This window comes from Nymphaea colorata, chromosome 8 (genome assembly GCF_008831285.2).
Source record: "Nymphaea colorata isolate Beijing-Zhang1983 chromosome 8, ASM883128v2, whole genome shotgun sequence".
NCBI lineage: Eukaryota > Viridiplantae > Streptophyta > Magnoliopsida > Nymphaeales > Nymphaeaceae > Nymphaea > Nymphaea colorata.
In genome coordinates this window covers 7210734-7282822 of record NC_045145.1, presented here as the reverse complement: position 1 = coordinate 7282822, position 72089 = coordinate 7210734, and the positions used below count along the sequence as shown (strand labels likewise).

The window sequence follows — 72089 nt, the reverse complement described above, 5'->3', positions numbered from 1 at the left end:
CTTGTCAAAATTTGCCCCGAACTGACCCATATCACTGAAATCTCTCCGTCTCGATCTGCAAGTGTCGGCTCGGGTCTGAATCCACTCCAACTCGGTCTGAGGCAACTAGGCGTGAGTGGCTAGGTCCGTCAACTGGGCTCGGTCTGGGTTTGATCGGATCTAGCACGGTCAACTCCATGCATGGACCCACCCCGGTCTGGGTCAGGTCGGCTGGGTCCAGTGGCTAAGCTCGGACCCTCTCCCTCGCGTCAACGCTGGTAATGTCTGGACTGAGTGGGGCATTGACCGTCTGTATCAGTGACCCGATCAACGCTGCTTGGCTGGGCTCGATCAACTTTGACTGACGGCATCGAGTAACCTCCCTAAGAAGAATACCGCCCACGCTAGAAATGCCCCCTCGAGCGTTAGCCTCACAATGAAGAATGGCGCTCTGCCCGTGTGCTGCGGCTGGCGCCTGAGTCTTGCTAGCCTCCCTGAAGCTTTCGCTACTCTCTTTGTCTGCGTCCCCATCTGCGGCAACCTCCCTACAACTCTCAACGCGTGCGCTGGCATTCTCCTCGTCTGCGGTAGCCTCCCAACGTTGCAAGGAGTCTCCTGTATCGTAGCTCTCGTGCGTACAGCACCCATCTACCTCCTCAATGCCCGATAGTCGGCGACGTCCCTCAGTTGTGTGCTCGGCTGTACCCGGGTGTTGCGTTGCGCTTGTGGTCAGTAGTGGCATGCCCCCCGACGGCTACCTGGTGTGATGCTAGGCCTTGTGTGGCGTTGTCAGCGCTACAAGCTACACCGTTCACTGTTAGTACAGCCTCTACACCTCCTACACCCCATGGCCAAGTCTCTCGTACTCTTTTGGCGACAAAGGGCTCGCGCGGCCGAGCTTAGCGCTATTGGACCTGGGTAGTCGATGAGATTCAATAGCAGTCACGGCTAGTCCCAGCCTAGTCCTAGGTAGTTCCGTATCAGATCCACCACGCTTAAACTGAGCTTGTCCCCAAGTTCTAGTAACTGGAAAATCCTGGATAGTCCGCTCATTTCGTTCCCACGATGTACCTGAATCTGAACTGACCCACCTCATTAACACTTTGTTTCTCTGCCATTCTCTTTCTGTACATGCTGGTGTCGAAGAATCACTTAAGGTCTCGATGGAGTATCTAGCAACGGCTTCACCTGTTTGGGCAATGACCCATAATCCCTTGGCAACCGATCAAGTAGGGAATCTTGAGGTTGGAATTCTTGCTTTGATCCACCCTTGTTTACCATTAGTAGAACACCCGATTGCTTCCCCCTAGTGTGATCTTGCCATATCCGCCCTTTCCCTCTTTCTTTTGGTCGATATAATCGTGGTAGAGGGTGGTCTCCCTCGACTGCCCCATTCTCCCTTACCCTAACTAGTCTCTCACTTTTTGCATTGAGCATAAGATGAGAGTTGTGTTTGTAGTTTTAGCAGTCGCGACCTGCTCACACAACTTCGGTGTTATGCACTCCCACTTAATTGGCTATGGGTCATACCCTGGTCTTGTGACCCCTTCCTTCCTTGCATCATTTTCAGCTGGGTTCATAATCTGATCATAGTTAGGCAAGGATCTGTCCTTCCTGATGGAGGGGTTAAAGTTCGGTTCTGTCATCTCGTGCACCAGGTACCCTTGGATTTTTTTGTAGCATTTTCCACTGTGATCTTGATTTTTTTTTTTTTTTTGCTGCCTTCTTTGGGAAAAGTCATCACCATGGAGGCAAAGTCTCATGACACTGTCCCTAAAACTTCAAACTATGGTAGTCCAATGACCATATCCGCTCCTTGAATAGGTAGAGCATGCAAGTTCACTTCAAATGGAACATGTTGAATAACGACCTTTACTCCCCTGCACATGGTGTTACATGAAAGGCACAGACCATCACCCACTACTACTGCAAATGGGAATCGTATGCTTTTGCCACCCCCCAAGATGCGCGTCATCTTCTCTCTCATGAAATTATAACTAGATCCGGTATCCAAAAGGACTATCACTTGCTAGTCGCCAATGGACCCCATGACCTTCATGGAGTATGGGAGGTTTGTTGCAAGATAATGACATAAAACCTTGACTTCGATTGGGGTCTCTTGATCATCTAGTTGATCTTCAACCGGCGTTGAAACCTCAACTTCGTCCTCATCATCTACAACCACCATTAGCTGAAATCTCTTACATTTGTGACCCTTGAACCACTTTTCATCGCATGACACGCATAACCCTGCTTTGAACCTTTCATCCCTCTCCTTAGGGGTGATGTAACAGACGGGAACATTATCCCTAACGGTTGGCCGCGTAACACTTTTTGGAAGTGCTAGTGGCTGTGGTTTAGGAGTTGGTTGGTTGAAATTCCCTTGTTTTGGTTGAAGCCCCCTATCTTAGAGAACTTCTCGTACGTTGACGGTTTAAGGAGCTTTTCTTCCATTACCCTTGCCTTAGCAAAGGTCTAAATCAACATGAACCTCAGATAGCATCTCAATTCTGATATTCTCTGTCAAACCCGACATGAATGCACCTATAAGTGCGGGCTCAGGCCAATCTCCAACCATACATGACAAGTCCTCAAATCGACTTTGAAACTCTTCCACGGTAGTGTTTTGTTTTAGATTGATAAGTTCCATATGGTAATTGGTATATGATGGGACTCCAAAGCGAGCGAGTATTCCTTTTGTACCAACGATACCATCTCATTACTGCCCCTTTGAAGTAGATCATGGCCATGGTAATTTTCTTGTCCTCCCTAACTTTTTGGAATTCAAAATATTTTTCTGCCTTAATCACACAATCTTGGGCGTTTTTGCCATCGAACCTAAGAAAGTCAACCTGAATGTTGGATCGGGGTTCTATGTACTTTTGGCCACTCTTTTTCTCACTTCATTGCCCAGCTTCCTCACTATCCTCATCTGGAATCTCTTTAAATTCATTTTCTACCGGTAGCTTGGAACAACTTGCCATGTTCACTCCTATGGGCTTTTTATTTCTCATGTCAGTTTCATTGGTTTTAGGTGAAAATTGAGTGTCTTTTCTTATTTTAATTCTCCCAAAACTCGATTCGACATATTCTTTGGTAGCTTGAAATGATGTATTCGGCTTCTCATAAGGTCCTTTTCCCTTATCCTCCCGGTGGTGCCCATTGTTAACAGATTTTACCATACGGTCCATTCTTTAGTTTAGCCCTTCTATGCTATCTGACAATTGATCCATTTTATTAATTCAGCCCATTAAGAAACCCAATTGATGACTTATTTGCACGTATTGATCAAACAAATGATTCATAGCTTCCTCAAAACGAGTTAACTTTTCTTCCACACATGATGGCTGATCTTGCTGACCCATTCTTTCTCTCATTTCCTCAAGTTCGGTCTCTATACGTGAAAATTTCTCTCGGTTTGATTCATTCCTTCCACTGTCTTCTTGAAGTAACTTGGTGGCGGCGTCTTCGGTCCCTATATCTATTTCATGTCGTGCAGCTTTTGAATTCTTCTTCTTTGCCATAGCTGCACAATCAGCCCCAAGGTGCTCTCATACCAAACTGATGGAATCCCAGCTAGGACTGCCTAAGCTTGCTGTCGAATGCCGAATTCACTTCCTAAGATCTCTTGGGGCAGGCTCCGAATAGGGTAAAGATTAAAAGACTTTACACTTTTCCCGCTGGACAGCAACCCCGACTGAAATTCCCAAGTTAGGACAGAAGTACAAGATAGTTTCCCGAACCCAAATGGCCAATCCTACTACAAGAGAGCTCAGGGGTTCAAGGCTTAATACAACCGTGACGATACAAATTAAGCGCTCACCTCACTCAGCACACATTTACATCCAAGCATCCATCAAAAACATACATGCCTAAGCGCACAAACCACACCCACAACTCTTTGCTGGCCAAGCAGCAAGGAGGTGTGTCGTCGGCTAACAGAGCCTCCGAGGACCTCTCTCTACTGCATGTCGTATAGGCTGGTCTGCAAGCAAAAACACCATCCCCGTTCTATAAAGGACAAGCCACATACCTACTCGGAGCTAGTCCGAGAGTTCTACTGAGGCTGGAACACCAGATAATAGTCTCGATACTCAGCAGGTGACTCCTCTTCTACGTTGTACAGAGGGCAGCATGACCTCAGCTCGCCGGCCGACTGTTGTTCCTAGGTTCACCTCAACGCCAAAAGAAACACCGATCACTGTTACAGCAAAACAGTAATCCAAAACAGAAACCAGATGATGAAATGTCTCACAGAAGATGATCTAAGCCCCTCATGTGTGATGAAAAAGGAGAAGCAGACATCGAACTGGTGTCGACGTATACCCTTCAACTCCAAGGTCTTTGCTCAACGACTGCCGCAGTCTATGCCAACAGGTTGTAGATTCTCCATGTCGTAGCAGGGGTTTGCTCCACCAAACAACCAAAACAACCATGATCAAATCAGAAGATAAGCAATAAAATTAGTGGATTTAAGGGGATGAAATCACCAGAGTATCTCGTTTCCCCAATGTCGAAGAAAACGAGATCGAGAGAGCTTAGAGGCTCTGCTTCTATTTGAAGAAACAGGCGATGAACAGGTTCAGGAACCGGCAAAGAGAGCTCCACTCGACGAATTTTATAAAATCACAGACGTCTCCAAAAATCACCAAAATTGGTCAAGAGCAAGCCAACATCCTCAGGAGTAGATGCCCCAAATTTGAGGCAAATCCGAGCAGTCTAAGGCCAACTCGTTGAGCAATGAAATTCGGGTTCAGTCTGTCGCCAGTTCAGAAATTCCTCATGCGCAACTCAGATTCAGAACTGACAGAGAGGTCTCCATTCAAAAATTCATAGAAAGTCATAGACACCTCCAAAAATGCTGAAATTTGGACTGCAGCAAGATCACAAGCCAAAGAGTGGATGCTTCAATTTTGGGTAGAATCCGAGCAGTCTACACCCAGGTCGATGAGTCTAGAAGTCGTTGTTTGTCTGTCGCTTGCTTCAGGAAAACGCCACCATGCAAATGAACAGAAATGGGTCTTCAAATAGCGATTCCTCCTCAATGCGATCAAATCAAAGCATGAAATCGATTGAAATCAACAGATAATTAAATTTGAAATGAGCTAGAGTTGATAAATCACCCAGTGAAGCTGTATACCCAATGATCTATGCGAAAATTGGGTTGCAGCCGCCTATGGCGGAGAAACAGTGAGGATCACCGCTGATTTCTGCTAGATTCCGACCGTCACCTCCAGAAATGTCGTTTGCGGTCCGATCGACTTCAAACTTGGTGGAGAGGATCGTCTAGATGTTGGGATTCGAATGGCATTGGAATCGTCAAAATCCGACGGTACGATCGCCAAAAAATGTCGTCGAAAACAGGGACTAGTTGGCGATAAAGCTTGATAAAACCTAATCAGACTTTTCACGCTCAAATCTCATTCAATACTGCACTGATTGACATGATTCCACTTTACTTTGACAGATTGATTCAGTGGGAAGCGATTAAAATCAAAACCCTTAAAAGTTGCAGCTGATTGAGCCATCGATTGAAAGTCGGTCTGAAATAGACTTAGTGAGGCCTTTTAAAAACGAGTGGACAGAAGATGATTAGATCGTCTTTAAACGACCCTCAAATCTGTTCTCTTTCGCTCAAATCCTCTGGTAAGTCATCTACAATAGATTCCACAAGATTCTCACGAAGTAATATAGATCTGAGAGGTGATTTACAGTAACCAAATGGATGAATGATGCTAGAAGAATACTTAGTTGTATCAGTCGCTCGTTGGACGGTCTAACGCGTCACAGGACTCCTCACCGTCGTTTAGGTATTGCTCGAAGTCTGGAGGACACATTCTGTATGGTGGGTGTCACCTCTCAGCACCTCTGTGAATGAGGAGCTCGCACGGCAACCACCTCTGCTTCTGCTCGGGAATGCGTTGAAGAATAACAGCTTGTCGGTCGTCTGCTTCGATCCACCTCCTGGTAGGGAAAACCAACGGAGGGTTTGTGGGTAATGCCGGGTTGCTAAGCCGCCATTAATGAATCTGAGGATGATGGAGAAAAACCTCAGATGAATCACAGAAATGGTGAAGGAAGAAGATGGAGGCACGCGAAACGCGGGAGGAACGAAGCTTAAGCTTCAAACAAGACTTTGCCAAAATATTATTCAAAACATAGGCTTAAACTTTACAAAGCGATCATTTATACTGTAGCAAGACCCGGTTTGGTCTAAGTCTCGACCCGGGTCGAAACATGACTGAAATAGAACAAAAATAAAACTGGTTCCTAACTAAAACCGCTGGACTGGGTCCTCGACTGGATCCTGTCAAAGTCTGCCCCGAACTGACCCATATCACTGAAATCTTTCTGTCTCGGTCTGCTAGTGTCGGCTCGGGTCTGAATCTACTCCAACTTGGTCTGAGACAACTAGGCCGTGAGTGGCTAGGTCCGTCAACTGGGCTCGGTCTGGGTTTGACCGGACCTAGCACGGTCAACTCCGTGCGTGGACCCACCCTAGTCTGGGTCAGGTCGGCTGGGTCCGGTGGTTGAGATCAGACCCTCTCCCTCGCATCAACGCTGGTAAGGTCTGGACTGAGTGGGGCGTTGATCGTCTGAGTCAGTGACCCGGTCAACGCTGCTCAGTTGGCCTCGGGTAACCTCCCTAAGAAGAATACCACCCACGCTAGAAAGGCCTCCTCGAGAGTTAGCCTCACAATGAAGAATGGCGCTCTGCCCGTGTGCTGTGGCTGGCGCCTGAGTCTCGCTAGCCTCCTTGAAGCTTCCATTGCGCTCTCTGTCTGCGTCCCCATCTGTGGCAACCTCCTTACAAGTCGCGATGCGTGCGCTGGCCATCTCCTCGTCCGCGGTAGCCTCCCAACGCGGCAAGGAGCCTCCTGTATCGTGGCTCTCACGCGTATGGCAACCGTCTGCCTCCTCGGCGCCCGATAGTCGGCGACGTCCCTCAACTGTGTGCTCGGTTGTACCCGAGTGTTGCGTTGCGCCTGTGGCAGGCAGTGGCATGCCCCTGACGGCTACCTGGTGTGGCGCTAGGCCTTGTGTAGCGTTGTCAGCGCTACAAGCTGCACCATTCACGGTTAGTATAAGCCTCTATGCCCCCTACACCCAGTGGCAAAGTCTCACCCTTACCAAGTCTCTTGTGCCTTTCTGGCGACAAAGGGCTTGCACAGCCGAGCTTAGCACTATCGGACTTGGATAGTCGATGGGATTCAGCAGCAACCATGGCTAGTCCTAGCCTAGTCCTAGGTAGTTCCATATCAGTTTCACATGTCACAGTTGGAGGCTCATTTCACGCTTGCCGATGCCTGCCAACTAGACTTGGCATCGGGCAGGCCAGGCCCTGGCCCTATAAGAGTCGGGCCTAGGTTGGCCCCATGTCTAAAACCCGAGCTCGGGCCCGGATTTGATACCCGATACTTGGTCTCGGCTCGACCAGATTAAAAAATATATATTTTTTAAAATGTAAAGTAAAAACTTTTTAATATAAAATATATTTTAATAATAAAATATATATTATTATTAAATAAAAATAATAAAAAATTAAGTAAAAACTAATCAGGTGGCCCGAGATGGCTTCTTCGGGCTCGGGCTCAGGCTCAAGCCCATGTCCGATCGGGTATCAGGTACCCATCAGGTACCAGGGCCCAGTGCCCAGGTTTAGTGCCGACCACACATAAGTCACCCTCCAAAGTAAAAAATATGTTGCCCATGTGGTAGTCCGTCTCAACTGGAGGATTCGGTCCCTAACAAAAAACCTATCTATACCTCCATGTGTGGGAAGAACACATATTGGTGGTCGGCTTTAGAAACTGGGCATGATTTTCTGATTTTGCACCAAGATGAAATTCACCTATTTTAATGCTCTAACCCATTGGGTGTGAATGTGCACTTGCAACTTCTTGAGGCATTGTGGGGACACCCTCTTTAAAAATAAATGAAATGAACGCTGTTGCTTATGTCTTTGCATTTGGATGAAAGCTGGTTTTTGACATGTTGACAGTAGCGAAGCTGCTTGTTGTTGTCCCACACCAGCCCATCATAATTTCATTACAATGTGAGTTTCAAGGTCACATTGCATGTAGTACGCCATTCAATAGAAGATTGTGCCGCCAACTGAAATGCCCATAAGAGTATCTTTGGGTGGGTGGCTTAGATTATGCAAACTTGGTAATATGCGTCATATTAGTGCATGATTTTTTGTGCGTCAATATGGTTAATGACTAAAATACCCTTAGTGCACACTGCCAAAAAAAAAACTTTTTGTAAAGACAAAATTGAAAATGGAAAAAATAAAAAAACTATGGAAGACATATTTTAAATAAATTACCAAAATGTCATTTCCTTCTTTATTGCGCACAATGAGTAGGCCTGGGCGTCGGGCCAGGCCGCTGCCGGGTACCTGGTACCTGGCCCCGTTCGGGCCTGGGTCCGGGTACTTGTTTTACCTTATCGGGCTTTAACTAAGCTAACGGGCCCGTTAGGTCGATAATGGATTCGAGAGTTTCGATTTAAAATTTTTACGAAATGCATTTAGGGATTTAGGGTTTTGGACGGGAGACAGCTTTGTGCGTTGAGTAGGCTTGGCACCGCCACAGTTGTCATACTACCAGTCTGCCACCTTCCCCGTCGACCTCCAGTCGGCACACCTCATGGCAGAACTATTGGACTAACAAGCGTTGGGGGGCACTCTTTACCTCCCCTCGCAGCAGGTAAGATCAGCCCCAAATCCCATCCCCTGCTTCAAATCGATTCAGCCGATTCATTACAAATCATTTCTTTTTTGTTGATCGACTCACCATCGCTCTCCCCATCTTTCTCCGTTGTACAATTGATGATGTTGGGTCCCGAGGATGATGCATTTGCAGGTTAGAAGGGAAAGTGGCGATCGTGACGGGAGGAGCAAGAGGGATCGGGCAGACCACAGCGGAGATCTTCCACCATCCACGGCTTCCTCTACTCCCACTGCGACGTCGCCGTGGCTGTCGACCTTGCCCTCACCTGCTTCGACCGCCTCTACATCATGGTCAATAACGCGGCCCGGGTTGGAAGGTCGACCTCGACGAATTCTGGAGGGTTTTCGCCATCAATGTCGACGGCGTCTTCTTGGGATAGACCCGGCCTGGTACCCAGGCGGGCTAGTGAGCCACCCGGGCCGGGTAGCGGGCCAACCCAATCCAAATCCAGGCCCTTAAAGACGTTGACTAAACGGGTCGGTCGGGCCGGCCCGGCCCGGCCTGGCCTGATGTCCACGGTGAACCCGGTGCACATAACTTTCTCTCTAGATTATGGCGCTATAAAGGAGACGTTGGCTTGTTCAGTGGCTGAAAGCATTAGGTGCAACGACTTCCTTCTCCAGAGATTGTCTTTCCATTGGATTAAGTTTTTGCTGCAGAACACTCAAACAGTTGAACAGAAGGACACCTTATGCTGGGGTGATCAAGATGTTGCTTGATGCGGCAGTAGTATGCTCCAACCTTCCTCTTTCCACTCCATCTGGGGGTTATTGAACAGCCACTGATGCTGGTCCATCTCCGTCAAGGTGTTCACCTCATCATCGGGCCCATCAAGTGGCGTTGCATAGTGAAGATCAACCTGTTAAACTCGTCCTCTCACTGTGTCTTGCATTCCCTGCTCTTCTCCTATACAATATTCTTGTCCGTTGCTGAACGCAAACCCGCTGTAGATACTTTGGCCTTTTTATTCATGAGATCTGTACGCTGCTTCGTGTACATAACAAATGTACGTCAAATGTAAACCTAACAACTATCAATATAGATATTTACTTTAATGTCTAAATATTGGATATGTACAATAAATATTTTTAATCATGTTGTTATCTAATATTTCTGTCATTACTTTAAACCTCTGTCATTACTTTAAACACATATGGTTGTTTCATACATATTATCTCATACCTCCTGTTATTATCATACTACCGTCATTATCTCATGTAAGTGGTATGAAATAATGACTAAAATATAAGATAATAATGAATATGAGATAACAATAAGAGTATGACATAATCGGTATCAAAAAATACTATAAGCATTCCACGTGGAATATCCCAACTACCTGACACATAATGTCAGTTACTGGTGGAATGTAGTCCACATCCAGATCCATAACATTAGCATGAGAGAGAGAGAGAGAGAGAGAGAGAGAGAGAGGAAGGGAGAGGGGTGGAGAACAAGGCTCTTTAAAGCAGGAGCAGGTTTCCTATATCTAAGCAGGCAACTTAGAGATAATGAAAGAGAGAGGGGGGAAACAAAAGCAAGTATGCTCCAAACCCTCTTTAATCTTTGTTTCCTAAATTCCTAATTGAATTGTTTCCTTTCCACCGTCTTTGCTGTTTTTTTTCCTTATTTAAACATGTGTCCATGATGAGTTTTTTTAAACCTGAAACATAGAGAAGAGTAAGGATTAAAAAAAATGTACACTAGAGACAGTCTGCAATTTCCAGCCAGTCAAACACACAAAGCTTAAAAGGCAATGATGGAAAGTAAGGAAACAAAGAATGTAAGAAAATGAAAGACCGAGGATTCACGCAGGTGGTTGCCGTCCGTGTCCGTGGATGAACCGTAGGAGGCCAGCGATTAGCTGGTTCGCGGCTCAATGCCAGAGTTATAGATTTTTCAGTTGAAGGGTATTGATTCATTTTATTATTGTAATGAGTTGGGCACATGTAACTTAAATCTGCTTAAGCCTTAAGCATTGAGCCGTGGTCCGATAAGGAGCTGGGATTGGCGCGATCCGACACACACCCGAAACTTGGGCTTGGGGCCATCAGACACCCGAAACTTGGGCTCCGGTCTAGCCCAACCATTAAAACCCTAGTCCTAATTTGGTTCGATTAAATTAAAAAATGTATTTTTAATATAAAATAATATATATATATATATATATATAATAAATTGTAATAAAATATTATACTTATATATAAAATGAATAAAATAAATATTAAAAACAAATTATCGGCCCACTCGGACCGCCCCCAATAATTTATCGGGCGGGCCCATACCCGCCGGTGACACAATCCGGTGCCCAGCCTTAGATCTGAAGTGGGCACCACATAAGTAGATGTGCCAACATTATGTTAGTAAAACTTTTATAAGGTTTACTTATGCTGGTTTTGCAAAAGCAAGCCCTAACCCCTAAGATAGCGCCGTTACTAGTTCATGGAAAGCCGAGAAAACGCGAGACTGGAGAGTTTTGGTGGGAAGAGAGAAAAGGTTTGGCAAAAATGAGGGAAACGCGTGCGAAAGGTATCTGTATAATTCCAACACTATTATTATTTTATAATCCTAAAATGTTTATTCCAACTCACTTGCCAATGTTTTATTTATAGGTAGATGCTCACGGCCTTTGTTTTGAAATTCCAGTCATTTCACTTGTTTATGAATTTTCAAAAGAGGATTTTGAAGTTTCTAAAATTCGTTACGCCACATTCTTAAGTTTTGTAAACTTCAGAAATGTTACTTTATTTTAAATTCAAAAACAAGGTTACCATGAATTCGGGAGTTTATTCTGCCTGGAATATTAATATGAATTTCTATTACGCGTCATAATTGTTCGGCTATAAAATTTGAAGAAAATTACCTTTTGATCCTTTTTTTTTTCAATTTGATAACTGAAAATGAGACAATTTGTAGTATATAAAACATGTGAAACAACGAACCAATAAAATTTGGAACTAGATCTGGCCCACTTTTAAGATAGCTGTTTGGTTGATGTGAAGACACGAACATGGTTATAACTTGCTTTGGAAGAACCCCCTTGCCAAGGGTCCAAGTTGTTTGAAAATATGCTCTTGTTCTTAAAAATAGACTTGGATTTACATCTAACCTGTTTGGAGTGGATCCATTTGCTTTGAAAATAAATCTTGATGTATTTTAGTTGTCCAGAACATATTTGGATTTGGATCCAAATGCTTTAAGATGGATGTTTTGGTTATTGTGAAATCATGTTTGGATTTGGATTTAAACTGTTACAGAAATTGATATTTTATTTTTTCAAATTAATGAACTTGGATTTAGATCTAATGTGTTGGCGTTGAGATGATTTGATCAAACTTATGAATGTAAATTAATACGTACCCATCTTGTTTTAAAGGCATCTTAGTTGTGGTACACAAATCTGGATTTGAACCTATCTTGTTTAAAAATAGATATTTTAGTGGTGGTGAAGAGTTTGAAAATAGATCTATATTAGAAGTTGTAAATGTTTTTGGATTTGGTTTATTTAAAAATGTATATGTTTAATTACATCAATTGTTTAAAACCGATCTAAACCTAATTTCACTCATACAGTTAAAAGTGTATGAGTTCATCATACTTATGGTTTCGAAATAAAAGAATATTTTGAGAATAATAAAACATGCTAAAATTAAATAAGTAGTATGAATATAGATCTTATAGATCTTCCTTAAGTCTGTTTTGCGTAGTTTCATTTGGATCTGGTTCAACTTTGTTTCATATATATTTATTTTCATTTTACTTCTTGCAAATGCACGAAAATCTAGAATTGACTTGTTAAATATGTATCTTTACGCATGTTAATGATTGTATATATATCTAGATCTGGATCTGACTTGTTTCACAACTGCACATTGCATGCACATGTATATGTTTGTGACTTTTCTAACTTGTGCACATGAACCATACCATGGTCATGTAGCGATGTTGTATTTGCTTTAATAAAGCATACACATTTATGTATGATTAATGGTTGCAAGGGACTTGGATCCAGATCAAGTTTTACTTGAGATATATAGGTCTACATGTTTTCCTGTTCGTGCATTTGTAAAATTATGAACTTGCATGATTTAATATTTGAAATTCAGATTCTCTGTTAATGCATGAGGTACATGTGCATGTGGACATGCGACTTAAGTTGATCCTGATCGCTAGAAACTTGTACTATGGCTATCTAAATTTAAGCATGCTATATGTGATGTTAATTAAGTGTTTAACACATGAAGTGAATGAAACATATAAGCCAATAACCTTAACATATGAACCAATAAATAAATGTTCATAATGACAAATGCATATTTGGTCTAACCTTAAACGGTTTGAATTTCTACTTAGTGGAAAGTAGTATACGATCTCTTGTGGCATAAGGAAGGAGGTGAGGCTGAGCAGGGCCAATGCTCATCACCCAGGTTTTGGTTGTTTTGTTGTTTTTCCGTTATGTGTTTACTTGAGCATAACCGTTAATACATGACCTATTCTCTTGTCATGCCATTTGAGGAATAACCATTTAACTTATCATTTTAAGGGTCACTCAAATAGAGGATGACAATGACCCCACTACAAAAAACTAAGCATTACCGATGGCCAGAAAATGTTGGTGAAACAAAGATATGCGTCGCAATGTTTTTACTGATGTTTTGTTACATCGTTGGTGAAGAGTGTGCCGATAAAAAACATCACTAACACACTGGACGGGCGCATCAGTGTAAAATATCACTGACAGGTCTACATATAGGTAAATATTAATTATGACCAATGTCCTTTGATGCTTACCGGCCTTTGTCTTCGTCTGTTCATCATCATTTTTTTCCATCGCAAAGTACCACACTTATAACATGTATCTTTTGTTGCATCTTCATTCATGAGTAACATATAATTATTAGAACACATATCAATTTTTTTGGCAATCAAACCCCAACTCTCTACTAACTCATAAACTGATTTTGGCAGTTTTACCCTATAAGAAATGTGTCCATTAATAACTCAAGCAACAAACCAAAGCTTTTGTCGGTCCATGTACATAAAGTTTTTATATGAAGCAACCATATTAAAAAACTCATCTTTATAAATCTGTTGCATCCTAGAAACCATGGATGTTTAACATCTTTAATCAATCTTTCATAATCATCATTGATCGACCATCTTTCATGCTATTTGTCATATGAGAAGATAATGCATGTACATGAAACGGGCTCGATAACAACCTTTGAATGTTTTCAACGACTATTTTTTATATATATTTAAGTGAACCTCTTCTCTCCCCATGATATTCCCAACAAAGATACCTTTGTACAAACCATTACATATGATGTGATCGAGGACATTTTTAGCAGCCTTGTACAGCCAACTTCAATATAATTAACTCCTCATATTGTCAATACTAAATTTCAACCATTTGGTTTCTAATTCATGCAAATGAATACTCATTGTGTAGTTCCTCATGCAATCTTTTAAACAAGTACCTAAACATTTTATTTGGATAATGCTACATTTTTCGAGCAACATAAAAAAGTGGCACCTTTAACATATATGCAACAAAAATATCGTCTTATCCTTAACTCAAATATCATTAACAAAAGATTTATGCACCATACGGTGATGTAACATGCTACGTAATCCAAGTTGTTTAAGAAAAATATAACTTTTCATTCGTTTTAACAATTGGTCAAACAATTGGTGGGTGGTTGAAAAGGCTAGGGACTGAAAACATTTAAAAATCTAAAAAAGCATTCAAATGAAAACTAATCAAACTAACATTCTACAAATAAGTATATGTGTATTTGAATTAGACATGGTCTAAATTTGATGCCAAAATCCAGCCACAATGCATCGGAATCCAGCAATGACAAAAATTATGGAAAATTTGAGGGTTTTGTGATTGTGTGGAGATTTTATGCAATTAGTATATTAAATGGAAGGTACTAAAGTCAACAAACATGCTTACAAAATTTCATGGCTTAATATTACGGAAAAACATTGAGATCTCACTAGAAAAAATTGGATATATACCCTACAAGCATATTATAACTTCAAAGAATATATAATTGGAAAAGATGGGAGAATAGATTGAGGAACCAACCTTTTCAAGCTTCAAGCAGTCCAAAACTGCGATGAAGAAGAGCTCGCTAGAAAATCACTGGTAGGAGGAAGAAGAAAGAGAAAGGAAAAGAAGGAAGAAGAAGAAAGGAGAAGAAGGGTTTGGGTGGATGTAATAAGTCGGGGGAACCTTATTGATGCATAAGACACGTTAGTAATGTTAATGTGGTAAATATTTACTGACGTTTAGGGCATGTTGGTGAAAAGAGCATTAACGACACCCGTAGTCAACACGTCAATCAAAGTAGAGTTTCAGCAACGCGCAAAACTAGTGTCGATAATGTTTGAATGGAGATATGTTTCAATGGCATAGAGAATGTCATGTGTCGATAAAATTAGATTAATACATGTACGTTTTATCGACGCACTCAGCTGGAAATCAGTAATCTTGAACGTCGAAAAATTTCATCGATGAGAGAACCTTCACGCATCAATAAATGTGAAACTTCAAAGACATAATAGCTCTAAGCATCGTTGAAGGTTTCTTTTCACCAATGTCCACCTCTGGACATCGATGAATTTATATTTACTCACATTTAACTTCAAATATCGATAAAAGTCAACTTTCATCGACATTTTATTTGTCTTGCTTCAGTAAAACCATCTTTTTTTGTAGTACACATTTGTAATTCTAGTAAACCACTTGAATCATTTGTGTTCTTGTTTTGATTGTAATTTGTACATTTGAACATTTTATTAAAAAGTGTTGTATGAATAAACTAGTTTTGGTTTAGACATCACCCACATAGTGCCTGTGGTTTGTCCATAAGACAAACTCAATAACGGTTGTGAACATGTCAACGTATAACTAATATGCATGCTTTTGCATATAAATTCCTCATCAAAGCTATGCTTTTGCATATACATTGACGATGACATTGTTGTAGATACTTTTTAATGTTAGATGTTTTTATTACCTATGTGTATATTTGATAGTAAATACTATTGATATGATGTGGTAGTGAGGTAAGTTTCATGTTGAATTATTAATGATGCATGATGGAATAAACTGAGCAAAGACATCATACTGAGAACTTCCCCAAATTCTTTTCTGGATTTACCATTTTCAAGTGATCATGAATATTAGAGATGGTGATGAAGTTGCTGCATTTTGTGATGATATGATGTTGCCCAACTGATCCATGTTGTGATTTGGATTTTGTGATTTAAAAATTTTAAATGACTTTTGTGTTCTACTTTTATAAATCATCATCTTGATGTTTTAATTTAAATTATGATCTAACATTGATATTTAATTTAAAGTTAGTTGGTATGACACTTAATGGTTTTAAAAGTTGGTTGCCTGAAAAGTTATTCTCATGTACTTTGATTTCAATTTAAAATAATTTTGGAACGTTTGGAAAAAATCACCTTAAAAATTAAAGCCATTATATTCTTAATTTACAAACAACTATAAAATTGATAAAAAAAAATGACATTGCATCTATATATGCATTAAAATGTCATCAAGGAAAAGAGGAATGGAGCAACACTAATAACTACCATAGTTATTATCGTCATTTGTATTTCAACACTTAGACAACTTTTATTTGATGAAGAGCAAACGTTAACCCAAAATTTGGTGTTAGGAGCCTATGGTTCACCATTTCAAATTTGCATACAAAATTAGTTTTACTTTCACATTATACATTTCATTTGTCAAAATTTGTGAAAAATTGTAACAATGTTTATGACACTCATAATCATGCTTATAAGTTCTAGTTGAATTTGCATAACTTTTCATACTTGTAACATGACATTTTTATTGTGCATAATTTTAAGATTTTTTTATGGCTTTGAGGCACATATAATTTTAAAAACATGTTTTCTAACATGTGCATTTAACAATATTAAATAACAGTTAATTACATTAAAGAAGAATAATTCAGCTAGTCAAATTAAACCCTTGAGACATTATCATTATAATGTTTCAAAAGGACTTCCTATTTATTGGCTATAATTTTGGGGTGATAACAAGTTCATGCATTTTGCAAGGGTATTATATTTCTTATATAGACCACTAAGCTCAAAGCACCAATATCTCCTTATCTTCGCACATTAAAAGAGGACCCTTTTTTTTATTTGTACACTGTTTGTGCCTCGTGGTTACTTATAATAGTTAATATGCCATGTCTAGTAAAATATCTACATAACATATAAAGCAAAATTACTTGAACACAATTCTATAGCTCATCTTTGTAAAATCAGACAATTATTTTGAAGAAAAAAAATACTTTGGATGCATCTTGGTTAGATCTCAATCGACTACTCAAACAAATTAGCTAACATTTACACTTGTGCATTCATGAAGTTGACCATGTATATTTTGTTTAATCATTAGTTTCTTCTTCAATAGCAAATCCATGATAGTTAACACGAGTCATTGGATTGCACACCCCTTTTTAAGCTGTTGGAGCTATAAAGATAGAAAGATGAACATTAGGTAGTTGATAAACTACCACATTTTAGTAAAGTTTGTCATACTTGGAGATGTGTTACATTTTTGTGCTTCTACTTGGGTTGATCTCTCTTCAATTCGAATGTATTAGTAGATTCAAATCAAATGGGCATGACGACAATATGAATAAGCTCCTAATTAAGAAAACATACCCTAAGGACATGCTTAGTTAATGGAACATTGCATCCATGTGTTTCATTAATTTGCCCCAATCTATTGGGACAGGTTCGTAGAATAGTGTGTTGGTATTTCATTAACCAAATGACCTCCAAAGGACACAAATCCAAATACCAAAATACCTAAAGTAAGAGATGAAAAGATTTATCTCACCCTGACAAGTTCTTGATGAGCAGAAGAGAGACCTCCCACTCCTAAGCTATTGTCCTCTTTATGATCTGGTCGCCATTATGGAATCAACCCAACAACCATGGAGAAAAGAATCCCCAAACACATGAGAATAGGATGTACATATTAGAATATTGAATCAAGGATTAGATTGTAATGTGGAAGGACAAAGGAGATTGAGGGAGTTTTGCTCTTTTGGAAGAATGGGCCTCAATGTTGGATGTCCTAGGGCTAGACATCCTCCAAGATGATCAAAAAATTATAATTTGTATATTTGCTATTACTTTAGCTAATTTTGCAAACAATGGTAACTAGAAAGTATTTGTTAAGACACTTGCTAATACCAATTACCTCTCATAAGTCCTAGGTGCCAATTTTGGAGGATCTTTATGGAATTTTAACAAAATGCTAGTAGGATTTGGGGGTTTTTAATTGGAATTGAGGTCACTTTTGGTTCATAACTATACCCAGATCTTCTCCTAATTTGCTCCAAAACATGAAAGTGCTCCTAACCTCTTCATTTTAACTCCAATCCTGGTAAAATTAAACCATAGCATAAAGCACCTGAAACAACATAAACATATGTTTTAATCTCTCAAAACATAGACAGATGATTGTGCTACGATGAATAAATAATAATATAGTTCATGCATTATCATCATCTAAGGGTGTAGGGAATTAGAGTGGTGATAGAGGGTCAACCTTGACAAAAACCCCGCTAATAATTAAAAAGTTTTCAACGTTGACCATTAATAGTGATTGCGCTTCAAATATTGTAGATGAGTTCATCAACCCAAGAAAAGTAGAAACAAACCTTTGCAAAAAAGGGAAAAACGAAAGTTGGTAGCTACAACGCATCATTTTTAGGCAACGGTGTAGCACTTATGAATTTGGCAAGTCGGAATAAAAGCATATTGCACACTTGAGATGAGGTGTTTGATCACGAGACACAAAAAGTTGGCTAGGATCTTGTCCATGACTTCATGAATTATGGTAGAGATCAGGACATAGATATGCCTAAATTAATGATAACTAGCATGGAGCTAGCCTTTGGAACAAGAGAGATGATAGACTTGTGAATAGATTTGGACAACTTGTAATTGCAATGAAAACTTGAGAGCATATTTTGCAAAGTCAGCCTTAACAATGAGCAAGAAGCACTTGAAAAAATCCACATGGTAACCATCCCATCCTAGAGCTTTTAGCTTGGACAACTCCTATGCTTTTTCCAAACTCTTCCACAACAAATGGGAGCTGAATTCGATGCAGACCAAAACATAGGCTTGTAGTAGCCATCCCAAAGCAGAGCCACCAAACTACTGAGGCTAATGATAATGCATGAAGTGCATTAATTTTTAATGCTATTTTCATGCAATGTTGATGTGATTTAATATTTAAATTCTCATGTTTCTGCTTATATATGGTTCAAAGAGTCTAGTCTGTTTATATATGGTTCGAAGAGTCTAGTCCGATTTAAAATTATGTGCAAAACTGTAAAATTCGGCTCCTAGAAGTAAAAATCACCTTTTCTATAAAAACTCATATTTTGTCAAGCCTAAGCTCTTGTTATATGAATCTACCAAAAATAGTTGATTTGCTATATGGGTGATTAATGTTATTGGATATAACATGCTCTTGTTATGAATTATATAATGCTGCTGATATAACATGTTCATGATAATAGTATCACTTCTTGGCATGAGTTTTGTATGGTACATATGAAAATAGGTTTTGCATGTTAACAGGATTCGTATGATGTTTTTAAAAGGAATGGGTAGAACAAGCAATTTCAAAAAAAAAAAAAAAAGTGTTATTGTTATCAAACAGTAGACAGAATTGAGTACACAACTTTTCATTTCTTAACACCAATCAAACAATAGACAAAGAATACCATTGTCAATGAAAACATGAAATAGTGTGGCGGATTGGACGGCGTGTCTGTTCTGTCATACAATCAAACTACCTCTTAGCAATATGAAAAATTTTCTTTTACCTGGAAATTAAGGCAAAATGGCACGTTGGTACATTTTTTATGTCATATAACGTTTTATGGCATCTTGTGGACGAGGTAGTATTTCAAATAATAATTTCTTAACCAAGCATGTCGATGTAAATTTTCTAAGATCAGATTGTCTTTTATAAAACACCCTAAAATCCAGCAAATATTTTGTAATTTTTCAGAACCTTCTAGAATTTCCATAAATTACATTTTTCTGAAGATAATTGCTCATTGAACCACCATTCCGAGGGCGAACAAATAAGATTAAAATTTTATCTTTAATGTACCTTTTTTACAAAGAAGCGAAATGCAACTAAAGAAATTACTAAAACCTTTTGCACAAAAAAATATGTACGGCTTTCCAAAATAATATAGTTTTAGATCTGACTTCCTTTTCATTTCGGAAGAAGGCTGTAACGAGGGCCGTCAAATGCCCTTAAGAAGTAAGAACTATGGAGGGTTCCACAAGAAAAAAACACATTTATTAATACGTAATCGGATTGGATTTTGATCCAAACTAAAACAAACGCGATCTAAATAAAATAGTTACTGGAACAGCTTAGTAAATAAGGTGTTGTTTGGAAATTGGAATCCACAATTGATCCAGATCAGATAGTACTTGGATCTGTATCGGGTATCTAACTATATCCGATCCTTTTATCACTAGACTGAGGCCCCCATATACACACTGGGATTTTGGGATTTCGAGAAATCGTAAAAACTAGACATTTTCCCTTCCGCAAGGACGTCGAGGAAGATTTCCCAAACTCCTGATAAAAACCCTCCATCCATCGGCCGACCTGCTCTCTCTCTCTCTCTCTCTCTCTCTCTCTCTCTATGCGCTGGTAATCCTTTGTCGTTCTCTTCATCACTGGTCCGGTTTGGACGTTCTGCCCTAACAGGTCTCTCTCTCTCTCTCTCTCTCTCTCTCTCTCTCTCTCCTGGATCGGATATTTGTGATTTTGCTATATTCATGGTTTCTTTGTTGTGGGCTTTGTAGAACAGAACCGAGATGACATCATTCTCAGTTACCCGAAAGAAGACACCGTTCCAGAAGCACAGAGAGGAGGAAGAGGCTAAGAAAAAGGTGCTTTCTTTCAGTTCTCCTTTTCTCTACGCATTTATCTCATCCATCGTTAAAAATTTCCGTTCCTTCACTTCCTTTTTGGGGAGGGTTAGTTGCATTCGGAGTGTTTTATTTTTCATTATTAATGGCTTCAGAGAGCGGAAGATGAAACAGCTCGCTTGTATGAGGAATTCGTGGAGTCATTTAAAGGGGGGAATACACCTGGTGAGAAAACCTTTGTTAGGGGTGGGACCATCAACCCCAATGAACGAGTGAAGAATGATCATGAAGGTGTGTAACTGTGTTATGGTCGTATTTCTTTCTTTCTTTACTTTCCGATTTTGAATTTTATAATTCATATTTCCTGCAAAATCTTTTGGATGCAAATGTGTATGCGGTTTTTATTCAATTTGTTATTGCACATTAATAAAAGCATGGACCTTCTATTCATTCAAAAATCGCAGGTGGGAATTCCAAAGATGGGGTATCTGTTCCAAAGAAGGGAACTAGGTAAATTAATATGCTTAATTTGTTTGAAGATGGAATCTTGGTGTTTGCCACGAGTCCATGTTTAGATGGAGCAGTTTTACCATCATTAATATTAGATGACAGTTACAGTATTTCTTTGTTTATTGCTCCTGATGTTGCTGTAGACAAGATCATGTTCAAATCGTACTTTTATATAAATCATGTCAGAGTTGTTGTGGAGAACAACAGAGGTCGGAAGTCTGTAATCTGTGACAGAAATACTAGTTTCAGCTTATTTTGACATCTTTTTCTTGAAATTCTACATAAGAGCTGTTAGAGGTCCTTTATTGTTGCTTATATATTCTAATGCTCATCTGTTTTTCTGGTTTGCATTCTTAACGTTTTGGAATCTGATCTTTCTTTGTTTAGTGGAAACTTCTCCCTAATATTTAACATTAAAAGTTGTCAACATCATTTTGGTCTACGAATTCTGATAAGTCTAAATAAACGGATATAAGTTAAGAATACCATGACAATATATGTGACTGCAAAAAAAATTTGGTGAAGCTTTGGCTCTAGGCATCTGATTGGAGCATTCATTTTGTGATTGCTTAAATATTTCAGTGACCTACAACTATAAGTGTTGGGCATGAATATTTTCTGTTTTCTATATGATCATAGATGAATAAAGTATAAACAATAAGTAGAATGTTTGGGGTGTTGGCACAGTGCTCAGCAAAATAAACCTTTCATTTTGCTAAAAGGTAAGTTGACAAAATAAATCTTTATTTTGAGTGGTATCTATACTCCAGTTCATTATTCATCGTGCATGAAAAATTACATATTGGCCATTTGAACAATAGAAGCATTTGATAAAGAAGATGGTGAAATGTTCAAACTTCAAAGAAATTCAACATGCCAAGCTGATAACAGGGAGCAGAATCATTTGTTACTTGGCCATGAAAGGCAATTTTTTTGACACATTGCCCGTGCTTCTATTTGTATGTAGCTTTTTGACTGAAAATTCTAAGTGGATAATTTGTTTTAGCTGGAAGATCTGGCTGGACATATTTGGTGATGGTGTGAAGGTGATGATATACAATGAAACATGTATATGTAATAAAAATGATGATCTATTGGCACCATCTCTAGAAGAATGTTGTGCATTCTTGAGTTGGTTCGGAGAATATGTGGTACTTTTATGTTAACATTACAGTCATCTGGTATGACACTTTTGGTGACTAAGAAAACTGTATGATGCAATTATCGAAACAGAATTATGCTTTCTTGGATGAGGCATTTTGTCCTAGAAATGGTTGATGGTCTATAATGCATCACTTCTTAAGTTGTTAACTCAGAACTCTGCTGGTTGTGATCTGGAAATTCTGGACTGTATTCACTGGAAAGGAAGTGATTTAAACTACTTTAGCTAATACAAGAGAAATGTTTAGGCTGTCTCCTCCTCTTTGGGTTCATAGAATCGTGTTGGGTACTTTGCTTATTCATTTCAAATGCTGATACATGTGTACAACTACAGACAATAAAGATAAGGGAATTTCAGGTTTTGGGCAACAGAAAAGTGCTTTTCTATGTCAGGAAATGTGTCTAAGTTAACAGTCAAGTATAGACCTTCACTTTGGGCCCTAGAAGGATGTAAAAAAAAGCCATATTTTGTGACTTCTTCAGGGGCAGCTGGGGATCCTTTTCAGATGCCAAAACTATGCTTTTCTATATGGCAAGTTAAGTCCTGTATTGCATACTTCCTTCATAAGTTTCCTTGCTTTATGCTCTAGAAGATTACAAAAAGAATTAAGAAAACTGTGGCTTCATTCATGATAGTGTTTGAAACTTTTCTGATGCCAGGTCACATCTTATCCTATTGCCAAGAGCAGGACTTGGTGAATGAAGTCATAAAATTTCATGATGTTAGATTGTTCATTTTTCTGCCTAGCTGCTTTTCTAATAGTTAAATTCATGATTGGATGCTAGACCTTGTAGGTTAGCAAAGGGGGATTTTCCGGAAGAATTTTGAGGGTGGCTTTTAGCTGCATGTAGGGTATGTTAGCATCAGCTTTTTGGTGGAAGGATTGTGCTGTTACATAGCCATTGTTGCCTTAGACTCCCTGAATGGTTGTTTCCCAATTTGTGTTATTTAGCTCATCTAAAATCCTCCACGGGAGCTGATTGTTAGCTGGTTCATTGTGGGCTTCGGTATGTTGAGCTTTAGAGTGGATCTTTCAGAGGCTGCATATTGATACACTGGGAAGGATGTACTAAACTGGCTATGAACTTTGAGTTGTTCAGTGATTTTTATTGTGCCATTGGCACAGCCCTTTCCGTGGGTAAAAAGGGGAATGAAGGGGGTGTATGGGGGTAGGAGGAGAGAAAGTATTATGAATAGAAGATTTTATGACTGATATCTTTAGACTGCTCCAAGTGTAAAAGGGAATCAAAACTATTTTTTGAGGCTTACTTTATGATGAGGCATCCATTTGTTCTGGAATTGCTTCTGATTGAGTTCCAGTATGTCAGGCTTGGGTCAGTCACAATTCCGAATGTAGCTGTCAGCCATATCCTGTTTGGCAATATTTTGAACTGATTAGACATACATAACCTGATATACCATATTTGTTCTAAGACCATTGGTTATCATGCATGTTAGTTTTTTCTTATAGAAAACCTAGATCTCTAGCGGCTTGATGTCATTCTTTATGATTGACCCAAACAGTTCCATTGCAACTTGTTCATGGCCTGATTTGGACCAGAGCTATTCAGACATGAGTCAGCACTTGAAGCGCCATAAACAGGAAAATAGTCTGCATGTGGACCTACCTGGAGTCCTGGACCTATCTTTTGCATGTGAATGCTAGTATAACTTTGATACTCCAATTCACTTATGCCTGTTCTAATAATGTCATGTCCTTGTAATCAGATACTTATAATAGCCTACAGCATATAACACATTATCATTTTTCTTTTCTAAATTTAATTGTTGGTTAGTTTTGATTATTTTTTTTTTCATTTTTACCTTTCTTTCTTTTGGCTTTAAAAAAGTGGTTGTATTGTGCTTCTGGATAAGTCATAACTTCTAAAGAGCCAAGATCTACAAAGTCATTCATTCCAAAACATCAAAGTTCCTCGACTCCTCAGGTATCTGTTGTATACAATAGTTGTAATATGAGAAAAAGTCCAACATATTAGACTTCCATCAAGTGATATTGTGGCAATGTTTTATAACTTCAAGCAATGTGTTGTCTAGGCAAGGCAACATCTCTGTCTATTTCCTACATGTCCATGGAGTTCCATGGAGTTCTTAGAAAAAACATCCAATTTCTCGGATACATTATGCTTAGAGGCCATGAAATTTGAAAGGGTAGATCCATTTGGTTAGAAAGATAATATCTTGCAATCTTTTCAACATGAATTGCATTAGGTGTGAGAACAAGGGTCAATAATTTTGAATCCTTTAGATTATAACCTTTCACCTTTTCTGGGCCAGATTCACATAGGTACCGGTACGGTTTCAGACTTGGCAACTTTAGAAAATGTGGGTACCGGGTACGACAATATATATATATATATATATATATATATATATATATATATGAAAAATAAACATTTAAATAAACAAGTGATATAAATAAAAACATTACTTCTTAATGAACAATAACCCTAGAAACAGAACGAAAATTGTGTTGAAAATAAATAAAATGAAGTAAAAATTAAGCAGTTTTCATCTAAAAAGTACCCAACAGTATCCAACATACCCACATTGGATACCGGTTCGGTGACACGGGTATGTGGACCTTCATGAAGTACCCATGTTCATGGGCTCTCAATGGTCCACTTAACTTGGACAAAAACTCAAGTTGCATTTATCTTTACCATATTCACATGCCTTTGAATAATTTTTCCTGGCCTCTATCCATCTGCCTGGTTATTTATCATGCAGATTATGGATCGTACTATCCCTCTTCAGATTCTTCAATCTTTACTTTGTTACATCAGTTGGATTCATAACCATAGAAAACACATTTTTTTTTTAAAAAGTGCTAAATAAAATAGCCGTTTAAAACTAAAAAATGCTCTTTTTTTTCAAAAAAACGTTAAAATGAAAAAAAAACGTATTTCTTTCGCTTTTTTTTCGTTTTATTCATTTTTCCCATGCTTTGTTAATGCCAAACTGTTTTCGTTTTCATTTTCTAATTTTTATTTGTTGCAAATATACTTATTGTTTGATGTTTATATTATTAGTTCTCACTTATTTTATTTTCCCCTCACTTTTAGTTTTTAAAATTTTTAAAAATTTGCCATATTTTTTTCCATATTTTTCCGTTTTTTTCAAGCTCGCCATATTATACCCGAGAAAAACCTGCTGTTTAAAACACGAGGAAGTTTTTTGTGACTATGGTTGGAGTCTTGGATTCATTTAGTCAATGGGCTGCTTTGATTTCTGCACATGTTACTGAAATATTCTGCAATTTCTTGTTTCTTGTTCAAGGCTAAAACTATTTCTGACTATGTACATTTTACTACAACATAATGACTATAGAACTTGAAGGTTGATTTATTTGGACTGAAAGGTTTATCAATATCAACTTTTCCTATATATAAGGATGAGGGATCAGTCTCCGATGTGCCTCGATATGCATTTTCTTGAGAATGGTTGACCTTGTTGGTGGGATTGATTTACTAAGGCAGGTGTTCTTGAATTATTGATATCTAGAAAAAGAGTGGTAAAAACTGTGGTATATATGGTGGAAAGTGGACCAGAAAAATGTTTGAAGACTTCTTTGTGGTCATGCATGGTCTATTCAGCTTCAGTCCATATTATTTATAACCTATTGCTGAAAGCCTGGATTGAGCTCTCAGTCTTCATGTTTAAGTCTCAGACCCTTTTATTTCTTTAAGATATGCATATCTTTTCATCTGGTTTCTTTTTATGTCTGATGGAAATTGCTTTCTGGACAACGAGTATGCATTTTTCAATGGAAGCTATGCTTTACATCCCAAAAAAATTCATCAGTCATTCATCATTGTCATCAAGCTTCACTTCCAAAAAGAAAAAGTGGCCGGTTGTTCATTTTGCCATTGCAAGCATGAAAGACAAGGGGTTGGACTGTAGCTATTCTGCTCACTAACTAAGGTTTCATTACATTTTTAGTTGTTTATCTTTGTTGTGCATTCTTGTCTCCTGATATCTCCTTCAATGTACTGCAGAATCTTTTTTGTGCAATGAAATTCTTTAGTTATCTCAATACAATAATTGGTAGTTCTGTTGTGCTTTTAATTTTACGGTGGAGAAACTACTGCACCCTATGTAAAACAGAGTTCTTTATTTCTTTTTTCGTGTGTATCATTCATTAGTTTCATTTGCTTCTCTTTTTTATTTGCTTTTTTTGCAGATACGTGCCTTCTTTTGTCCCTGTTGGTTTGGCTGATTCACTCAGTAAAGGAAAAGAACAAGAGAAGAAGGTTTATTATCATGTTAGATTTCAGTTTTTTCTTTCATGAGCTTTCTATGATTCTCTGGTTAGCAGTCAGTGTTTAAATTTGATTTGGGTGGATGAGTAACCTTAGTAATCTGAAACCTAAATGATGACATCTTACTGTAAACAAAATTTTCAGTGTGAGTCTTCAATTGGTAATTGCTTCAGTGAACGGGAAGACTATGAAAATCTGCAACAGATGAGTGAAAGTGCCATAAACAGAATCGATTTTAAGATTTGTTACTTCACTGAATCATTAGTGAACTTGAATTAGATAATCGAGGATACTAGTTTTTCTGCTGGGGGAGACAAGCTTCAAGAACGTTTTGGTTCTTGACTTGTAGCTTTTTGTTCTTTTGGCCATCAAGGGGGTCTGTAGTATCCAAACCTAAGCTATCTTGATGCTGCAGACATTTTAATGCTCCTGAAGATCCTCACCCCTTGAACAAACGTCTGAAATCTACTGCTTAGAATGGGTATTTGCAGGGAGCACACAAATGAGTTCCACTTGGCACTGAGTTGGAAGCTAAAGTGGCATGCCCTGAGTGGTCAGAGCCAGGATCCATGGTGAGTTGTCAACTTGCATTTGCTTTTGGCATGTGTGCTCTTGCCGTGGGTTGAGGTTAGGCGGGAGAGAACGTGTGCTCTTCCCTGTACCATGTCGATGGCATGGAGCTGGCACTGGGCTGTCCTGAACTGATGATGAGTGGGCATGAGGTTGGCCAAGTGATTGGCCATGGCTGAGCCTGGCCAGCTAACATAGAATGCTGCAAGCATGCTAGCCGAGTGTCATTTGGAAATGGCTGGCTGTAGTTTTCGGTGGCCGAGACCGGTCCTTGAGCTCCCAGGCTTTGGTTACGTCATCAAGATCTGAATTGATGGAGGTCAAGGATTAGGAAGGGCTCGGGTCCTCGCATGAGCTTGAATGAATCTCCTCCAAGTGTGCATTAGCTAGCCTATCTCGAGGCTTGAGTGGGCGATTGCCGGATGTGGCTGTTGTTGGTCGGGCCATGGGGTGGTGATTGGTGAGAGGAATGTGGGCTGCATCACCAAGATTGGTTATAAAAAAAAAGCTTACTCATGTTTTGTGTCTCACTAGTCTTATCTTTCTTGTGCATTACTTACTTGGCAATTCCATGGTACTTGTATGAAAGCCTGAATCTTGTCTCACAAGAGATCTAGTACATTCATTTGTCGAACAGGTTCTTTTGATTTGCATGAGGTCATTAATTCACAACAAAGCTTAAATGAAACTTATTTTTGCTATATTACTTGATTGATTCATTGCCAGGTTCTCCCCAGCTTCCTTTGGCATGCTAATTTGTAAACAAATTTTGATATTTTGAGAATCTAGAAGTTGTCTTTTCCTCATCGATGCATGTTTTATTTCCTTGCCGTTGTGTTCTCTTAGAACTTCGCATAAGGGGCAGCTATCTTTAGTCACTCAATGAATGACTCTTATTTCTCATACCACATGTGACATGACATTAGCTTGTTTCCACTTTATACCTTGTCTCCTGTGCTAACTTCACGTGCTCTGTTGCATAGAGAAATTACACCCGGTAGTTTTATGTCTATTCTATGAGGCTACTAATTTATTCACAACTGTGTAAATTGATAGAATATTTATCATGAACACCACCTGTTGTTCCACTAACTTTTTAAGGCCTTTAGACGTGAAACATTCTATCATACTTTCATATCCTATTCCATGTACGAATGTTGTTATTTGTAAGCAGTATGCATCACAGTAAATCATCCATGAGACATTTCATTGTATTTCTCAGCTTGCCTCTTCCAATGTTCAAAGTTTCAATTCAGTAGCTGTTGCTAGAATTGAAAAAGAAAGGAAACGTGATGATCGTAGCCAACAATTAATAAATTATACATTTGGTGATCAGTCTAGACTCTAAACAGTAGTGCTGTTTAACAAAGAATGGTTTTTTGTTCCTTTATTATTACTTATAGGGTTGATTGAAACATTGTCGTATATCTGCATTTATTTTTGACCTTGAGAAGGTTCTGAAGTGTTCACATAGTCTCGATTTTCATCTTGTACGTCCTTCACAAATTTCCTCACCTTGCTTGTATGATTTTCTTTTGAAATTTTTAGATCCTCGTGAACTTCCATTAGCTGCTAGATATATTATCTATAAGATTTTCTAGTTGTGTCTATCAGGCATGACAAATATGGGCCCTTTACAACTTTTTGCTTCTCATGGTTGTGCTTTTGCTCGCAGAAAGAGGAGAAACCAAGGGAGAAAGAGAAAGGAAAAATGCGGAACATAGATAATTTTATGGAGGAATTGAAGATGGAGCAAGAGATGAGGGAGAAACGAAATCAAGAACGTGAACAATGGCGTGACGGACGTCAAAGTGACATTTCTGCTGTAAGCAGCTATAGGGTTTAATAATACACATTATTGAAGTCTAGTTTTAGACTTAGATCTGCAGCTTGAGCTGGGACTGACTGTTGAGTTTCAGCTTACTGCTGAGAGCCTTGTTTGGGCTTTGGAGCTGACACTGAGCCTGGACCATATTGGTCAAGCTCAATTGAGTCAAACTTGAGCCCTGATAATTTAGTTCAACTGTATGTGTTTAGAGAAAATGAGAAGTGTTTGGTCTTCAAATCAGCTCCTTTGTTGGCTCAAGCTTAGCTCATTGTAACTAGTGTTCTGATTGTGCTTGCCTTTAGCATGCTCAGTTGACCTTCCACAAGCAGCTAGACTGATGTGTATCCTTGATTCTTCTTGATGCTTTCATGCTGCATTCTTTTTTGGTCATATATTCCTCCTAGTTCTTGTCATAATTTATCCGTTACTGGATTCTGCTGTAGCTTATTTCTGTTGAGGGATCTTTGGAAAGGGTATCTGTTGCCATCAGTTCATACTCGTCCTTGCATCAAAAAATCTTTTTCTTTCAATGATGTTTTTATTATCTAAAGGCATACCGGTTAGTCATGTGTGCACATATATACACATGTTTGTTTAGTTATTTACATTTACACAATTTGTGCACGCACATGGTAGACCATGTGCTAGCTTGTCATCATGCTTCAGAAGTTACTTTTTAGTTATAAATGTTGGCGATGTCATAAATTTGTAATTGGAAATTAATACGGGATGTCTACGGCTGCAAAATAAATGTTTAATGTTGATATGCTAAGTTGCTAACGACACTGTTTTGACATAATTTACATCAATAGATCTATTTTATTCTTTTACATGCAATGAAATCATCTTACACTTTGAAAATCGCAAACATAGATAGTAGAAGTGTAGAACTGTCACTCTTTCATAACATTGTTTTAACTGAATAAGGTTACTGTTGGGGTATTCTTTAGGAAGGTAATCGAACTTTATAGGTAAGCCTCATCCCTTTTCTCTGCTATCGATGAAACTGAAAGAGGAAAATGCTATCTAATGATCAACGTATTGACTCACTTCAGCGATTCTCTCTCTCTCTCTCCCCCCTGTCTTCATCATTTCATATCTGTGAATGTCTTTTCCTGTTCTTTTCTCTAAAATTGATACTTGTTCTGAAATCTGCCAATAATTCCCAATGCAATATATGCATTCAATTAATCCATTCGATGTTCTTTTATTATTTACTTATTACCATTTTATTATTTACTTATTACCATTTTTGAAAGACCTCTTATTTTGCAATATCTTGCAACTGTTGATTTTCACAGCCAATTAGCCGTTTCGATGAACTGCCTGATGAATTTGATCCGTCTGGGAAGTTTCCTGGCTCGTTTGATGATGGGGACCCACAAACAACAAATCTATATGTTGGAAACCTGTCACCGAAGGTAATTGAGTACTTAATTTCAGGGGGTTAATCCTATAAAAAGTGGGGATTTTTTATGTTTCCTTTTTAATCCAATCATAGAGATGTTTAAATTTTCCTTTTATTCCCGCATGGTGATGACTTGTATCATTTTAGGTGGATGAGAATTTCCTTCTACGGACATTTGGTAGGTTTGGCCCTATTGCTAGTGTCAAGATAATGTGGCCTCGGACAGAGGAAGAAAGGAGGCGTCAGCGAAACTGTGGATTTGTTGCTTTCATGAATAGAGCCGATGGCCAAGCTGCCAAAGATGAGATGCAAGGTGCCAATCTTTTCTAGCCTTTTCAAATATTGGCCTCATCTTCATGAACAACTTTTATCATTTGATTTAGGGCAACTTGAAAATGCATCTATTCCAACATTTTGACCAGTCACTAGAAGTACATTTCATATTTTTAGTTACAAAGTTCTTTGCATTACTGAAGTAATTTCTGGTTGATCTTCCTGTGGGTTTTTTTGTAAATTAGTTAAAATCATGGACGAGGAAAAGCTTCTTTTAAAAAGTATTTGTTCCAGTTTCTTTTATGCATATGATTTATATTTGGTCATCATATGTACAGTAGGATAGAGATTTGATCTTGTAATTGCAATCCCAATCTTTTGCCTTTTTCCTACTTCATTCTTCCTGTTTGGTTTATGGATCTGTCTGTTTGTGCATGGGTATGCAAATTTTACAACATATATTAGTGTTGAAGTATCTTTTTGTCTTCCTCTTTTGATCTTGTAACTTTTGTGTCTATTTGGATAAATTTCAATGTCGGTGCAATGACAGATACATTTTGCAATATCTACCTTCTTATTTGTGTAATTCTTTGATGGATCAATTGCCTACTAACATGAGTTGTATATTTGTTTTATGACATTCTTCAATGTTTTTGTTGGTCCAGGAGTAGTGGTGTACGAGTATGAATTGAAGATAGGGTGGGGGAAGTCTGTGTCATTGCCAGCACAAGCACTGCCTGCTCCCCCACCTGGACACATGGCTATCAGAAGCAAAGAGGTTTGTAAATCTTTTGTGCTACTGAAAGGATGTGTTTTTGGAATCAATGAAAATTAGGACAGGATTTGGGGCACTTTCTTTGCTCATATTTTTTTCTTATATCAGTCAGCTGTGATGCATTAAAATAGTTAAAACTCTTTTCTTACAGTTGTATGTTTTATTACATTTTGGACAGGGCGGCACTGTGATATTGTCAGGTCCTGAAGGTCCCCCAGTAACTTCTGTCGCAAACCAAAACTCAGAGTTGGTATGATGATCATCCCTTGTCACAATGAGTAGTGGAAGTCTTCCTTTGATTATCTCGCTGTTATCATACATTTTTTATGCCAAGGACTTTGATAACTAGTGCAGTTGGATGCTGCTTCATATTGCAAATGTTCTTCACTTCTGGAGGATTTCCAAAATTTCTAACAAATTTGAATAAAATACATCTGTCACCCATCAGGAGCCTTAACTGAAATTATGGAGTTATCATTCTTACATAGTGGGAGGGGGATTTTGCGGTTTCATGGATGGGGTGGAGGCCTAAACTTGGCATCTATTTCGTGCGGAGACATGGCGGCTCAGTGGATTTGAAATAGAAGTTCCTTGTGTTGTTTCATGCACATGTTGTCAAGGCGCCCAGGCAAGCACCTAGCGCTAGGAAAAAAAGGCGACCAATTTTTTATTTTTATTTTTTTAGTTATGTTAACATGTCAAGTTATTTGATTAACTATTACTAATATTTGAAATGTGAAAATAGTAATATAACAAGCATAATCAACTTGAACGATAAAAAAGTTAATTGTTTACTTAATTTAATATGCAAAATTAATAGATGAAGTTTAACGTTACTCATTAATGTAATCTAATACAAGAAAGAAAAGAAACTAAATCTAATCTCTAGAAGAAGGAATGTAAATCCACAAGAAGGCTTTAATCCATCTGTACTTAAAGAAAGACATAATATAATAAAAAAACTAACAGTACATAATAGTATACGTGTCGCATATATCACGATATTTTCAAACATATCGCGATATAAACGTTAAAAAAGAGGAAAACGAAAAAAAAGCCAAAAAATCGCAATATTTTGAAAATATCGATAAAAAATATTTATCGCGATAAAATCACATTTTTTCGCCACTGAATTTCTGTGCTGTTTATATATTGTGCACGGTTTTAAATTTTTAATTCATAAAAACCGCATCTGATGATTTTTTTTTCTAGAGGAGGGTATAACGTGTTAAAAGTAAACAAAGGGTATTTTTGAACTGAAATTTCTTTGTAATGGCAAAAAGGGTACTTAACTCTTACTGAATAGGTTTTATTAACTTTACCTTTCGTGTGAGACGTGAGAGTGGAAGCTGCATTTGGCGTGTGAGCCTGTGAGGGCTTGAGGAGTGACGAGTGATAACCTTCGTCGATGGTGAGGGTTGCTGGAAAACTAGAAAAGCATTTCCATCCAACGCATCAGCCATTAGATAACCTGTGTTTTTAGTATTTATTAGAGTGCCAGTTTTCATTTTCTAATTTCCATTTCTTGCTTATCCAGTTAATTTTTTGATGCTTTTATATTAGTGTCTCATTTATTTTATTTTTACTTAATTTTACGATTAATTTTATTTTATTTTAAATTGTTGAGATTTTTCCTGATATTTTTTCGAAAAAAACAGCTTTGCCAAAAAATACTCGATAAAAACCTCACCAATAAAACCCAAGAATGATATTTGTGACAATGGTATACATTTAAGTACACAACAGTAACAATAAATATAAGTACATAATCATACTAACATGTACATATAACATGTATCACAATACTACATACTATATAATAGGCTAACAGTATATACACACAATAGATTGTTGCAATACTATATAACAGGTATAGCAGACTTTGCATAACAATATATACATATAACACATATTACAGTACATATAACAGGAATAACAAATTGTATTACAATACAATATTACAATTTAATATAATAGTATATACATATAAGTTTCATAACCGGTATAACAAATTAGCAATACATATTACATACAACTATATGGTATCATATAAGTACTTAACATAACCATACTAATGTATACACATAACAGGTATGAGGTGTCACAATATTATATAATAGACTAAGTGACTAACAGTATATACATATAACAGCATAATCAACATAACAATGCATGCAAATACATAATCAATACAAAATAAAATACATAACAATATATACTCAATTAAGAAACTTTAATTGAAAGGAAAGGTGACTTTTCACTTTCCCATAGACTAGGCATGGTCTTAGGCACCAACACATATCCCGTCGCCTAAGTGGTGGACTTAGGCGATGGGTGTGGACTCATGCTTACTCTACACCTAGGCGAGGCCTTAACAACATAGCATGCATGTGACTGAAGACAATACAGGTAGGCTCATCTAATTTGTTAATCTAATAGTGTCGTGTCCATTGGGTTTTAGTAATTATCCATTGACCTATTTTTACTAGTTATTGTAGCCATGAACGTATTGCTAGGACTATCTGTTTTGCTCCATACTTTGTTTTTGATATTAAATAATTATTTTCGTTTTAGATATGCCCTGGTTTTATCATTTATGCTGTTTTAACACTTTGTATGCTTTTTTTACATCATGGGCTGTGAAATTTTTTCTTAGGTGAAAATACTTAGGATGCCTGCAGGTCTGGAATCTAGCATCATAGACAGAGAAGAAAATCTCAAGATTACATACTTTTTTGTTCTTACTCTCTGGTCTTGAAAGAACAAACTAGTTACGTCCACAACAGCACGTCTGTGTGCTTGCACACATGCATGCTCTCTATCCTCGCGAGACCCATGCCCAAGTTCTATTAAGAAATGCTCCAATGGAAATCTGAGTTGAGAACAGAAGGTGGGGGGAGATGAAGGGAGAACGAGAGAAGCCTACCTTGCTTAACTTACAAGGGGCATTTTTCTTATTGCATTTGTAATGAATGTGGTTAGCTTAGTCTGGACTTCTAACTATATTATGATAACTTCACAAAATTACAAGCATGCACATTTAGGGTCTACAGATGGCAAAAATACCTTGATACATGAGAAGTAGGAGCAAATAAACTCCTTGTCTACAATGAAGGACTCCGTTGACTCATATAGGCACATATTTTTTTCCCTTTTCCTCCTTTGGTAGTGTTCGCTTTCTATCTGCATTATCACTCCGTAAGAAGTGATCTAGCTCCATATTCGACTACATGAATAGATCGATATGGCTAAAGTTGATAGATGTTGTGCACATGGAGGGAATTGAGGAAAAGTGGCACTTGAAATGTTATTTGTTTTATCTTGTTGATAAAAAGGTCCATTACATAGAAATGTTTATACTTGTAAGATACACCACATTAAATTGTTTTACTTGTCATATATAGTTTCTCCTTATGAAAACCCTTAACATAAAAGAGGTAGTCAAGCGATTTTGGTGTTTGAGGTGCTTCCATTACACTGCTGGCTTATTGAGGTACTCCAGCAACATTTTTGGTGTATAGAATAGCATCAGCTTGCATATATTATTTCCTTATGAGAAGCACAGTTTTGGAGTGGCAATCAAGCCAAATTTCAGTTTGATGTACTTATGTCACACTGTTTGCCTGCAAAATTGCGTTCATCGGATAAAATAAATAATTATCTCTTTGCACACTAGAGTGAGATATTTGGAGAGTTTGTGAGTATATAAAAGACTTCCATATATAAAAGACTTCCATATTGGAAGGCTGATCATTGAAGTTTTCATCGTAACATTTATATTGATACTGCACTTTTGGATAATGAAGCTACTTTATGCTTGCTCTAAGCAATTCAAATGAAACTGCATGGATTTTTCTAGATATTTTGGTTCCTTCTGTAGGTTTACCTTGGACTGCTATATCTAATGATGAAGATGCATTCTTGACATTGGGTGACTAGGTGCTTACTCCAAATATTCCCGACATTATGGTTTGTCCACCTGAAGATGATCACCTTCGAAATGTCATTGATTCCATGGCCATGTATGTGCTTGATGATGGCTGTGCTTTTGAGCAAGCTGTTATGGAGAGAGGTCGTGGCAATCCAATATTTAATTTCTTATTCGAGCTTGGATCAAAAGAGCATACGTATTACGTGTGGAGGCTTTATTCCTTTGCACAAGTGAGTGAACTTATTGCTTTCAGATGCTGTTCTTTCTGATTCTGAAAGATTTAGCAGACAGTTTTGTCTTCCTGTTAATAAAATTATCTGCTAATTAAAGATCTAGCTGTGTGTTTCTGAAGAGGATATGTATTTATAATTATCTGTTTAAATTCAGGGGGATACTCTCCAGCGGTGGAGGACAGAGCCTTTCATCATGATCACAGGAAGTGGGCGGTAAGATGAGCATGCTGATTCTGATTGGCACTTGAAGGCACTAAATGTGGCTGTTGTGGTTGAATAATAGCTATTACTTGACCTTTTTTTTATTATTATTACCCAGATGAGTAGAATATTCTTAGGTTGATATGTGCTGACAGGTTTCTACTTTCATCTTCATATGTATGATGGTGGTTTTTTTCTGTTGTGTTTGTTTAGGTGGATGCCTCCGCCTCTGCCACCTAGTAGAAGTCCAGAACATGAAAAAGACTCAACAGCCACCTATGCAGCTGGCAAGAGTCGGGTAAGTGGTTAGAGGTTTTAGCTATATGGCATTTCTTTATATATAAATCGTGATATCAAAGAAAACACTTTTACTAAAGAGAAGTCACAACATGTTCTTTATGTCTTTATTTGTATGATTTTGTTTTGTTTTCTAGAGGGTAGAAACAGAACGGGCTTTGACAGATCCACAAAGGGATGAATTTGAGGATATGTTGAGGGCTCTGACACTGGAAAGGAACCAGATAAAAGAAGCAATGGGCTTTGCCCTGGACAATGCTGATGCAGCAGGAGAGGTACTTTTACTGGTTTAGACCAGATTGTCAAATTGGTGTGCATTGATTTAGGTGGACCAACTAGCCCTTGTGAATGTTCTGCTCCTCTTCTTGTTCTTTGTGTACCCTGAACATGTTATTTTTGCTAACAGAGTGCTTCACAATGCAATTTTGGCATTTGATACAGGTGGTCGAGGTTCTGACAGAATCTTTGACACTTAAGGAAACTCCTATACCAACCAAAGTTGCTAGGCTTATGCTTGTTTCCGATGTTCTGCATAATAGCAGTGCACCTGTTAGAAATGCTTCTGCATATCGTACAAAATTTGAAGCAACTTTACCTGACATAATGGAGAGTTTTAATGATCTGTACCGCAGCATCACTGGGAGGATCACTGCTGAAGCCCTCAAGGTATTTTTTCCATTATCCAGATGATGCTGCCGTTTCAAGATTAATCTATTCCATTAATTTTGTAGTTTATTGTGATTTCAGGAAAGAGTTCTGAAAGTTCTTCAAGTTTGGTCCGACTGGTTTCTTTTTTCAGACTCTTACATAAATGGGCTGCGAGCTACTTTTCTTCGGCCTGGAAACTCTGGAGTTATCCCATTTCATTCAATATGTGGGGATGCACCCGAGGTGGATCAGGAAAACAATGTTGTGGAGGATACAGCTGAGGGAGGTAAACCTAATCAAGATGCTGCCTTGGCAATGGGAAAAGGCGCAGCAATGAAGGAATTACTGAGCCTGCCACTTGCTGAACTGGAACGACGTTGTAGACATAATGGCTTATCTCTTTGTGGTGGGAGAGAGATGATGGTTGCACGATTACTTAGTCTAGAAGAAGCGGAAAAGCAAAGGGGTTATGAACGTGATGATGATGTCAGACTTGGACAAAGTTATTCATCTTCCGGTAAGCATTCAAGGGATGATGAGAGCTGGGGAGCTCACCGAGAGACTAGAACTGAAACTGGCAAATCTGAATCGGTTGGGTGGCCTAGTTATGCAGACGAGACGAGATCAAGCAATAAAACGTCAACTGTTCCTCTGACTCCTACTCTTGCTATTCCGGAGCCAGAAGTGAAAGCCTTTACGAAGAAGAAAGGTAAATCCGAGCCAGTCTTGCCTGCCTCTAAGTGGGCCAAGGAGGATGTAGGTAGCGATGACGAAGATAAGAAAGGTGGTGGAGGTCTTGGATTGAGCTACTCATCTTCAGGCAGTGAAGATGTTGGCAACATGCCTAGTGAGATCAGTGACAAAGGCACAACTGCTGAGACTAGCCGCGTAACTTATTCTGAGAGTGCAATAAATCAAGAGTATAGGTTATAACTTTTTTTCTGTTTGTTACTTCCGCAAACAAAGTTGTATATTTGATGTCATTCCGCAGGTTATATATAGTTATTGTGTGTGTGTATGTGTGTATATATATGTATGTATGCATATGTATTCAAGATTCTTCTTTTTTACGTTCTCATTGTGAGATAAGAAAGTAAAGAAGCAACAATGAAAGAGATTTTTAGACTGTCTGCCTTCCATTGTTTCAGGCAGAAGTTAAGGCGCCTGGAGGTTGCTGTTCTGGAATATCGTGAATCTCTTGAAGAGCGTGGTAGTAGGAATCCTGATGAAATTGAGAAGAAAGTGGCATCATATAGGCAACGACTGCTGTCTGAATTTGAATTGTTAGATCCACATGATGATACAGGAGGGAACAGTCAACATTCCTCCCGTTCTTCAGGTGTGCAAGCAATATGAAACCAGTCTGATTTAATATACTTTGTATTGCTTCATTGTTATGAGCGGTGCTTAAAAAAAGGCTACATCTGACACCTTTATATTGAAATTTGTAAGTGGAAAAGGTGTACTTGCATCTAGGTTTACCCTTTCACCTTACCTTTTCTTACCCTCTTCTCAGATGCTGGAATCTGGATTTCTGTTACTTGGATACTTGAAAATTGTGGGTGTTGAAGAGCTGATAGTGGAATGTGGGTTGGATTATTTTTTTTTTCCTTTGTTATTACTGCGGTAGACAAGCCCAGATGTTACCCTTTTGCCTTCATACTGTTGAAGCTTTAATGGGTCAAAGCACCTTAGGAAAGACACTACAACTCATACTGTCCTGTCTGTCAATTTTACCATGGTCAAAGAGTGCTTTCTTCCCACTTGCTTATTATAATTGGTTGATAATGCAAGTTACTTGCATATGAATTTGTTTCCAGCCATTTTGCATAAATATTTAGAGATAAACATGTTAATATTACTGCAGAGAGGAGTTCTTTAGAAAGGAAAGAGAGACGGGATGATGCTCGTGAGTCTTTGAGGAAACGGCACCGTAGTCGAAGCCGAAGTCGAAGCCGGAGTCCTCATCGTAAGTCTTTGAGTAGAGGTCGGGAAAAGGATTATGAAAATGATGCAGATCGAGAGCGTGATAGACATCGTGACAAGGACCGGCCACATCATGACCATGAAAAGAGTGGAAGCAGGGACAGGGATGATCATGATAATGGGGGTGACAAGGCCAGGGAAAGGAGTAGAAGAGGGAAGTGATAATCTCTCAGCTTGCTATTGTGCCAAGCATGGGAGCAGCCGTTTTATGTTCATTATGGGCATCTTCATTTTATCACGACCTGGTCTCTCATCTTTCTTACATCTGGATTCTTCACTATGTGAGTTGATCTGCATCAAATGGATGAAATGTCTGCTTGAAGTGCATCATTTTTACCGTGATCTTCGCGGGGGCTAATCTAATTTTGTAGCTCAAAAATTTTCAGTGTTTGTGGATGGAGGGACTAGTTTATTAATCTGTCTTCTCTAGAAGTGGTCGTGAACCATAATGAAGCACAACGTTGTTATGGATCTAAGGTTACTCTTTGGTCTGTAGTACAGATCCATTTAATCAATATGATGGCTCTATGGTCTAGCATAGAATTGTAGTCTTCTTTTACAGAACTGATCATAATTGAGGTACGTTCTTGTTGATGTAAGTTCTCTTCTTTAATGCTGATCTATTTAACCAGAGTAGTTTGCAGTGTGGTCTAGCATGGAGTTATAGTGTTCTTTATGGTGCTCATGTAGAACCGTCTCCCTCCCCCTTTTTCTCAAGTTCAACATTCTTGGGAGTGGTAGTTTTCAAAATTGTTGATGCACAATCAGCACTTGGTGGACTACCTCACAGAAAGGCAGAAACTCATTGGTAGATAGCGTATTGTACTAGGTTGATAGTCTTTCATGGCCTTATAATAAATGCTGTTTACTTTTCCTTGGGCGGTCAATAAATCATCTACTTGACTCACCAGTGGATACCAACAGTTTAAGGTGCTGGTTCCATTTTCCCTTCGACAATATTAAGAAGCTAGATGTAGTTTCTTGTTTCATTTGTCTTGTGCTGCAAAATATGTTCATAGGTGCAGCCCGGTTTTATGTTTCGATGAGAAGATAAAGTTGCCAGGATTGAATATGAAGACCGAGAGTATAAAGCTTGGAAGCAGATGCAGGACAATCAAGATGAGTTGGACAACCTCAGTCAGTCATTCCGTTAAAGATTTGCACTTTCTTGGTGTTTAATTGTGGACTTTTCTAACCGATTGAATGATTAATTTAAAGCCCATCTATTAAGTTACTGATTTCCACTATGATGGGCATGTTTGGCCTATGAAGTTCATGCCTGTCGCCTCTAAAATTTGAAGCCCAGCAGAAGGGGTTCTCTACTGATAGGAATGTACGATTCCCCAGCTTTATGCTTGACCCTTTTACCTTGCACGGGTCGCTTATTCCTCCCGACGTTGCTGCCATATAAATGCAATATAGTCCTATCTCGCCATTTTTCTATATATTTTAACATAATTAATCTTGTTCCTGATGCAAGCAAAGATTTGCAGAAACTAGGTGGCATGCCAGCTTCCATGAAATCTTGTCATGTTTTTATGATAGCTCCTACAGTAGCAACCGTATAACCTTGTCAATGACTGTCCACATGCGGGTTTCAGTTACACCAAATCTGAAGCAGGTGTCTCTTCAAAAGCCTAATGGTGTGCCGATTATAGACCTATTAGGCATGGTGTCCTCTTCTTGCATCTATAACTTTGTCCATGCAGGCAGTCTTGTTAGAATCCTCTGGTTTTCTGCTAATGGAACCAAGTTGCTCCAATCATCGGCCCTTGCACCAAGCTTCTAATTTTCAAGTGTAGGGTTTGACTCGTGCTACGTCACAAACAAATCTCTCTTTATTTTCGTTCATTGTTGAGTCTTTTATAAAGGCATGCTGTCTTCCTGTGAATTTATCCCTTCCAGGATTTGGACAGGTGAGCATGCGGCTGCATTCTCTTTTGCATGTTTCAATACATTTGTGTGATAGGGCTATACAAGAGAATAAATCGCCTCACGCTAATAAGCATTATCTACGGATGGATAGTCGTTCAATAGGTCTTGCTGATAATTTGCACTGTGTTGTCAACGTTCCATGTACAGGAGATAGGCTTCGGTTAACTTTAATACTGCAAGCGTTTGAAGCAGCCGTGGCCTGTGTGTTATGCAGAGAAGGAGGCATTTTCTCTGATGAGATTGTTTCGTTTGTCAGCGCCGTGTGTTATCCTCCATTCTCACCTTTTCTCGTTTGAGCTTCCAAAAACACATATATCTGACGTCCGAATGGGCTCGCTTACAAACATGCAACTTTGAGGATCGAAGATGATCTGTTTGATCAGAGGACACACCCAATCGAGGAGCGTTCGGTAAGGTGTAAAAATGCACATGTACATGAAATTTTACCTGCGCTGCACATAAGGTATGATAGAAGACGGTCAAATAAAATGCACATATATCTGACGTCCGAATGGGCTCCCTTACAAACATGCAACTTTGAGGATCGAAGATGATCTGTTTGATCAGAGGACACACCCAATCGAGGAGCGTTCAGTAAGGTGTAAAAATGCACATGTACATGAAATTTTACCTGCGCTGCACATAAGGTATGATAGAAGACGGTCAAATAAAATGCACCTTCTAAATGTCAAGTTGAGATCCACGGTCGCACTTTGCTTTCCAGGAAAAAACAAAATGCCTCCCATGTCTCTGGAAGAAACCCATGTCCCTCAAACACCCTCATTTTATGAGGATGCTTCCTGTTCCTTACTTGGCTTCTTCCTCTTCATCTTGAAGAAGAATTCCTTTGTATTCCAGGTAACACAGGTCTATATGATCTACTTAAGTACCCATGTTGGTACGTCGGTACAACGACATGGCTACGTGGGTATGGTTATACTTTAAAAGTTAAAAACTTTATATTTTCAAACTTAATTTTTGTTTTTTTTTTTGTATTTTTCCTTCTTTTTTTATGTCCTTTCAATCTAGATTCTATATTTTCCTCTCATTTTTCTTTAATTTTGATTTTTTGCGTGAATTATTTTATATATAATGTATATGTTGTGCACTCTGCTATACCTCCTTACTAAGGTTTTCTAAAATCACTGTATCCATGTCTACATCGCCGTACTCATACCCTATCTATGCTAATGCGACTTAGTTTGTATTCAATCACAATCTTGGTTGACCACTCTTGAAAAGAAACAAATTATAGGACTGCCGGATGACACGATATCCTTGAGTTATGATTCTTGCACGTAACAAAGGCCAATCCCTTCTAAGTTTTCGGCCCCCAACCTGCCAATTTTTTTAAGCAACCTTTCCTCTTCATTGCCTAGGAACATGGGTTGTCCAGTCCTCCAAGCAACCTGATGTTTAACGAGTTTGTAATCCCGCTCTGTCTTGGAGCTTTGATAGGTCCAGTTGGTTCACTGGCATGGCGCCAAGGGTAGCAGTTTGCTTTGGGTTTCCTCGCAGCAGGCAATTTGGCCTCCACATTTGCTTCTGAAACAGTGCTTCTTCTTCTTCTTGGAGGTATGGAGATGCCTCGAAGAGGCTGAAGCCCTCCTTTTCCCTTTACCCCCAGAGTCTAGGGTCAGGACCTGGGTGGGAGCAGGACTTCTGTCAGCTAGAGTGTTGCTTGTCCACCGTTTGCTTCTTATTATTCTTATCGATTCCCTTTAAGGGAATCCTAGACCACATGTACTTTCGTGATTTGAACAGCACGCTTGTCAATTAACGCAAGCAAAATGGTTTGGCGATTGTAGTTTTTCTTGCGCTTAAGCTGAAAAATTCAGCAAGTTTTACAATCTGAAATAGACCTTACTATTCACACTTTGTTGAGGCAACCCAAGAAAGGTTCCTAGATCTCTTCCATCATACAATGGCGTATCATTCTAAGCAACTAGCGCATGAATCATTCATCAATGGGGGATTTGGGTCTAAATTAATTGAGACACGATCTAGCATTTAAACTGAATATCAGGCAGACAATTATGAGATCATGTTATAAGAAATATTTTGGGTATGGAATCTGATGGCCTGCATGAATTTGAAAGTCATCAAAGCTTGTTCAGCTTGAATTTCATATTGGCTAGTTTTTCTAAGGTGTGAGAGTCTGCAGTTTGTTGTCGAAAGCCTGAAATTCGCCATCCAAATTCCATATTCTATAAGTTGTTCTTCAATGGATCTGTTTGCAGCTCTGGTACCTTCGTTTATGGCCAGCGGTGGTGATTTCTTAAGAGGTAAATGTGAAGGGTGTCAAACTTGAAGACCCCCAAATCAAGTCATAGTCCTGCCGTTTACTGCATGAGTTTTTCCTTAAGGGGCATTTGATTTGCATGAAATCAATGAAATTCTAGAGTCACTGTTCTCCATTCTTTAAAAATGGGAATGTCAAAACAACGAATTTTGGTTCCGATATTGTAGACTGTTTTAGAATCAAAATTCTTGAATTATAATCCCACCCTAGTGACATATGGTTTCCGAATTTTGGAATTTTTTCATCTCTCTTTGGAACGTAAGGCATGAAGGCTGTAATCCCTAAACTATATTGTCATGAGTGTTAATATTTATTGTCAACTAGTGTAGTTAAATTCATTATTTTTTGAACAACCTAAAGATTAGTAATAAGTTTTATTCTTGCGATTCTCTTGGCTAAGCCTTCTCATTGGTGAGGTTTGAAGGTTAGGGCTCACCCTCAAACTAGAGGACCAAAAAAACCAACGTGACACATCTCTACTCCCCGCATTTACCTATTGATCGTTTCGTTGTTTAAATTTTTAATGAACTTGAAAGTAGTTCAAATCTTTTTTTTTTTTTTTTTACTAAAAAGAAACTGCCCCTACACAACGTGACCCGAACGACGTTATTCCCTTGCGTCATCTTCTAAAACAGCTCACCATTTGATGCGGAAAGCAACAGTATTCTTGGGAGAGCACAAACAGATTGAGAAAATCTGTACAGGAGAGCATTAAATTTTGGGATTAAAGGTGGCCCTGTGCCCCCTTTCAGAAAGTTTCTGTAGTAATTAATGTTTGGTTCAGAAGCCCGTTATCGGTTTCTTTTGTTCATTCTTTTCGTTTTCAAAACGGAGGGAGGGGGGGAAGGGGAAGGGGAAAGTGCAGATGAATCTCCTTTCCTCTGCTGTCACCGTTACTCATCCACAGTTTCCTGTTCTTTCCAAAGGCCTTCCTCTTCTGTCCACGTCGCTCTATCCTTCTTTCTATCCAGCAGATCCCACCGTCAATGGACAGCAGCAGCGCGGAGGGAGAAATCGTTGTCTGAAATCCATTCTCGTGGCTGACCCAAAGTCCTGCTACCCACCTTCTTCTTTTGCCTCTCCGAGTTCACCGCTCGCCGGCAGGAGAGCTGTCACCGGCGCTGGAATTTATGCAGCGAGGAAATGGAGGCCTTTTCGCCGAAGGAAAACTCAACACGGGGCGCAAAAGTTCCTCCACCTCCTGGTCTATCTGCATAGATCCTGGCCCTTGCTGCTTCTGCAAGAGGGTCTCCAAGCTGGGGTTTCTTCGGTTTTGCTTGGATCAGAGGACGAACGGCTCAGGAGGTTGCTGCTAGGTCTCATAACCGCGGGCAGTGGCGGTCGACGGCGGAAAAGACGCGGATTCAGAATATATCTAGCGCTGGCTTCGTTGGTCGCCCTGGTTGCCTCTGTTTTCGTTCTTCTTTTGCTTAGCCAAGGGAATGCTGCTAATCTCAGTTCGGTGTTGCCGCCAATTGTGATGAGAAGGTTGAGGGAAGTTGCCTCAATGTTCTCGTTTGCTTTCCGAAGACGAGGGGCTTGGTGAATGGTGACAGAAATTGTTCATCATGGAAATAATTGCTGCGTTACGTAGATTGTTCATGGTAGCTTGCTGTTTTCTTCTAGACTTTCACATTGAATCATCTTCTGATCCTTCATTTTTTCAAATGTATGTATTCTTCGACAATCCATTTTTCATCTTTCGGGCTAAAAGTGGGCAGGCCCTGATTCTGCAGCAGCATGTATCGGAAAGGTATTTCCCATCGTCGCTCCGCTCCCTTGCATTTAGAACCGCCCTGTTTTTGGGGGTCTTGATTGCAATTGATGTTTGAACTTGGTCCCGTTTTACATGGTCGGATTTAGCATGGAAAGGATGATCTTTATTAAAATCGGCTGCAAATAGACCCTGATTCTACCGCAGATATCAAGAAAGTGCTTCCCATTAATGGCTTGGCCTCAATTCTGCAAGAGGGTGTCCAAGCTCGGCCTTGCTTGGATCAGAAGATCCGTTGATGAGGTTGCTACTTGGTCTCATAGCCGCTGCTAGTGGTTGTAGACGGCAGAGAAGACGCGGATTCGGAGGCTTTCCAGCGTCTTGGTTGCTCCGGTTGCCCCTGTTCTTCTCTTCTTTCCGTTAGCCAAGGGACTGCTGCTAATTTCAGTTCGGTTATGCCGCCAATTGTGATGAGAAGGTCGAGGAAGTTGCCTCAATATTCTCGTAGTTCTTCATCATGGAAGTAATTGCTGTGATCCGTAGACTGTCCAGTGTAGGTTGCTGTCTTCTTCTTAGACTCATATTGCATAATTGCATTTCTTTATGATCTTTCATTTTTTAAAAACTATATGTATTCTTCTAGACTCTACGCTTTGTATTTTGGGCTCAACATGGCGAGAAGCTCTCTTGTATTTGGAATCTCCATGTTTTTAGATATCTTTGACGGCAATTGATCTTTGAATTGGGTCCTGTTTTATATAGTTGAATTCTAGCAATTCAAAGGTTGATCTTTGTTAAAATCAGCCGTAAATGGATCGTAATTCTGCTGCAGTATGTTCTAAGAAAGTGCTTCTCATTGTGGCTTCGCTTACCTGTATTTGGAATCTCCATGTTTTAGATACCTTGTTAACATTGATCTTTGAAATGGATTCAGTTTTACACATTTTGATGCTATCAGTAGTTGCAGGTTCTTATTAAATCAGTCATGAATAAATGCTATATCGATATGGTTAAAATTTAAATGCTGACTATTAGGTTCACGTTTGTTTTTGTGATTCTACGTTTGTTTCTGTGATTTTTTTTAGGCACATTAAGAAAAAGCCCTTATGAATGGTTGTGTTTGGATGACACTCAAAAAACCTTCTTGAGAAACCATGTTTCATGAAAACCTGATTTTTAATCAGTTTCTAAGACCTGATTGATGTGTTTGGGAGATATAAACAAAACGCAGGCTTTCACTTTTCAGAAACCTGTTTTTCATTTGGATGAAAAGAATTGATTTTTGAAGTTGTCTGCAGAAGTTAGCAGAAGTTGTATGTAGGTCCTTGGGGGCCCTTTTGAGAATAGTAACATGATATTGTTGTCATATGTACCTAACCTAAAAATTGGTTAAATTCATTGGGTATTTTAAAAAATGTGGCGTTAATATGCCTGATTTTAGGGCAGATTTATGAAATAATAACATTTTAATGAAACCAAAAAGTCCCTTAGAGCACAAGTAATTAGGGGTGCACACGAGCCGAGTCGAGCCTGAGCTTGACCAGCTCAAGCTCAACTCGACTAAAAAAATTCGAGCTTGAGCTTGGCTTGAACTCGAGTGGAGCTCTTTACAGCAAGCTCGAGCTCGACTACACAAAATCGAGTTTGAACTCGACTTGTTTAAGCGTTAACAGGTTTAACATTAACTCGTGTAAACATTAACTTGTTTAACTCGTGTAAGCGTTAACTCATGTAACCCTAAACCAAACTGTAATCAATTTTGAGTCGAGCTTGAGTTGACTTGGCTCGTTGGGCAGCCGTACAAGTAATAGCTATTGGATTTAACCCATTTAAGCAAGCTATAAAGTCATTAACTCAGAAATGGTTTTGGCTTGTAACCAGTTGGGGGAAAAAGGAAAAGAGTTCTATCTGATGTAAAGGAAATCTTGGAGGCCAAGGTACTCTCATTTTATGCTTAAGGGGACCTATACGATGAAATCCAATACCATCATCAGTTGTTACCGTGACCAACATCCGGATTTAGAGTTGCAGATGAAAACCAATAAACCCTAACTCTCACCGTCACATTTTTCTAAAGAAGCCAAAAGTGCAAAAGTAAAACCAAACCCTAGAACGAGATCGAAGACCAGAAAACTCACAAGCTTCACAGCGGCGACCTCGTTCGTCTCAATATGCACTGCACTGCACTGCACAAACAAACAAAGTCAGTGAGAGAGAAAGGGAGAGAACAGTCATAGGAGCAAGACAACCCAGAAATCACAAAACCAAAGCCTCTCCTGCCAAGGTAAATCTCCCCAAAAGGTTCCACTCCGGATCTTCCCACGTATGATCTTTTCAATTGATTAGGCTCCTAATATCATCGAACCACCCACCCGTCCTGGCCTCTTTCCTCTCTTGACAGGAGGGAGAAAGAAAGAGATGGCAAAGAGAAGCTTAGAATGAAGAGGAAAGGAGAGGAAACGGGAGAATTTAGTTCACAGCTGCGCTCAAATCTGGTTTCTCTCACCCATGCGACTGTCACCTGCCTCTACAGTCTACCATCACAAGACATCCTTGGAATTGTTTAAATATGGTGAGTGACCCATTGTTAGAACCAATTTGGAAAATAAATCTCTTTCCCGGCAAAGTGAGTCGATTTTAAAAGCCAATTTTTACAGTAAAGTGAAAATTAACAACCCACTACCCAGAAAAGTCCAAAGGCCCCCCCCCCAATTCCCCTTGCCTTGGGAGTTCTGAGCTGTGTGATAATAAAAAGAGAATTTCACAATAAAGCGCTAACTAATAAAGCAGCAGAAGACTCGTACAAATACTGGCATTTTATGGGCTGATGTGAGATAAGCAAGGTCCGAACACGGGCAAAGGCAGTTGTGGGCAATTGCCCACACAGACCCACAATTTTTTAAAATTTTTATATCGATATTTTAGGAAAAAATTTCTTATTTACATGTTGGTGCCTAAAGCAAAAATTTTGCTCCTTAACCAGAATCTTCCAACTTCACCCCTAAGTCCAACCCAAATGTCAGCATAGATATGAGAAATGTATGGTAATACGGGTACTTTGGCCGAACGGAAAATTACCATAACTCTTGCTATGCTGCCGGGTATCGCACAAGATCATGTGGACGCACCTGGGTTTGTAGTACCAACAAGCAATTGCATTATTAAATAGAACCAGAGAACTGTAAAGAGTCAATAAAGCTAAACGGTTTCCTCCGTTGACAAAAAAATTTACCATACCGCCTTCCCTTCAAATTTGTCAACACCATGAGAATATCATGTAAATGCCGTAAGCAGACATTCATGAACAAAGTTTGAGGTCGAAAGAAGGCATTTGTTTAAGAAGGTACCATTTTAGACTGGCAAAATAAACCTCCGGTCTACCTCAACAAAGAAGGAAAACATAAACTCGTCCCAGCAAGTCCATTTGGTAACGATTTATAAATGTCGGAGTCCTTCCAATAAAATGTCAGGGCAATGTTGCTTTAATGAGTATAATTCGTCATCGGATGAGCTTATTCGGCAGACTTTATTCATTCTGTCAGTTTAAATTTGTTAAATTTTCAGAAAATGAACGGAAAGAAGGGAAACACAACGGTAGGTTGCAATGAGAATTGTGAAACTTTTCCATAAAGAGTTGCTTCTGGAAAACATTTACACTTACTCAAATTAACCGAAAAAAGTTAACAAGTACGGTATACTTCTTATACCTGTGATAATGTATCAAACACTGGATGATACGCCTTTCAGAGCTAGGAGCTCATCTGATTTCAGGACAAAAAGCAAGATTCACTAGGTCACTTACTAACACGGACACCAGTAAAGCAGCAACTGCTGTCGAAAATCTGCGCATGCAAGACTACTGAAAAGCAGAATACACAGAACGGTCCAACAACCATAGTTTTACATTCAAAAGCATGTTCAGCATACAAAATTGTATGCTGTAAATGGTTTTCCACTGTAGAAGTATACAACGGAATCTTAACTTGGATGAATTATGGGGAAAAAAGAAAATACCTCGACAAATGCCCTTGATTAGGCACTTAAACTGATATCCGGTACTTTATGATCGGCCTAGCATCACGCAATAAGACCATTATAAGCTACAAAACTTTCACCATACAAGGTGGCTTGCACCCTTCAAGAATTATATTTAAAACATGTGTATCACAAGTTCCACTGTTGTTTGGCTGCATTTAAAGATCCAAAAGAAGCCTGCGAGGATCCTCCACCACATCCTTAATGCGCCGCAAGAAAAAGACTGCCTCTCTTCCATCGATAAGGCGATGATCGTATGTTAAAGCAATGTACATCATCGGCCTCCCAACAATATTACCACCCACAACCATTGGCCGATTTACAATGCTGTGCATTCCGAGTATAGCAGACTGCACGGAAAAGAAAAACAAGATTTAGTGGTAGTAAATTGAATGTCAAGATGATAAAAGATTGAAGGTGCAAGTAAACAGATCAGTCCTCGTACCTGTGGAGGATTGATTATGGGTGTACTTAGAAGGCTTCCATATACGCCACCATTTGATATTGTGAAAGTGCCACCAGCCATCTCATCAATTGAGATTGTTCCATCAGTGGCCTTTTTAGCAAGAGAACTAATTTCCTTTTCTACCTCCGCAAAGTTCATTTTATCGGCTTTCCGAATAACAGGCACAACGAGACCCTGCAAGAAACATTAAACCATCTCTTAAGAGCTCCATGCCAGCCATGACTATGCAAAGTTCCATCAGACAAATGACTATGCAATGCAACCCGTAACTGTGAGCAGGATACATCGTCCATATGCAGGCACATGTGCTATGCTAAAAGCTACAGAGAGACATGCGCATTTATAAACCATGGATCTAACCAGGTGATCATGTTGCACGCAGAAGACACAAGATCCACGGTTTTGCAAAGCTGAATCCATACTTCTCGAAAACTGAGGATTGCAATTTCATAATTGGTGATACTCTCCATGACCGATACAAATAACATTCTACTCGACCATAGCTTGACAGTGAATAATTCACCTCCCAAGATACTGTATCAACTATCAGGCTACTCACGACGGGTGCGGCGCAGCAAGAACCTGATTGCCGCAAGACTTCAAACTACCGAACGGGGCGCAAAAGTAGTTTGAGAAAACAAGTGTATAAAGAATGCTTGTGAATAAAGAAATCTCGCAATGTATTCGCTTAGAAAATTAGTACATCACGAGAAAGATAAGTAAGGAGAATGATCTCGACTTTACTTATGTAGGATGGCCGAGGCCACTTACAGGATTCCTATGCCGACCACCCAAAACAAGAAATCCCAATACTTGACACTTAGACCGGTGGGAGGGTACTCCCTTACAAGTAAACATGCATAAGCAAATGACTCAACATAAGCAAAGGAAGCACAATGCAAAACAAAGCAAATGACTGTACAGACTCCCAGACACAGGGAAACAGGCTCCCCCCTTCAAGTTATGCACCGTCCTCGGCGCCAGCAGTTTCATGATAGGCCTTGACTTCCAGCGGGTAGCGCTGCTTCATGCGAAATGCATACTCCTAGGTGGGGTTGTGTTCGCCTATCCACCTCACTTGGTACTTCTTCGGCTCCTCCAAATAGTTTGTCTTGTGCCGAAGAATCTCTTCCATCTGACGGTCCGCCACTCGCTTGGTCGGTGGGGCTCGCTGCAGGATCGGGTCTCGTTCTGGAACGCTTCGCTCGGGGTCTTCCTCATCGACATAGAAGGGCTTCAGGTTACAAACATGTAACACTGAATGCACCTTAAAATCTGGCGGCAAGTCTAGCTTGTAGGCTAGCTTTTCGATTCTCTTCAGCACTGTGAAGGGTCCCTCATACTTGTGGATCAATGACCTGTGTCGACCACGGAAAATGCCCGTGCGATCAGGATAGAGCTTTACGAGGACTTGATCACCCACTCGGAATTCCATTGGCCTTCGATTCCGATCTGCAAACTTTTTCATCTTTTTGGCGGCCTTGTGTAAGAACGCCTTAGCCATATCCGTCTGTTCCTGCCAATCGCGAACGAACTGGTAGGCAAAAGTGGGTCTTCCCTTTTCTTGGACTGCAAGGGTATGCGGCATCAACGGTTGTTGTCCAGTGGCTATTTCGAATGGACTATGTCCAGAAGACTCGCTCTTCTGCAAATTGTAGCAAAATTGAGCTACATCCAACAATTTCACCCAATCCTTTTGATTCGCACTGACAGTGTCGAAGGTATTGTTCCAACAATCCGTTGATTCGTTCAGTTTGGCCGTCCGTTTGAGGGTGGAAACTTGTTGAGAATAATAAATCCGAACCCAACAAACGAAATACTTCGCGCCAAAATTTCCCTGTGAAGCGAGCGTCCCGATCACTGACAATGCTTTTTGGCACGCCCCAATGCTTGACAATATGCTTCACGAACAACTCGACCGTCTTTTCCACGGGACATTCTTTAGAGGCTGGGATGAAGGTGGCATACTTTGAAAATCTATCCACAACCACAAGGATGAAGCTGAAGCCGTCAACTTTGGGCAAGCTGACGATGAAGTCCATGGAGAGGCATTCACACAGACGTTCTGGAATAGGAAGAGGCTCCAGGAGACCGACAGGCTTCTGGTTTGTTCCCTTGTCCTGCTGACAGATCAAGCATGTTTTCACATATGCTTCAACGTCGTCGCGCATCTGTGGCCAGTAGTAGCCACGTTCGAGCAGTGCCAGTGTCCGCTCCTGGCCAGGATGGCCAACCCACAACGAGTCATGACACTCCTTCAGCAACTTTCGTCGGAGATTGCCCCATCTAGGCATGAACACTCATATGCCCTTTGCCATCAAAAGTCCATCTTGTAGCCAGAATCGTCGCGTCTTTCCCGCCTCCGTTGTTTCGACCAAGTGCTTGGCCACTGGGTCCTGCTTCATGCCTTCTCGAATCCGCCAGAGAAGAGCACCCTCGAGTTGCGCTTCGGATGATGCTGTCCGGGTAGCTGCCAACTCCGCCTTCCGACTCATTGCATCGGCTACGACGTTTGTCTTCCCTGCCTTGTATTCCAAGGCAAAATTGAATTCTGCAAGGAATTCCTGCCATCGAGCTTGCTTCGGACTCAACTTCTTTTGAGTCTGGAAGTAGCTTGTGGCTACATTATCAGTCTTTACCACGAATTGAGACCCCAATAAGTAATCTCCATGTGCGAAGACAATGAATAATGGCCGTCATTTCCCTTTCGTGCACGGAGTAACGTCGCTCCGCGTCTTTCAGCTTCCGACTCTCATAGGCAACTGGATAACCTTCCTGCATCAAAACTCCGCCAATGGCAAAATCTGATGCATCCGTGTGGACTTCAAATTTCCTTGTGTGGTCGGGCAACCTGAGCACAGGCTCCTGCGTCAGGGCCCTCTTCAACTTGTCGAAGGCATCTTCTTCGAGCTCTTTCCAAGCCCAAGTTCGGTTTTTCTTTTCTGTGTCCATTCGCAGCTGACCTTTTCCCACAATGTGACCGAGAAAACTGATTTCCGATTAGCCGAATAGGCACTTCTCGCGCTTCACATAGAGTTCGTTTTCCTCCAATACTTTGAACACTGTTCACAAGTGTTCCACATGGTCCCTCATGGAGCTGCTGTACACTACAATGTCATCAAGATAGACTACCACGAACTTATCTAAGTACGGATAAAATATCTTGTTCATTAGAGTCGAAAAAGTGGCTGGGGCATTCGTCAACCCGAACGGCATTACCAAGAATTCAAAGGCACCGTAAGGAGTGACGCAAGTGGTCTTTAGCTCGTCGCCATCAACAATCTGAACTTGCCAATATCCTGATCTGAGGTCTAACTTGGAAAACACTTGAGCTTTGCCTAGTTGATCAAACAGATCTGCAATCAAAGGTAAGGGGTACTTGTTCTTCACTGTTACCTTGTTCAACGCTCGATAATCCACACATAGCCTTTTGGAGCCGTCATGGTTCGCTTGGAATAACACTGGTGCACCAAAAGGAGCTTTGGAGGGTCTGATTATACCTCCAGCTAGCATCTCGTCCAACTGTCGCCGAAGTTCTCTTAATTCTGCAGGGGCCATTCGATATGGTGCCATTGCCGGGGGTTTGGCACCAGGAAGGAGTTCGATGGCATGATCCACCTCACGTCGAGGTGGCAGCCGTCTAGGGAGCTCCGTAGGCATTGTTCCTGTGAATTCCGCTAAGACAGGCGCAAGCGCCTCTGGGACCAAACCAGGGGAGTCATTAGTCACTTCCCTGATTGCCACCAAGTACGTCTCTTCGTCGTGCTTGAGGCCTTTCTTCAACTGAAGGGCAGATATCATTGCGGCTTTGCCCTTATCCCTCTTTATCGATGTTACTGGAACCATACAAGGGGACTTCTCATCCATGATACTGATACTGCGTAGGTGCGGCATTGGGACCATTTTCGCAGTACTGAGGAGCTCCATGCCTAGGATCATCCGAAAATCATCCATCGGGACCACCGAGAAGTTGGCCCTTCCTGACCAACTCTCAATCTTCACAACCGCATCCCGGGCCACTCCGTGGATGGGTTTGGCCTCTGAGTTCACCGCCTTCATGCGTAACTCTCCCCTCTCAAGGGTTAGGCCTAATCTCCTCGCCTCCTCAACTGAGACAAAGTTATGTGTGGCTCCCGTGTCTACCATAGCCAGGGTAGACCTTCCATTTACCAGGATTTCCAAGTACATGAGGTCGTTAGAAGGTGTCGCTGTCACCTTCACTTTTTCCTCCCTTTTTATGGTGTTCAGAAGTTGAAGTGCACCCATCTTTGGTCCTTCCCCTTCTTCACCTTGTACCGCATTAGCAGATTGCCTTGAAGAGCTTGCTTGATTGTCCCTGTTTACACGCTTTGGACATTGCCTTCCTAAGTGATTGCCATCAAAAAACCAACATTTCAACACTCTAGTCTGAGAGTTGTCGTTTCTGCGAAAGAAAGTTCTTCTTTCGACTTGGCGCTGAGTTGATGGTTCATCTTTCCGTTCCCTTCGATCATCTTTCTTTCCTCCATGGTCAGGCTTCCTCGACGGCTTGAAGGCGTTAGTGTAGCTCTTACGCTGAGTATCAGCCAAACGTTCTGCTACCACATAAGCATCCTCCAAGATCTCCGGATTACTCCTTTCCACTTCGGATTGTGCCCACGACTGAAGTCCCAAAATAAACCAGTTCAATTTATCTTGTTCTTGCATATCTGGCACATCTAACATCAGCCTTTGATAGGCCCTCACGTAATCTTGCAAGGATCCGGTATGTTTCAATTCACCAACCATCCGATAGGCATGGCGTGTCGCATTCGGGGGCATGAAGTAAGTTCTTAACTCTCGCTGAAAATCTTCGAAAGTGTCTATTGTGCAGATCCCCTTTTGAATGTCGAGCATTTTCCTTCTCCACCATGCCACAGCATCGCCCTCTAGCAACATAGCCGCAGTCTTGACTTGAAGGTCGTCCCCCATAACGCCTTGCAAGTCCAGGTAATACTCCACTTGGAATAAAAAGTTGTCGATCACTCGACTATCCCGAGTTCCATTGTATTTAGCTAGTCTCTGAACGTCGACCCTCGCTGGCCGATCGTCACCTCCACCTACAGAGATTTGTCGCTGTAGTGTGCGGTTCTTTACCTAAAGTTCCTTCACTTCAGCCTATAAAGCGGTCCCGATTCATGGCTACTAGGACGGCCATTTGTTCCCGTAGTACCTTAATCTCGTCCTTCATTTCCCCGAAGGACTCAGCTGCATTACCCAACGCTTCTTCATGAGTAGTTACGTCGGTAGCCAGCTTGTTCACCATCTCGGTCAGGTCTTCCTGACCCTGGGATGTACCCATCTCGTCAGAATGGGCTACCCCCTTGCCCTTGGCACTTCGCAGATTGTATTGAGTCGCTAGGGCTTCTTCCTCTTCGATCAACGATCGTCGGAGGTCTCTTTCGATCAACGATCGTCGGCGTGTAGTTCTACACCGACTATCCAACCGCTTCCCCAGATTGCCGAACCTGGGCTCTGATACCAGTTGTCACGGGCTGACAACTTCGGCCCGTGTGGTGCGGCAAGAACCTGATTGCCGCAAGTCTTCGAACCACCGAACGGGGCGCAAAAGTAGTTTGAGAAAACAAATGTATAAAAAATGCTTGTGAATAAAGAAATATCACAATGTATTCGCTTGGAAAATTAGTACATCACGAGAAAGATAAGTAAGGAGAATGATCTCGACTTTACTTATGTAGGATGGCCGAGACCACTTACAGGATTCCTATGCCGACCACCCAAAACAAGAAATCCCAATACTTGACACTTAGACCGGTGGGAGGGTACTCCCTTACAAGTAAACATGCATAAGCAAATGAATCAACATAAGCAAAGGAAGCACAATGCAAAACAAAGCAAAAGACTGTACAGACTCCCAGAGACAAGGGAACATACAGAGTGATTAGTACAAATTAAGTAGAAAAATGAGAAATATGAGATTGAATCAGATATTAATAATAACAATAACAAACCTGCTTGATTTTGTCAGTGCATTCTGGTACCTCTACAATGATTTAAGTAGAACCATTCAAAAAACAACATTATTATGCCTAAGAAATGTGAGTGAAATATGCTTCTAAACTTTTTCATGTGGTTCAGCAGGATTTTTTTGGCAAATAAGCAGCATGCATATCTTGGGCGTAGATAAGTCCCATGGCTTCCTCCCAACTTCAAAAATTAGTTATAAGCAATTTATGCAGATTGAAGCCACATCATAGAAATTGGTGAACTCTTTTGTTATCCCATTATGCATCCAATGAATATACACATGGACTAACCTTCCGCTCCTTGGGTTCAATAGTCTGGTCAGTAAAGGAATCAAAGCCATTTAAACAAAAATTAGAAAACTGATCTGGTCTTTAGTTGGATTGCCCCTAAACTTGGACACTTATAAGAAGGGATTGGTTGTTCAGTATGAAAATGTAGGACATCAACATGTTTTCTTTGCTTAACACATGTTTTAGAGTGCTGTGAACTACAGCCACTAGACTATAGCGAAGCTTAAAGTAATGCATTGGGTGGAGCAATGAGGGAAAGAGAGTTCTATCCTAAAATAGGTTAATATCCATAATCATTATTTAACAGTAAGTGGAAACAATTTTTTTTTTTAATCTATCTTATGACATAGTAGTCAGAAAGTAGTGAAAAAGCTGGAGGCTTTGGGAAAACATGTAATGGTGGTTGTCTCAGTTCAATTAAAGCCAAATAAGTGGACAAGAGCTATGATTATCAATGCAACAAAAAGAAGACAGCATATCATAGGAACTGGAATCACAGAGAGAGAACCCTTTCCATCATAAAGTCCACAATTTGATACTCAAATGGAACATTGGATCAACAAGCCCTACAAGAGTTGTCACCATGGAGGATAAAGTGAAAGAGATTAAATGGAGGATAAAGTGAAAGAGTGGAGGATAAAGTGAAAGAGATTAAATGGAGGACAAAGTGAAAGAGTGGAGGATAAAGTGAAAGAGATTAACAAGATAATCCAATGTGCAAATCATTAGTAGCTTTTAGCAAAAGCATGCACAATCTAATATACAGTTGATAACCAGAGGACCCTTATTTCACATTGACAAAGCCAACAACAGGCAGCGAGATGAAAATTTCTAAAATAAAATGCAATAGCTGGATATATTAGTGTTAGGCATTATGTGAACAAACCTTAGGAGTACCAACGGCGATACTTATGTCAATGTCATCGCGATAAATGATGTCTTCACCATCAATGACTGCATTAATTATTGGCTGCTGCTGGAGGCCACTAACAGCAGCCTGAATAAAAAATGCAAGAAACATGATACAGATCAACAAATAGAAGCAGTGAATAAAGAGTAATTTATAAAATAATCTGGAAAGACATACCTTTATAAATCCCGACATAAATCCAAGCTTAACACCATGTTTTTCTAGGAATGCATCTTTGTAATCAGATCGGAGTTTCATCAGGTTTGTCCTTCATCATTAGAAACCAAACTGTAATCAATTTTTATGTACCATGGGAGAACATTTATATGAGGAGTAAACTTTAATTAAAAAGGAGATTGTTATAAATAAGAGCAAATCTTACATATCCTATAGATATTCATACAAAGTTGTGCTAATGCTAGCTTAGAGACAGTACAAATTGGCTTTCTTTTTTGGCGTATGGTATGAAAAGCTGTAAAAAGGAGATTGTTATAAATAAGAGCAAATCTTACATATCCTATAGATATTCATACAAAGTTGTGCTAATGCTAGCTTAGAGACAGTACAAATTGGCTTTCTTTTTTGGCGTACAGTATGAAAAGCTGGTGAGGTTATACTAATCCTAACCTCAAAACAACGATCAAGTTGTGGTTCAATCCAAAATCAAAACAACTACTTGTGCAGATCATTTATCCTCATTTGTGTGGCAGAAGAACTGAAATACCTTAACTAGACATCTACTCTAGGATTCATGCTTATGCATCCTCAAACATATATGAAAAAAGTATGGCAGAATACCATATGTTTAACAAGAACATGAGAGCGAAAGTAAACAATGGCACCTACATGTCAACTTCATTGAATGTGGTCAGCATGGCGTAAGTGTTCTGAGAATCTTTCAAACGGGTTGCAACTCTTTTCCTCAATCTCGTCATTGGAACCTGCAATCATCGTCAGATTAAAACCCAGATAATTTATAGCTGATCAACTACTTTTTCATCTTCATATAGACCCTACACTAGTAACAAACATTTTCCAAAAGAAATATTTTTTACTTACTCGTCTTTCCCTCTCCTTGGGAGGAAGCTGAGGTTCAGTAGGTGAGGTTTTAGATATTGGTGGAGAAGAAGGTGGAGATTTCACCACAGTATGCCCCTCCGATGGCTGCTTCTTTTCTACTGTTTGTGCAGCTGTAGAGGGGGGTGGTGGTGGAACATCTTCGGGAGACTCCTCTTTTGTTGGAGCATCTGATTCAGCAACACCAGATTTGGAAATGATAGCAATCTTGGTTCCCGGAACAACAATATCACCTTTCTTAGCTACAAACTGTAATGAATTATGCATAAACAAAATTTTTCCGAGGATTAAAGGTGATTTTATAACAAGGCTCATTTAAGCAAGTTTAAATCAAATAAATTAATCAAAATGTCATGTAATACATATATACCCTCTGGATTGTCCCAGCTTCAGGGCTTGCAACATCAATAGTAACCTGGAGGGTAGACAGTGTTTGTATGCTTTAGAAGCAGCATTGTTTCCTATAAATTTCCTCAAATGCAATTCATAATAATAAACACCTTATCTGTCTCAACTTGGGCTATTGTTTCATCAATTGCAACTTTATCTCCAGGTTCTGATTCAGATGGAGAAAACATAAAAATTGAGTCAAGCTATTTGCAGATAACCAAAGTATTGTCACATAGACATACACATCATGGGAAAACACTTTCGATATTACATACTCTTCAGAAATGTGGCTAGTGTTCCATCAGTAATGGATTCACCCATATAAGGGACAACAGCATCAACCAAGTCACCTACATTTTGAAATTTTGATAAATGACTAGCTCAATTAATCAAATGGATAATGACAACATTACAAGTATTTGCCATATATTGCACCTGATTCTGAGGAAAATGATCTGCTCCACCTGGCATCTGAAGAACCTCTTCTAAGTAATACACCAAATTCGCTGCAGAATAAACAGGTATGAAACCAAAACAATTGCAATAGCAGCATGCATCTGAAAGTAGCTTAAACTGTAAAAGGCTAAACTAAAAGGTTAGCTGGAAAAAAGTGAAGGTTCCTTACCTTGTGACCTTCCAACCAATTGGCCTTCCTGAGACAATTTAAAAAGAACAATCAACATCTGGAAAGAAGAAGAAAAGAGGTGTGCTACTAACCAAACTGTAGAACTCATTGAACCGTACCAGATAAATGAAAGCTGAAATTTCTGACATGCTCATACCCTCTTAAAAGAAGCAATCTCTGAAGAAAGTTTGAAGGAGTTGAGTCACCAAATGGAAAATTGGCAATATAGAAACAAAATAAAATAAGTCTTGCAGTAGACCATTTGAATTGTCATTCTAACAAGCTTAAAAAAGAAAAAAAGAATCATCGTTAATAATAAAAACAAGAGAATATGGAACCTATGCAACAAGAACACTAGTCGACTAACAATTTGGGATGAAAGCACATGGATCACTTGCCCACCTAATGATCAGTCTTTGTCAGGAAATGACAAAATTTTACAATCTGCCAACCTGTGTTCTACATTACATTGTCCATCATATGATACATTACATAGCACACACTTAAAACTAATTTCAGGGGTGCAACTATCCTGTATCAGATGCAACTTATGATACAGCTCCTATATCTTACCTTACAACACAGTGTAATTATAATACATGGTTACACTTGAAAATATGAAAGGGTGATAAAAAGTTGTTTTTTCTTCTGGACTTACATAAGTTACTTAAGGCTGAAAATAATTTCCCTACAAAAAGGCATTCTCATGCATTTAAAGTAAAGATAAAATCTAGAGCTGATTTCACACAATAAAATTAGTTCTTTCATTGCTTTTTTTTTTTTCTTCCAGAGCCTATGTTTGCCCTCAGGAATAACAAATTTCCAATTTTATGTTAAACTAACTGAACATTCCAAGGAGCAAGTCAAACACCAAAAAAAAAAAACACATTTAAGTATCAAAAGTAATTTAAGTGGTCAATTCTAGTCACTTCCAGGTGTGGAGCTAGAATTTTTTCTAGGGGGGGCCTATAATTTCCAAAAATTTTACACAAGTCATATCAAAACTTTTGGAAATAGCAAGTAGTATTTTTTTCCTCTTTCCCCAAAACTCAGTTTGGTTTGTGTTTGTGGGTGGATTGGTGCTGAGGGGTGGGGGGATGGGGAAGGGGTCCATGGCCCATGCCAACCCCCTTGGTTCAGCCCATGATTACTTCCAATGAAAGTGTGCATGTTGTGGACAGCATATACTTGTTATTTTCTAACTTTTACGCAATTCATATTTTGCAATTTAATCTTTTTGACTTTTTTATATTTAAACTTAAACTTGCGTTTTTATGTTATGCCATCTAACTTTGGACTCAACTGATATGGGTTATAATAAGCCCTTTATTCCCTGAATTGAATGGGTTGGTGACTCTACACCAAGAATCAACCTTATATGATCTCATCATCAACATCCACTCAATAACTTTCCTTTGCACTGGCACTAGGTAGAAGTCAGTCTTCTTGCAAGCTACACCCTGATTAGTTTTAATAACAAAAATGATCACCCTCCTAGAATAAGTGTGCCATGCTTGAGAAAAACTTGAAACTTTTATCTCCATATACTATTAAATTGAGAAAGCATGATGCAAAAGCCAACTCAAATAGTGAAAAACTAGACATGCAATTAATTCTGGCCATACCACAAGAAAATAGGATGAAAAAGTACTCGCAGTGGGTCGGATTATGCCACAATTGGTCTTAAGTTCTCAACAGCAGATAAAACCTTTGTAATCTAAAAGAAAAGACAAAAAAACAGAAGGAATGCCACAGTGTGGTGAGTTTGAAACTTTGATATCTTATCAAGCTTCCTTTTTTCAGAAAAGGATGTCTTCAACAATTTATGTGTGTTTTCCAATTTCAGTTGTTAGTGTAAACTATTAGTGCTGAGAATTATCAACCACTGCAAGTTAACTGCCATTGGGCACTTGACTGTCTCCCACTTCCTCTGTTGGATAACAGGAACTTGGTGAGTAGGATGAAAATCAATGTGCAGGTTCATGTACCAGGTCTCCCAATTTCTGGTGAAATTTTTGTTTCCGAAGATGGTGATGGTGCACCTCATCAGGAAGGGAGTCCACCTTGCACACACACCATCCATGCAAATTGTTCAGGTTGTGAGGAGTCTCTTTCTTCCCATTTTGCATCTTGTTCCAGAAAGCCAGGGTTACCATTCTTCAGTAATTAAGCAAACCCATCCGTCATTATCCTAAAAAACTCACATGAATAGATTTACCAGAATGATCACAGATGTCTAACCCACTAGATAAAAGCTTTGAAGTCTCTAGCACATGGACATTTGAATTAGGGTGATGCATCCATGTCAACACGCCAAGACACATTCAGACATGGGGTGCCAGCCTGGACATGGTATTGCACATGCTGCATACAGTCAAACACATCTGAGCCAGAACTGATTTTTTGGATATTGTAAAGTTTGACCTGGTTTAAAATTGGCATACATATATATATATATATATATATATATATATATATATATATATATATATATGGAGCATTGACAACTTGACATATCGAGCCTTGGAGTCCTCCTTAGCACGATTCCTTTTCGGGTGACTCCAATGAGTAGACAGTTCTTCAGCAGGCACTCTCTCTTGACAGGGTGAAACCTCTAGCCTCCTTAGCACGAACTTCTTTCCGGTGACTCCAATAACTCTGGAAACAGTTCTCTAGCAGATAGTCTCTCCCACTTTCTCTCCATCACTCTATCTGCTCTCTCAATTTTGCTTCCACTCTCCGTCACTCTTTTTTAGCTCCCTTCCTCTCTCTTGATCTCTCTCCTTGTCTTCGTCTCTCTTTCCACCCATTTCTCTCAATCTCCCTTCCTCTCCTTGCCTCTCTATCTTGACTTCCTTCCCACTATTTGTCTCTATCTGTTGTCCTCTCTCTATCACAATCCTCCTCCCTCTATTTGTCTCTCCTTCTCTCCCACTCAATCAATATACTTTCTTCTTTGCTAGCTAGTCTGGTTATTACTTTATATGTTACAATTTATAAAGTATGAATTGTGAATGCATTATCTTGTTTGCTTGTTTAAGACCTTACCTTGAAAGACACACACACATATACATATAGTCACGTCCCCACACCTAAGTTTTTTTAAAATTACTTTGTGCCCAATGTCGGTATCCATGACACAAAGCTTGAAATAGAGGAGGTTCCCTTTTTATTATTTCCTTTCAGCCCTAAAGATGGAGAAATAGGTAGGATTCCAAGCCCTAGTTCCTATGGAACCTTTCGAAAACAAAGCACAAAGCACTCACAAAATGAAGCATAAGGCTTTGCTCGTTGGTGAAAGGATAGGGTAGGACCGTAAGAGTGAAGAGCAGAAGAAAGAAAATCTGTGCATCTGACTGGTTCATCATCTGTCTCTCCCTCTCTCCAAAAAGACCAGCCACTCCTAGTTATACACAATCAGTGAATTGTACTCACCAACAGAGTCAAAGGGGACAAACGACAAACCATCCTCTTTGTTTTGTGCCACATATAGCAGTGAAACTCTTCACTTGCTTGTTGCATTTCCTTAGGAATAATGCAGGGTCTACCTTTTCCCAATCATATACACCTCCTCAGACCACATAACACTGGAATCAAGGAAAATCAAACCATGATTTGCTTTGGAATCATTGGCGTTCACATATAGCCCTTTTCCCAACTAATTTCATGTTATCAAACAAAAAGATGCACCTAATTCTGATTCCTAACAAACAATTGACCACAATATGATTTTTTGTCTTAAAATTTTTAAAAAGTTTTCAAAACAGATATTCTGGAAAAATGAGAAATATTATTTGCACAGTTGAAGACATTCTAAGATGATGCTTATAGAAAACCATTTAAGATATCTATCATATTCCAAGTATTTTCTGAATCCCTTAATTTCATTCCCTTAAAATTCCATGTTTAAAAGGAAACCACTTTTCAACCTCACGGCCTCACCCACTTGAGGTATACGTTTTATGCCTTCTAAACAAAACATCAGGGGCTTCACTTCTTCACCTTATGAGTTATGAACAAATTATGGACATTATTGGCCAGTATAAGCAGTAAATGGGTTCTAAAGGTTGATTGGCAATTGGATCCACTTCCAACATATATTATCTAATATCAATCTACCCCTTTGCTCATGTGAGTGTCTCCATTCCACTATTTTCTCATGAATAAGCACTGGATGTCACAGTGCTATTCAATTACCTGAGATAAGTCGAGCCATGAGGTTGCCATGCTATTCTTGATAAATCACTGGACAGAAACAATATCATAATAACAGGACTGCACCGTACCTCTTTTGACAAAGTAGAAAAACTCCTCTCTAGCATAGGCAGTTCAGGAGAAATTTTATGCAAGAACTGCCCATTTCTCTGCAAGAAGAAGCTCTCACATTATGATTGTTTAAATAGAAAGTAAGAGACTAAAACACATGTACACACAGGAACACACACATGCAGATAAAGAAACTTAAGCCAACATGCACAGTCTATAAGATGAAAACGGTGAACCAGATGGGTGATAAATATTGATCCCTTTTAAAAAAATTTAATCAAGTGAAATGATAGGAGATATTACCAATAAAGAACCAGCAGTGGATGATTGGCTGCGGCCAACTTTTTGTATCACTGCCCGCATCATTTTTCCTCCTTTTGGAGCCCCTTATCATATAGAGAATAAAGAACACAGATCAGTGAAGGTTTGAGTTGGATATTCAGTAGGTCTAAGACGCTAAGTTATTATTGTTTTGTTTTTTTCTGTTTCTTTTACTGCAGTCTATATAGTATATACTAATAGAAAAAATGAAAATCTCTAAACTGCAATTCTTGCGTCAGGGATATCCATTTGCATTAGGAGCACCAAGATGCCGTTGACCATAGAACTGATTGCACTTGCCATCAGCTTCAGATTTTTATACTTTGCAGAGAAACCATCATAATCTGAATGCCTTAACCATACTATGTGCGGTTGGCTTTACGAATCTTATTCCGCACCCTTCACATGTAGAAATGTGACCTCAGCCATTTACAGAGAAATAAATTAAAAAAGAAAATATAGCAAACACAACCATGAGAACCTGCAATAACTGATCGATAACCTATCACGACGAATTAACGGTTCAACCAATGAAGAAAAGGAATTGCTAGCACTCCGGGAAAAGAAGCGATGCTATGAAGCGTGTGATAATATGATCATTCTCTAAAAAAAGCAAACTTCATTTACGTGTTCAACTGAACTTTTCCTTCGTTTCTGGTGCATCTCAGGATTTGAAAAAAAAAATCCACAGAAGGGATATTGAAATTCCCAAATAACAGGAAAGGGAGTAAAAATACAAAAACGCAAAAGGAAAGGATCTCCACGAAATTTTTGCAAATATCCACAAGAAGGAACAAAAAACAAACATCTAAAGCCCTAATACTGCTTAACTGAACCACCAGCACGTAATACTATGTTGCGCAGCAACAAAAGATCGAAGAAACCACCAAGCTTCCATTTAATTAGATCGAAAACTAATGGTTATGAGAATCGGCAGCGCAAACACGAAAATTAAGATGAGAAAGAAGGTAAAACAAAATCCGCAAAAATTGGAGACCCAAAATAACGCGTGTGACGCTCACCGATAGAATCACCAAGAGGAAGGAACAGAAATGAATGTCGGACCTGAGAGAAGAAAAAAGAGACGGCAACCAGAATCGAATCGGAAGACAGAAAGGGAGAGAGAGAGGGAGGAAGGCGAGAATGGAGGGAGAAGCGGCGCAAGGACCTCGCTAGAAAGCCATCGATTTCCGTTCTCTGACCCAAACCCACCCGAACCGAGACTTTTTTCTTTTAAAGAAAATTCTTCTCAAACTTTAGCTGTAATTTTGCTTTTCCAGGGTTTTTTTTTTCATTCTTGAGAAACTTCTACTGAAAGGTCCACCGCTTAGGGATAATTGTAATTTTGGGGCTCATATTTCCCTTTATTTTCTTACGCGTGTTTTATTTTTGCTCACAAATTTTCATAAAAAAAACTCCTACTTAAATCATGACGTAGTGATACTCTCTCAAATACTGTAAATAGTTGTATACATGGAATTTGAATTGAATGATGTAGTCTAAGATTGCATATACGGCATTTGAGTTGAAAAATATATTGTAAAACTACATGTCAGTTAAAAATAGTAAGAGTGTCTAAAATATGGATGCAATTCTGAACCAAAAAAAAAAAAAAAAAAAAAAGGAAGGAAAGGGACTTTTTCTCCTCACCCAAGTCCCAATTCCTCTGGTTTACCCTCGATATTGTGCCCTAGTTCATTCTTATAAAGTAAATATTTTGCAATTCGTCATCATAAGTGAAATGACCAAAAGGTGATATCGTTAATGAAAATTTCTTTTTAGTCCTAAACATGTGTGAATGGGGACAAGCGGGCCATGTGGTCATTACCCAATTTTGTTTGACTAAAAAAATATGCCCAAAAAAAAAAAAAAAGAAGGGGGAAAAAGCATTTCGGATCCTAAGTTTGCTGCCAACGTATCGAATAAATTATTACTAAAGTATTGATCCAACGGAACTGGAAGTCCAATGGAAAAAACAAAAAAGAAAGAAGCAAAGGCGGCAGGATACCAACCAACGGCGAGGATCCTTTTGAAAAGTGATCCGACCAACGACGAGAGAGGATCTGTTTCTGCTTTCGGGTCAAAGCTTAAATGATTTGTACCAAGATTTCAAAGGGGAAAACCAGATATCCAAACCCTGACCCGACATCTCCAGTCAGCTATTTCGACCGGCAAGCTAAAACACCTACGGATATAAACGGATCAGTTACCATTGTTCTGACTTTGAATCTGCTTAATTGGATCTGGTAAAAAAGTCTAGCTTCAGTTACTAATCAAATACTGTTTTCATGAATGTACTCGATCCTAATCTGCCATATTAGACTGAAATTTGACAAAAATATTCAGCCTCGTTACAATAACCGTTGGATTTAATGTTAATTGCATTTAAATTTTGCAGAACAAATAGGGTATGAATTCCAATCCAAATCCAATTCCAGTTACATAGGGTCCACTTAACTTTAGTTTAGTAAAAACTGGATCCATTTATGCTTTATTTTGTGAGTGTCACTCTTTTTCTCTCTCTCTCTTACTGTTTGATGCACAAGAAGAATTTAATGTGGCAAATTTACTATGATAAAAAGAATTTAATGTGGCAAATTTACCATGATAAATTTTTACAGGATGAAATTTTTTCTCTTTCAATCTGAAGGCCCGCTTGATACACAGGAAGAATTTAACGTGGTAAATTTAACCCTATTTGATGCACATGATAAAAATTCACATAAAAATAAATTGAAAGATGTCTTCCAAAACAACAAAATGTTGCATACATGCATCAAACGGGCCAACAAAATAACAAAATATTGCATACATACATCAAAACAACAAAATGTTGCATACATGGTAACAAAGAAAAATTAACCATGGTACAAAAGAGTGAGGAGGGAGATATGTTACTTTGCATTCAGAAATGCATGGAAATATGTTAAAATGTTCCACAGATAATTGTGCTTTCAGGCAGCCAACAAAACAAGCTTCCCTAATCCCTGCAGTGCCTCTTAAATTGCTAATGAGGCCTCTTAAATTGCTAATGAGGCAGACAATTAGACTATTATTTCAGCTGATGCCACACATTCTTTGGTTTTGGGTTGCCGTCTCAGCATAGAGTCAATTCTTCCAAACTCTTCTGGTTAGCTCATCAATGGACTCTTCTGGTTAGCTCTAGACAAAATTGAAGCCATGGCATTGAAGGTATAACGGTTGTGCTTAAACCCATCTTGTTTTTCAGCCCACAAGAAGAACTCCTAGGCACAATTCCATCCACACTTCAGCTCCCTCAAAACAGACTCCACAGTCCCAGTGGTGAGAGTCCTCCCCAATACACACAGCATCTCCTCCCGGTTTCTTTGCACTGGTTTCTTTGAGAATATCGACAAACGGGATTGACGGGGAAATACTCAAACGAGTCAGAGGATGCAAGATCATTAAAATTGTTGGATATGGTGGAAAGGGCGCCGACCCCGCCAAAAACGTTTACATCTCTCTAAATAAGGATAAGAAGCGACTAGTTTTCATGAAAGAACCAATCGAGATGAGGCTTAAAGAGGAGATGAAAAGAAAATCTGTCTGCACCAGGTGAGGAAGCATCAATGGAGTCGAGAGAATCACAACCAGGTGGAATACTCGAAGCAGGAAACAAGTCTTTTTCCAGCGATATTTGGGCGGGAGGAAGAAACAGATGAACACGAAAAATTTTGAAGTGGGGATGACCAAAAGCCCATCAAAGTCTGCGAGGCGAGTTGCAGAGGGAAGGAAGAACATGGAAGCAGGTGGTATCACGAGGCATGGAAAATTTTGTGCTTCCACAACAGTCAGTTACCGAGATATAATGTAACCTTCAATGCCAGACATTAAGATTCTTAGCTCCGGAAGCGCTCCGCAGCGGTGATGATCGATGCGGCCATTCTAGGAAGCCACCCGTTCCCAAATTTTTCAGATTGGAGAGATGGAGAGGGGAAGAGGCGACAAAGGGGAAAGAGCCCGAGAGAGGAGGGGAAGGAGGGAGCAAGAGAAGAGCTTCGAAAAGAAAAAAGATGGGCTTCGAAAAGAAAAGGTCGAGCGTTAGACGGGCAGGTGAAATTTCACATAGATTTCACCCTCCTCGTAAAATTTAACCCGACAATCAAACGGGCCATGTATTAAATAAATAAACAAAATAACATACAAGTAAGTGCCTTTTGTGATTTAAATTTGTCAACATGTCATCAGACTCAACGACCAGTTAATGGATCGTTGCATATTTCTTGGATCAGCTGGAAGACAAAGAAACAACCAACTGTTTTTCGTTAATGAGCAGAGGTAGAATATGCATGGACCGATGAAGATGTGGTATGTGAGTCTAACATGGTTAGACTGATTACGAATTTCCTCATTCCCAAGCACCAATTTCGTTTTGCGATCATCAAGCCACATTGTATATTGCCACTAATCCAGCCTTCCATGATCCGACAAAACATATCAATTCAATCTATCTTATAGTAAATGAAAAATTGCTTCAAGGTATGATCCAAACTTGCTATGTTTGGTTTGGATTGGTTATCTAATCGAACCGCCCCGAAAAAAACCGAATACAAAAAAAATAATAATTGATTAAGAAATTAGATCAGATTCGGATTTAAAAAGTGACAACCTATCAAATTTGGATATGGATTCAGATATACATAAATAACTGATCGGATTTGGATTCAATTTTGGATCAGATTTAACTTTAAAGAAATATTCTATATCCAATGTTCTTATATTTTGAAAATTAGCCAGATTCGATTCAAAATTCGGATTGGATTTCCGATTCAGATTTAAAGATGACTTTTCTTTGTTTGTGTTCGAATTTGAATATATAAATATCCAAAAAAATTAGATATAGTTAAAAGTATATGTGGTTCAAATATGAACTATTGACATCCTATTTAAGCTAAAGAAAACTCATGCATATAAAGAAGGAAAAATGAAACAACATGATAAATGAAGGAAAAGTGAAAGGAGAAATAGGGAGGAAGGCCCATGAGCACCCACACACTAGTGGGGCTGCACAGGAGCCGAGTTGAGCCCGAGCTTGGCCAGCTCGAGCTCGACTTGGCTCAAAAAACTCAAGCTCATGCTCGGCTCGAACTCGAGTTGAGCTCCTTATAGCAAACTCAAGCACGACCCGACTATACAAAATCGAGCTCCAACTCGACTCGTTTAACCCATTTAACTTGTTTAGGCGTTAACTCTTTCAGCGTTAACTCATGTAAACATTAACTCATTTAACTCGTGTAAGCGTTAACTCGTTTAACTCATGTAAGCGTTAACTCGTGTAACTCGTTTATCTGTGTAAGTGTTTAACTCGTGTAAATGTTAACTCATGTAACTTGTGAAAATTTGTTTTTACCTTTAAAAGTTATAACAAGTGATTAGGTGAACCAGTATTGGCAATATTATATAGAGTATCAATGTGAGTCGAGTCGAGTGTAAACAAGTCAAGTTTTTGAAACTTGAACTCGAGTCGTTTATCATTCGAGTATATTTGTAAGCTCGAACTTGGTTCATTTATAAATGAGTCGAGCACAAGCTGAGTTTTTTTGAGTGAGTTCGAGTCGAGCCTGAGTTGGTTCGGCTTGTTGTGCAACCCTACACACTAGTAATGTTATGCTAGTGTATTTTGCCATGAGGGGCAAATAAAAGATGTTATGGATCAGTTTTGCTGACTTCCCTTGCCTACATTGTTCCACCAAACCCTCGGAGCCAATCCTTTTCTCGGGAGAATGAAATGTGTTATTTCTATTATAGAGAGTTGAACGGAAGAGAAGAATGGACCTTGTCACGGGAAGAGTGATGATGAGAGCATAGTATTTTAAGAAGAGTGGTCTCTTTTGAACTTTTAGAAAATGATAGAACCGGTTCCCCCCTTTTCCAATAAGTTCCATATCGAAAGGACGTGAAATGACAACTACGAAGGGTAAAGTGCAACTTTCTTATGTCCTAGCTGACATTATGTTCGATAGAGAAAGAATTGATCACGTAAGTCATAGTCATACTGGTGCATGAATTTCTCATCATGTGTTAATATTGTTAATGACTGAAAATATTTCAGTTAATAGAAAAAGAAACTTTTTGTAAGGGCAAAAAAAATATAAAGAAAATAAAATATTAAAAAACATATTTTTAAATAATTACCAAAATATCCCCATTTTCTTTTGGCCCATATGGGTTGCGTGCACCGTCAGTCTCATCAAAATGGGATTGTGAATTGAATTACAAAGCCTAATGATTCGAAACCTATAGAGTTATTATGAATTTTATTGAGTATTTAATAAGAAAAAAGACAAAAAACACTCAACTTTTTGGGTTTCCAGAATTGTTATATAACCTGAAATCCCATTATTTGAGATGACCTGAACAACTGGGTGTATCTCTATGCTTAATAAATGCTTAAAGCTAAACATATTGAGTACTTAATGAAACGAGAAATGAACTTAATTATACATGAATGGCCTTTTTTGTTGTTTCTTCGTAATCCTGTTCTTTCTGAGGATTAAAGCGTTTAGGGCGGGCTTGGAATGATGTTTATTATGCTAAACAACCCCTAGGGGAGCATTTGGCTACTTCGGATTTAAAATTCAGGGATCTGATGTGATATGTTTTTGTTGATGCGGCAAAATATCCATGAGAAAATCTATGGTTTATCAAACTAAGGATCTCAGGTCAGACCTATGATCCTCAGTTAAAATTCTTATTTTGCCCTTTTTATGTTGAGAAAAGATTGGATTTAAGATTGGAGGGGAGGGTTTGATCTTAAATCTGTGATTTTCAATCCCTGAGGATTTTAGATCAAGGGCAATTAGACACCCCCTAATTTTTTGCACAAAATAGAGTTGGATCCCGAAGTAGGTCTGCGCATGAAAGCATGCGTGGTCGAATGTGGAAGATGAAAAAGGAAGAGATAGGAGGGTGGGGTGGAGACGTGGAAAAATTTCTCCCCTTCCCCTCTCCACTCTAATTTCTCTCCTTTTTTGTGTTCTTTTGTTGGCCAAAGTAACATCCAAACTCGCTATCAATTGTTGACCATCATAGTGATCTGAAGACATGCCTAGTTTAAACCCTAAAACCTGTTTGGTAAATGGAACACACTTTATAATTGTTCTGTAAACTTACCCTAGAATTTGAGGCACTTCCATCAAACGCTTTTAAGGTGTTCCATGAGTCTACCACATTCTTTGGATCATATTTATGGGACAATTACACAGCTGCCAAATAGACTATTAAGGGTTGTTTGGCTACAGTAACAAGTAACATGTCATTACTATTACTATTCCATGAATCTATGTAGAGATTAAAGCATATTCATGAAGCATTATGTGATAATATTTCACGAATCTGACCTAATCTTTGCAGTTGATGGAGGGCTGATGCACATGACACTTAAAAAGTGCCCTTGCTACCAAACAACCCCTTAAAGACCATGTAGTTGTATTTTGGTAAAGCTCTGACAAACTTCGTGGCCAATTTTTCTAAATTCATTTTCATTAAGATAACCTTAGTAAAATCTCAAATGTAATTGAGATAAATAAAAAGGAAATGAGAAATCGAAAAACAATAAGGACTTCCAAAACTTAGGGGATTAACATAGAAATTTCAAAAATTATCTTGTGGCTTAAATTAGCTAGAATGAACCTAACCTACAAACAGACCTAGTGGGGATCTAATCCAATTTTTTTTCAGAAAAGCAATCTTAGCAAATTTCTATTAGTTAATTAAACAATTATAATGTGGATAAGTGGGTTAAGATAACATCGGTGAGCCTATATAAATCCCACCCAGGGGGGACATCTCATGCATGGAGCCCTTGAGAGAGAGAGAGAGAGAGAGAAGAAGAAGAAGAAGAAGAAGAAGAAGAAGAAGAAGAAGAGGGACTTGATGAAGGAACTTTGGCATTGAGAGTTGGAGACCTTCTTTATCCTCCTTTTCACTAATTCTAAGAAGGGCATAGGGAACCCAACCTAGGTTGGCCATGGGCTTGGTTCCAATTTAGGATTTGTACTGTATTGAGATTCATAGGTAGCTTGTTACATTGTAGCTCATATTTCGTGCACCATGTTATATGATTTTCTATGGTTAGGATCAATATTATTGGATGCATGGAATGGATATAGATGCAATGTCCCGAGAATGATCCGATAACTTTAAAGATAGTAAACACTTTGGTGTTTATGTTTCTGTCCAATTAGGTCCACAAATATATTTTCTCTTTTTCATGCAGGTGGCATGACTCATTTACCTATATGATAAATTCAAATGACACATTACATAGATGCGATCAAGTCTTCAGCCTGTCATGTGTGAGTGGGATATTGTTGAATCTAGATACAAGTCTACCCTTGCTGCGACCCGATCCAAAAGATGAAAAGGAAGAGGTAGAGACATAGCCTCCATCGCCAGACCTTCCAAAGGAAGGAGGTGGCCCCCTTTCCACATTGATGAGGAACGGGTCACAATGATAAAAGGGAGGGTGGAGATTGGGACAAAGCACTTGCAAAGCGAAGCAAGCTTTGCGAGTTCTTTGTGCAATCACTTTGTGAGTTCTTTCTGCAATCACTTTGCGAGTTCTTGGTGCAATCACTTTACAAGTTCTTTGTGCAATCACACGCAAAGCGAAGCAAGCTTTAAGCTTTGCGAGTTATTTGTGTAATCATTCACGCAAAGAGAAGCAAGCTTTGCAAGTTATTTGTGTAATCACTCGCAAAGCATGTGTCTTTGTTCCGAGGATCCAACTTATAGGAAAGACTATAACTATCAATCTTTGCTAATTACCATACCCTACCAATGCCCACTGTAGGGTCTCCTGATTCAGTCGTGAATTAGATCTCACTTAGATTGGCCATGGGGGAATAGTAGGAATTGTGGAGAGGGCTGAAGATACTTTGGATACAGGCCAAGCCGTACTCGTGATAGGATTTCAGTGCTCAGCCAGTCAT

At 39.3% G+C, this 72089-nt stretch overlaps 3 protein-coding genes across 7 annotated transcripts; 2 read left to right on the top strand and 1 right to left on the bottom strand.

Moving 5' to 3' along the window:
• Window positions 1-20352: 20352 nt before the first annotated feature.
• Window positions 20353-39431, top strand: LOC116258579 (protein RRC1-like). 3 transcript variants are annotated; one of them, XM_031635777.2, is made up of 18 exons: window positions 20353-20532; window positions 20631-20717; window positions 20852-20987; window positions 21161-21206; window positions 26570-26651; window positions 28894-29043; window positions 30348-30467; window positions 30602-30767; window positions 31393-31505; window positions 31681-31752; window positions 35442-35663; window positions 35821-35879; window positions 36081-36165; window positions 36302-36439; window positions 36606-36830; window positions 36912-37732; window positions 37961-38151; window positions 38680-39431. In XM_031635777.2, exons 2-18 carry the CDS (start codon window positions 20643-20645, stop codon window positions 38958-38960), a joined length of 2982 nt encoding a protein of 993 aa, XP_031491637.1. In that variant the 5' UTR covers window positions 20353-20532; window positions 20631-20642; the 3' UTR covers window positions 38961-39431. The 3 variants fall into 3 exon arrangements, with proteins under 3 accessions (XP_031491637.1, XP_031491638.1, XP_031491636.1); XM_031635778.2 differs by having other exon boundaries at window positions 20354-20532; window positions 26570-26639; window positions 36912-37738; XM_031635776.2 differs by having other exon boundaries at window positions 20354-20532; window positions 36912-37738.
• A 4367-nt stretch (window positions 39432-43798) lies between these two features.
• On the top strand, window positions 43799-45580 carry LOC116258581 (uncharacterized). Its single transcript, XM_031635779.2, has 2 exons — window positions 43799-44788; window positions 44899-45580. Exon 1 carries the CDS (start codon window positions 43901-43903, stop codon window positions 44579-44581), a length of 681 nt encoding a protein of 226 aa, XP_031491639.1. The 5' UTR covers window positions 43799-43900; the 3' UTR covers window positions 44582-44788; window positions 44899-45580.
• Window positions 45581-48621: 3041 nt separating this feature from the next.
• Window positions 48622-64355, bottom strand: LOC116258687 (dihydrolipoyllysine-residue succinyltransferase component of 2-oxoglutarate dehydrogenase complex 2, mitochondrial-like). 3 transcript variants are annotated; one of them, XM_031635990.1, is made up of 15 exons: window positions 64201-64355; window positions 63118-63200; window positions 62835-62912; window positions 58668-58725; window positions 58549-58576; window positions 58359-58429; window positions 58199-58273; window positions 58034-58089; window positions 57904-57948; window positions 57516-57782; window positions 57303-57397; window positions 56634-56724; window positions 56433-56543; window positions 49230-49424; window positions 48622-49134 (listed from the first exon to the last, which is right to left on the bottom strand). In XM_031635990.1, exons 2-15 carry the CDS (start codon window positions 63178-63180, stop codon window positions 48943-48945), a joined length of 1425 nt encoding a protein of 474 aa, XP_031491850.1. In that variant the 5' UTR covers window positions 63181-63200; window positions 64201-64355; the 3' UTR covers window positions 48622-48942. The 3 variants fall into 3 exon arrangements, with proteins under 3 accessions (XP_031491850.1, XP_031491849.1, XP_031491851.1); XM_031635989.2 differs by having other exon boundaries at window positions 64158-64354; XM_031635991.2 differs by having other exon boundaries at window positions 63118-63188; window positions 64158-64354.
• Window positions 64356-72089: the final 7734 nt, after the last annotated feature.

What these genes read in the sequence shown, in the direction of transcription:
- LOC116258579 (XM_031635776.2), top strand. Translation starts at nt 20,643, where the DNA reads ATGACATCATTCTCAGTTACCCGAAAGAAGACACCGTTCCAGAAGCAC. An exon ending in AGGAAGAGGCTAAGAAAAAG is followed by an intron (nt 20,718 to 20,851) that starts GTGCTTTCTTTC and finishes TAATGGCTTCAG; the next exon opens with AGAGCGGAAGATGAAACAGC. An exon ending in TGCCAAAGATGAGATGCAAG is followed by an intron (nt 30,768 to 31,392) that starts GTGCCAATCTTT and finishes TTGTTGGTCCAG; the next exon opens with GAGTAGTGGTGTACGAGTAT.
- LOC116258581 (XM_031635779.2), top strand. Translation starts at nt 43,901, where the DNA reads ATGAATCTCCTTTCCTCTGCTGTCACCGTTACTCATCCACAGTTTCCT.
- LOC116258687 (XM_031635990.1), bottom strand. Translation starts at nt 63,180, where the DNA reads ATGATGCGGGCAGTGATACAAAAAGTTGGCCGCAGCCAATCATCCACT. An exon ending in ACTAGCCACATTTCTGAAGA is followed by an intron (nt 58,090 to 58,198) that starts GTATGTAATATC and finishes CATCTGAATCAG; the next exon opens with AACCTGGAGATAAAGTTGCA. An exon ending in TCGCCGTTGGTACTCCTAAG is followed by an intron (nt 49,425 to 56,432) that starts GTTTGTTCACAT and finishes TGTTTCTTGCAG; the next exon opens with GGTCTCGTTGTGCCTGTTAT.